Genomic DNA, 72,089 nt, shown 5'->3' with positions numbered 1-72,089 from the left:
GTCATTTTTATAAATGACCTAGATGAGGGTGTAGAAGGATGGGTTAGTAAATTTGCGGATGACACTAAAATCAGAGGAGTTGTAGACAGTGAGGATGGATGTTACAGTTTGCAGAGGGACATAGATAAGCTGCAGAGCTGGGCCGAGATGTGACAAATGGAATTTAATGTGGAAAAGTGTGAGGTGATTCACTTTGGAAGGAGTAACAGGATTACAGAGTACTGGGCTAATGGAAAGACTCTTGGTAGTGTAGATGAGCAGAGAGATCTCGGTGTACATGTGCATAGATCCCTGGAAGTTGGCACCCAGGTTGATAGGGTTGTTAAGAAGGCGTACGGTGTGTTAGCTTTTATTGGTAGAGGGATTGAGTTTCAGAGCCATGAGGTCATGTTGTAGCTGTACAAAACTCTGGTGAGGCTGCACTTGGAGTATTGCATACAGTTCTGGTCGCTGCATTATAAGAAAGATGTGGAAGCATTGGAAAGGGTGCAGAAGAGGTTCATCAGGGTGTTGCCTGGTATGGTGGAAAGGTCTAATGAGGAAAGGCTGAGGGACTTGAGGTTGTTTTCGTTAGAGAGAAAAAGGTTAAGAGGTGACTTAATTGAGGCATACAAGATGATCAGAGAATTAGATAGGGTGGGCAGTGAGCCTTTTTCCTCAGATGGTGATGGCTAACACAAGGGGACATAGCTTTAAATTGAAGGGTGATAAATATAGGAAAGATGTCAGAGGTAGGTTCTTTACACAGAGGGTAGTAAGGGCATGGAATGCCCTGCCTGCAGCAGTTGTGGACTCGCCAACTTTAAGGGCGTTCAAATGGTCAGTGGATAGACATATGGATAACATTGGAATAGTTTAGGTTAGAGGGTCATTAGATTGGTTCCACAGGTCGGCGCAACATCGAGGGCCGAAGGGCCTGTACTGCGCTGGAATGTTCTATGTTCTATAATAAACCATAATCAAAATGAATGGCAGAACAGACTCAATTCCTGCTTCTAGTTTCTATGTTTCCATTGTCTCTAATTTACAAATGTTTTTCCATGTTCCAAACCTGTTTGTGTACATTGCTCAATTTGATTATAGAACACATTCTGCACATTTACCAGAAACTAATGAATGATGAAACAAAGAACAAACAAAGAACAATACAGCACAGGAACAGGCCCTTCGGCCCTCCAAGCCTGTGCCACTCATGCGTCCAACTAGACCATTCGTTTGTATCCCTCTATTCCCAGTCTGTCCATGTAGCTATCTAGATAAGTCTTAAACGATCCCAGCATGTCCGCCTCAACCACCTTGCTTGGCAGTGCATTCCAGACCCCCACCACCCTCTGTGTAAAATACGTCCTCCTGACATCTGGCTTGAACCTTGCCCCCTTTACCTTGAACTTGTGACCCCTTGTGTTCATCATCTCAGACCTGGGAAAAAGCTTCCCACTGTTCACCCTATCTATGCCCTTCATAATTTTATACACCTCTATTAGCTCGCCCCTCATCCTTTGAAGTGGTGGAGGCTGCCTTGCTAAATATTTTTAAGACGCAGGTTGATGGGTTTTTGATAAGAGAGGGGATTAAGGGTTATGGGGAGAAAGCGGGAAAGTGGAACTGAGCAGCGACAGATCAGCCATGGTCTTGTTGGGTGGCGGGGCAGGCTCGAAGGGCTGGATGGCCTACTCCTGCTCCTATTTCTTATGTTCTTATGTTCTCTGTCTTTCCAGGGAGAACAACCCCAGTTTGCCCAATCTCTCCTCATAGCTAAGACCCTCCATACCAGGCAACATCCTGGTAAAGGTTTTCTGTTCTCTCTCCAAAGCCTCCATGTCCTTCTGGTAGTGTGGTGACCAGAACTGGACGCAGTATTCCAAATGTGGCCTCACCAACGCTCTATATAGCTGCAACATCATATGCCAACTTTTATACTCTATGTCCCGTTCAATTAAGGCAAGCATGCCATATGCCTTCTTCACCACCCTCTCCATCTGTGCTGCCACCTTTAAGGATCTGTGGACCTGCTCCCCCAGGTCCCTCTGTGTGTCTATACTCCTGATGGTTCTGCCATTTATTGTATAGCTCCTCCCTACATTAGATCTACCAAAATGCATCACTTCACATTTATCTGGATTAAATTCCATCTGCCATTTCTCCACCCAATTTTCCAGCCTATCTATATCCTGCTGTATTCTCTGGCAATATTCATCACTATCCGCAAGTCCAGCAATCTTTGTGTCATCCACAAACTTACTGATCACACCAGTTATACCTTCTTCCAAATCATTTATATATAATCACAAACAGCAGAGGTCCCAGTACAGAGCCCTGCGGAACACCACTAGTCACAGACCTCCAACCGGAAAAAGACCCTTCCACTGCTACCCTCTGTCTTCTATGGCCAAGCCAGTTCTCCACCCATCCAGCTAGCTCACCTTTTATCCCGAGAGATTTAACCTTTTGCACTAACCTGCCATGAGGGACCTTGTCAAACACTTTACTAAAATCCATATAGACGACATCCATGGCCCTTCCCTCGTCAATCATTTTTGTCACTTCCTCAAAAAACTCCACCAAATTTGTGAGGCATGACCTCCCTCCTACAAAACCATGCTGTCTATCGCTAATGAGGTTATTCCGTTTTAAATGTGCATATATCCTATCTCTAAGAATCTTCTCCAACAATTTCCCTACCACAGATGTCAAGCTCACTGGCCTATAATTACCCGGGTTATCCTTGCTACCCTTCTTAAATAACGGGACCACATTTGCTATCCTCCAATCCTCTAGGACCTCACCTGTGTCCAGTGAAGAGACAAAGATTTCTGTTAGAGGCCCAGCAATTTCATCTCTTGTTTCCCTGAGCAGTCTAGGATAGATGCCATCAGGCCCTGGGGATTTGTCTGTCTTAATGTTTCCTAAAAAACCTAACTCTTCCTCCCTTGTAATTGAGATTTTTTCTAACGGGTCAACACATCCCTCTGAGACACTACCAGATGCATGTCCCTCTCCTTTGTGTCTACTGATGTAAAGTATTCGTTTAGGATCTCACCTACTTCCTTGGGTTCTAAGCATAATTTCCCCTCCTTTGTCCCTGAGAGGTCCGATTCTTTCCGACAACCCTCTTGTTCCTAACATATGTATAAAATGCCTTAGGATTCTCCTTAATCCAAGGCATATTTTGTGACCCCTTTTTGCCCTTCTAACTCCCTGTTTGAGTTCTTTTCTACTGTCTGGACAGGTAGGAATTTATTTAATCATGCACACTGTTGATTTATTAATCTCGCTGTCCCTTTAACCAGAATCAGGGTGTTTTTTGCTTGCTCACTTTCTCCAAGGTCCCTGCACTATTTTGCTCCGTAATTTTTTTTATTCATTCATGAGATATGGGTGTCACTGGCGAGGGCAACATTTATTGCCCATCACTCAATAGCCCTTGAGAAGGTGGTGGTGAGCTGCATTCTTGACCCACATGTGGTGTTGGTGCAGAATGTAGTGTTACAGTCATAGCTAGAGAAAGATCAACTTAATGCTAAGCAGGTCCATTCAAAAGCAGCAGGGAAGAAGCTGTTCTTGAGCCGGTTGGTAAGTGACCTCAGACTTTTGTATCTTTTTCCTGAAGGAAGAAGGTGAAAGACAGAATTGTCCGTAGGGTCCATAATTATACTGGCTGCTTTCTATGGGTGCATCTGTTAAAGTTGGTGAGGGTTGTAGCTGACATGCCAAATTTCCTTAGTCTTCTGAGAAGGTAGAGCGTTGGTGGGTTTTCTTAGCTATAGTGTCAGCATGGGGGAAACCAGGACAGGTTGTTGGTGATCTGGATACCAAAAAACTTGAAGCTCTCGACCCTTTCTATTTCATCTCCATTAATGTAAAGGGAGCTCCATTGATAAATTTCCAAGTAAGGTTGCTGAGTGACTAGGAGGGGTGTTATTCCTGGCTTCTGCTAAGCTTGTCCTAGATGTGAAGCGATCCTGTGTTTGGAAGGTGCTTTCTATCACATTTGATGTGAGGATGTCACTAACTGCTGCATTATACACTGAACCTGAGATTCTGTTTCTGATATTGTTACTCTAATTTCTCCAAAGATTGGTCCACTTTTAGAAAATAAACTCTCTCCACCTCATCATATCTAAGCCTCTGAGGCTGGGAAATTTGGAGAGAGATATTGAGTAGCAGGTACAGTACAGGGTTAAATACAGACTAAAGCTACCTCTACACTGTCCCCATCAAACACTCCCAGGACAGGTACAGCACGGGGTTAGATACAGAGTAAAGCTCCCTCTACACTGTCCCCCATCAAACACTCCCAGGACAAATACAGCACAGGGTTAGATACAGAGTAAAGCTCCCTCTACACTGTCCCCATCAAACACTCCCAGGACAGATACAGCACAGAGTTAAATACAGAGTAAAGCTCCCTCTACACTCTCCCCATCAAACACTCCCAGGTCAGGTACAACACGGGACTAGATTAAGTTTGGTGTTGCCACCACTCTATCAATGACTAGCATTTCCACTGGGCAGAATTGTCTAAGCAATGCACTGAGACTCAGTTGCATACATGAATTGACTCAGTATTGACTTAGGGTCTCATTTTCTCTTTGGGATGGCGTGTCAGAATCTGTTATATGTACCCTTCATAGAATGGTTGTCAGAGTGAACATTGGTACATTGTCCCTTCCCTCTCTGGAACTGGGAAGCAATATTGTGTAAATCACCCTCAAAACTGTCGCCACTAAACACACCCAGGACATGCACAACACGAATCAGGCAAAGCTCTCTCTCTCCACTGTCCCGATCAAACACTTCAGGACAAGTGCGGAAGAAGGATTAGATACAGAGTAAAGCTCCCTCTGCACTGCCCCGATCAAACACTCGCAGCATGATGCCACAGTGGTTAGCACTACTGCCTTGGAGCACCAGGAATCTGGGTTCAATTCCAGTCTTGGGTCACTGTCTGTGTAGGGTTTGCACGTTCTCCCCATGTCTGTGTGAGTTTTCTTAGGTGCACCAGTTTCCTCCTACACTTCAAAGATGTGCAGGTTAGTTTGGTTAGCCATGATAAAATTATATCTTTGTGTCAGGGGGAATAGTGGAGGAAATAGATGATGTTACAGGGATAGGGGCCGGCTAGGATTGTAGTCAGTGCAGGCTCGAGCGCCAAATTGCATCCTTCTGCACTGCAAGGACTCTACGATTTACTATTTCAGTGGGGTGGCACGGTAGCACAGTGGTTAGCACTGCTGCCTCACAACGCCAGGGACCCGGGTTCAATTCCCAGCTTGTGTCTCTGTCTGTGTGGAATTTGTACATTCTCCCCATGTCTGTGTGGGTTTACTCCGGGTCCTGCAGTTTCCTCCCACACTACAGAAATGAGCAGATTAGGTTATTTGGCCGTACTAAATAGCCCCTTGGTGTCAGGGGAACTAGCTAGGGTAAATAAATGAGGTTATGGGGATAGTGTCTGGGTGGGATTGTGGGTGTTGCACAAAGATGTGCAGGTTAGGTGAATTACCATGCTAAATTCTCCCTCAGTGTACCTGAACAGGCACCGGAGTGTAGCGACAAAGGGAATTTCTCAGTAACTTCACTGCAGTGTTAATGTTAGCCTACTTGTGACCAATAAATAAACTTTAAACTTTAAGTTACAGCACCAAGAAATTTAGAGAGTAAAGCTCCCTCTCCACTGTCTCTGTTAAACACTCCCGGGACAGGTACAGCACAGGGCTAGATACAAAGTAAAGCTCCCTCTAAAGCTTAAGGCTGAGGCCCTGAATAACTTTTTTGTTTCGGTCTTCACGGAGGAGGATGTGAATAATTTGCCGGGTGTTAGCGATGGAAAGCTGGTAGGAGTGGAGGGCCTGAATGACATTATTGTTACTAGAGAGGCGGTGCTCGACAGACTGGAGGGAACTGATTGTGGACAAGTCCCCAGGACCGGATGGAATGCATCCCAGGGTTCTGAAGGAAATGGCGGAGGTGATAGTGGATGCCTTGGTGATTATTTTCCAAACGTCGCTGGATTCCGGGGAAATGCCGGAAGATTGGAAAATGGCTAATGTTACGCAGTTGTTTAAAGAAGGGTGGCAGGCAAAAGGCGGGGAATTATAGGCTGGTTAGTTTAACGTCTGTTGTAGGAAAAATGTTAGAACCCGTGATCAAGGAGAAAATAGCGAGGCATCTTGAGGAGAACTGTTTGGTAGAGCAGACGCAGCAGGGTTTCGTTAAGGGGAAGTCGTGTCTGACAAATTTATTGGAGTTCTATGAGGATGTGTCTAGGGCGGTGGATAGAGGAGAGCCGGTGGATGTGGTGTTTCTTGATTTTCAGAAGGCGTTTGACAAGGTGCCTCACAAGAGGTTATTACAGAAGGTCAGGGGGCATGGAGTTAGGGGTAGGGTGTTAGCATGGATAGAGGATTGGCTGTCAAATAGGAGGCAGAGAGTGGGGGTCAATGGGTGCTATTTGGATTGGCGGTTGGTGACTAGTGGAGTGCCCCAGGGGTCGGTGCTGGGGCCTCAGCTATTCACCATTTATATAGATGATCTGGAGGAGGGAGCCGAGTGTATGATGTTGAAATTTGCTGATGACACCAAGATTGGTGGAACGGCAAATTGTGCGGAGGGTGTGGAGAGTCTGCAGAAGGATCTAGATAGGCTGGGCGAATGGGCCAGGAACTGGCAAATGGAATTTAATGTTGGCAAATGTGAGGTTGTCCACTTTGGTAGGAATAATGGTAGGAAGGACTATTACTTACATGGCGAAAAACTGCAGCAGGCGACGGTGCAGAGGGACCTTGTGCATGAGTCGCAAAAACCCAGCCTGCAGGTGCAGCAGGTGGTCAGGAAGACGAATGGGATGCTGGCCTTCATAGCGAGGGGGATTGAATATAAAAGTAGGGGGGTCTTGCTGCGGCTGTGTAGGGCACTGGTGAGGCCGCAGCTGGAGTACTGTGTGCAGTTTTGGTCGCCGCACCTACGCAAGGATATTTTGGCCTTGGAGGGAGTGCAGAGGAGGTTTACTAGGCTGATTCCGGAGTTGAGGGGGTTGAACTATGAGGAGAGGCTGAATAAACTAGGTTTGTACTCGTTAGAGTTTAGAAGAATGAGGGGAGATCTCATTGAGACGTATAAGATGTTGAATGGGATGGATAGGATAGAGGTGGAGAGACTCTTCCCGCTCAGAAAGGACAGTAGGACTAGGGGGCACAGCCTCAAGATAAAGGGGGGGCGGTTTAGAACGGAGTTGAGCCTCCTCAACTTCTTCACTCAAAGGGTGGTGAATCTCTGGAATACTCTGCCCGTTGAAGTGGTGGAGGCTGCCTCGCTCAATATTTTTAAGACACGGGTTGATGGGTTTTTGATAAGCAAGGGGATTAAGGGTTATGGTGAGAGGGCGGGAATGTGGAACTGAGCCACGACAGATCAGCCATGATCTTATTGAACGGCGGGGCAGGCTCGAGGGGCTAGATGGCCTACTCCTGCTCCTATTTCTTCTGTTCAGAGTGTTCTGGGTTACCACAGCTTTCAATGGTGTTTTCCCATCTACCATCAATCAGGTGTTATGTCCATCAATCAAACCATCTGTAGTAAAGTTAATTTATTAGTCACAAGTAAGGCTTACATTAAGACTGAAATGAAGTTACTGTGAAATTCCTTTAGTCGTCAAGTCCGTCGCTTGTTTGGGTCAATACACATCTTTCAGAATGTGGAAAGAAACTGGAGCACCTGGAGGAAACCCACACAGACACGGGGAGAATGTGCAAACTCCACACAGACAGTGACCCGAGCCAGGAACTGAAGCCGGTCCCTGATGCTGTGAGGCAGCAGCGCTAAGCACTGTGCCATCGTGCCGCCCCATCTTCCGATTCCTCAGGTGACCAAACCTGACACGTTGACCGAGCAACTTGGTTCACAGAATGCAGTAGAACAGTACCTTTGACCCAAGTAAATACATTTTCATATTCCAGCTTGAAAAAGTGGAAAAACAAAATATTTATCCGCAACGCAAGCAGGAAAAGGTGCAAGACCTCGAAAAACAGCTCACTACCGATTGCTATTGATTCATAGCTGGGTTAAGATCAAGTGTAACGAACAAGGAAATACAAACTTTATTTTCTAGAAGCTTCATATCAGAGCAAAAACAAAATGCATGCCACAAGGTTGCAAAATGTAGTAGCTGCAGGCCACAGGCTGAACACTCAGTCACACTCACCCTCAGACCCTCACTCACTCATACTCACAGAGTCATCCTCAGGCACTCACTCATCCTTTCACACTCACTCACACATTCACCCTCAGACACACTCACTCACTCACCCTCTGACTCTCATTCACCCTCACTCACTGACACAGCATCACTCACTCACTTGTCCAACCTCAATCACTCATCCACAGCCTCACTCACTCACCCTCACTCATAGAATCATAGCATCCTACAGTGCAGAAGGAGGCCATTCAGCCCATCAAATCTGCACTGAAGTCAATCCCACCCAGGTCGTATCCACATAACCTCATGCATTTCCCTTAGCTAATCTCCCTGACACTAAGGGGCAATTTAGCATGGCCAATCCACCCAACCCGCACATCTTTGGAATGTGGGAGGAAACCGGAGCACCCGAAGGAAACAAATGCAGACATGGGGAGAACATGCAGACTGCATAGAGACAGTTACCCAAAGCTGGGAATCGAACCCAGGTCCCTAGCACTGTGAGTCAGCAGTGCTAACCATTGTGTCACCCTCGCACCCTCATAAGAACATAAGAAATAGGAGCAGGAGTCGGCCATCTAGCCCTTCGAGCCTGCCCCGCCATTCAGTAAGATCATGGCTGATCTGTAGTGGATCAGTTCCACTTTGCCGCCTGATCCCCTTAATTCCCTTGTCTATCAGAAATCTATCTACCCGTGACTTAAACATATTCAACAAAGTAGGCACGGAATTCCAGAGATTCACCGCCCTTTGAGTGAAGAAGTTTCTCCTCAACTCTGTTTTAAACTGCATCTCTCCCCACTTATTTTGAGGCTGTGCCCTCTGGTTCTGGTTTCCTTTCTAAGCGGAAAGAATTTCTCTACCTCTACCCTATCTAGAACATAGAACACTACAGCACAAACAGGCCCTTCGGCCCACAAGTTGCGCCGATCACATCTATACCTACCAAGCCATAGAACTATCTGCAACTCCCAATCCCATATACTCATCCAGAAGTCTTTTAAAAGACCCCAGCGAGTTCGCCTCTACCACCACCGACGGCAGCCGATTCCACTCACTCACCACCCTCTGAGTGAAAAACTTTCCCCTAACATCTCCTCTGTACTTGCTTCCCAGCACCTTAAACCTGTGTCCTCTCGTAGCAACATTTCAGCCCTGGGAAATAGTGTCCAAGAATCCACCCTATCTATTCCCCTCAACATTTTATAAACTTCTATCAGGTCGCCTCTCAACCTTCATCTCTCCAAGGAGAAGAGGCCTAGCTCCCTCAACCTATCTTCATAAGGCATGCCTCCCAATCCAGGCAACATCCTTGTAAATCTCCTAGATGTAAATCTAGCTGCTTCATTATCTTGTAAGTCTCTATAAGATCCCCCCTCAGCCTTCTAAACTCCAATGAGTACAGGCCCAGTCTATTTAATCTCTCCTCATAAGCCAACCCCCTCATCTCCAGTATCCACCTGGTGAACCTTCTCTGTACTCCCTCCAAGGTCGATATATCCTTTCGCAAATAAGGGGACCAAAACTGCACACAGTACTCCAGTTGCGGCCTCATCATTGCTTTGTACAGTTGCAGCAAGACCTCTCTGCTTTTATATTCTATCCCCCTCGCTATAAAGGCCAACATCCCATTCGCCTTCTTGATCACCTGCTGCACCTGCAGACTGAGTTTTTGCGATTCGTGCACAAGGACCCCCAGGTCCCTCTGCACTGTAGCATGCTGCAGCTTTTCACCACTTAAATAATATTCCATCCTACTATTATTTCTACCAAAGTGGATAACCTCACACTCACCCACACTCACTCACTCACTCAATATTTACCCTACCCATATTCACATCCTCACTCATCCACCATCTAAGCTTGCCACAGTCCCTGATGACCAGAAGTTGCTCTTGGCTTTGAGGAGGAGAGCTCACTGTTGGCAGTTTAACCTGAGGGTCACCACAACTCAGGTGAGGGGCAAGGTTGAGAAGGCTGAGTAACTTCAGATGGTGCAGGAATTGAATACATGCTCTTGGCATCGCTCTGCACAAACTAGTTAGCAAACTGAGCTAAACTGACCTACCTGATTTACCCATTTACACCCACCCTCACACACTCACCTACCCTAACTCAGTCACTCACCCATGCTCACCAACACACCTTCCCACTCATTCGCCCACAACTGTTTGATTTGATTTTGATTTGATTTATTATTATTATTACATGCACCAGCATACAATGAAAAGTATTGTTTCTTGCGCGCTATATGGACAGAGCATACCATTCATAGAGAAGGAAACAAGGGAGTATAGAATGTAGTGTTACAGTCATGGCCAGGTGTAGGGCAATCACTCACTTACCCACAACTCACTTGCTCACCCGCACACTTTCACTCACTCACTCATCTGGATTCAGTTAACAATACATCGGGTGGGGGTTGCAGTGAGAGAGCAAGAGAAGCCCACAGCAAGTTGTGAGGTCCAGAAATACCAGACCAGGGAGGGCAGTGGGAGAGAAAGAGACTGGGGCAGGGAAAGAGAGAGGCTGGGGGAAAGAGTGAGAGACTGGGAGAGAGAGAGAGAAAGAAACATGGGGGCAAGGGAGAGAAAGAGACTGGGGAAGGGGGGTAGAGAGGCTAGGGGAAAGAGAAAGAGAGTGGTGGAGAGGGAAAGATAGAGACCAGGAAAGGGAAAGAGAGAGGCTGAGGGAGAGAGGCTAGGGGAGAGGAAGAGAGACTAGGGGAGAGGGAAAGAAAGAGACCAGGGAAGGGGGAGAGAAACAGGCTGGGGAAAGGGAGAAAGATTAGGGGAGAGGGAGAGAAAGAAACGGGGGAGAGGGAGAGAGAGGCTGGGGAAAGGGAGAGAGACTAGGGGCAGGGGAGAGACAGAGACCAGGGAGGGGGAGAGAGAGGCTGGGGAAAGGGAGAGAGACTAGGGGAAAGGGAGAGAAAGAGACTGGGGGAGGGGGAGAGAGAGAGAGATTGGAGGAAAGGTGAAATGAAAGAGACCGGGGCAATGGGGAGAGAACAAGCTGAGGTGGGGGGAGAGAGACTGGGGTGAGAGAGAGAGAGAGAGAGACTGCAAGTGAGGAGAGGAACTGGAAGATGGGGAGAGAGGCAAGTGGGAGAGAGAGAAAGAGAGATTGTGAGTGAGAGACTGGGGGAGGGGGAAAATACAGATTGGGGGAAGGGGAATGGGTGATGGGTGGTTGGGGAAGACACTGAGGGGGGAGAGAGAGAGAGACTAGTGGAGAGAGAGAGACTGGGGGTAGGACAAGGGAGAGCCAAAGGGAGGGGGATGGAGACTCGGAGGAGAGAGATTGGGGAGAGAGAGTAAGGTTGGGGTGAGAAGAAAGAAGTTGGGGAAGGGGTAAAGAGAGACTGGGAGGAGATGGAGGAAGAGATGGTGGGGGGAAGAGAGAGACTGGAGGAGAGATAGATTGGGGTATGGGTAGGGGAGGAGAGATCAGGTGCTGGGATGAGAGAGACTGGGAGGAGTTAGAGACTGGAGAGGGGAAGAGAAAGAAAGAAACTCTGGGGAGCTGGGGAGAGAGACTAGGGGAAGGGGAGAAAGAGACTTGTGGAGGGGGAGAGAGGGACTTGGGGAGAGGGATCTCACTGTGGCTGGCAATGCAACGCCTGGCCCTGTGGGTTAGCGCTGCCCTGTTTCTCATTAAGCCAGACAGGGAGGAAAGACCCATCACATTCGCTTTCTGGATCACCGGCAAAAGCTGAGGAAAAGTACGTTCAGATGGGAAAGGAACGTTTGGGCATCATCTTTGGTGTCAAGAAATTTGATCATTTCCTTTATGCTAGGCATATCATGCATTTAACAGACCACAGGACGTTAACACCCAATTTAAGACTGTAAATTGTCCATGGGGGCAGCTGGATTGCAGAGGTGAGTGTTGCCACTGTCAGCCCACTCGTACCGTCATTCAGAGAAACATGGCAACGTGGATAGAACTGCTTCGGCTGGAATCTGAAGATAATGAGAGGGGAGTTCTCCCAGCCCGCTGCCCAAGAGCAGCTGGAGCAAAGGGCCGGGGCCCATAAGCGGAGGCCATTTAGTGGGCTGCCCACCGGTTGCCATGGCCTCCGTGCGTCTAAGCCTCGGATTTCTGTTCCATGTTAGAAATCAGCAATGAGAGGCGATGGCCTAGATCACTAGACTATTAATCAGAAACTCAGCTAATGTTCCTGGGACCAGGGTTCAAATCCCACCACGGCAGATGGTAGAATATGAATTCAATAAAAAACAAATTTGGATTAAGAATCTACTGATGACCATGAAACCATTGTTGATTGTCAGAAAAACCCATCTGGTTCACTAATGTCCTTTAGGGGAGGAAATCTGCCATCCTTACCTGGTCTGGCCTACATGTGACTCCAGGGCCTTCGGCAAATAGGAATGGGCAATAAATGCTGGCCAGCCAGCATGGCTATGTCCCACAAATGAAGTTTTAAGAGTATCTGAATACTCTGAATACATTAAAATGAGAATTTTAATGCCTTAGCAGGCCTGGGATTGAAATCTCCAGGCCTGCTAGCCTCTCCTCCCGACTCCAAGAGTGTTTCACTCCAGTGGGGTTTACAACACTTTCAAGGAGATGGCAGCCTGGGATGTTGGTGGGGGGGGGAGCAGCAATGGGGGGTTGCTGTGCTGGCCAGTGATCAGTGCGAGGCTGCTCTAATGGATCGATGCAAGCGCAGTGGCCCACTCTGTACTACGCTGCTGTCCTCTCCAGTGGGAATAGGCTCTGCCCACTGATTTTCACCGTCAATCTTGCTCATGCATTCTGCAGTGCTCAGAGCATAGGAGATTCATATGTAATTCCCGCTAAATTTCCCGCTAACAGCAGGTTTTACTCCAGCTTTTATGCAAATACGGCACTTAGAATCTCTTTGGGAGAATCCTGGCCAATGTACTTCTGATGTGTGAGAATATTATCAAATAAATAGGTTGGACTAAAACCTGGTGTTGTCAGACTTTTTACAATGTACTTCACACAGGGAGATAAAGTTCCACTAACTAGGTGTGGAATACCACCGGAATGATCTGATCTTGAGTCAAGTAGCGGATCTTGTCCTGAGAGGGAGGTCGAGTAATAGAAACCACCCCCAGGTTTGGCCATATATGTCCCGAAGATGGGAGTTGTCGGCATTGGATAGATGTTTAATATGGGATATGAGAGTTGTCACTCCTCATTTTTAAGAGAAAAGGTGCTGGAATAGGTGCACCAAAGGCACCTGGGGGTGGTGTGAATGAAGAAACAGCAAGAATGTTGATGCACAAATTGAAATGGAAGTGGGATTGTGTGAATACGGAAGGTGCTGCCCTCGCCATCTCTGCTTGATTAGATTATGGTTTTCCAACTGTTCTGCTACTATTTCCTTAATGATTGATCCCAACATAGCACAATGGTTCGCACTGCTGCATCACAATGGCAGGGACCTGGTTTTAATTTCTGCCTCAGGTGACAGTCTGTGTGGAGTTTGCACTTCTCTCCCTGTGTTAGTGTGAGTTTCCTCGGAGTGCTCCGGTTTCTTCCCACACTCCAAAGATATGTGGGTTAGGTTGATTGGCCATAGTAAATTGACTCTTAGGGCTTGATTTTAACATCAAGTTGTGCCTTTTTTCAGGCATGAAAACTTGGTAAAGCCAGGCATGTATTTAAACTGACGTGATGAACTGCACGCCCAAACTTAACAGCACTCCCTCCTTTACCACTCATTCACCCATCCAGATTTGTCACGAAACAGACAGGTCCACAAAGGTTTGATTCGGGCGCTCCAGCTTCCGAGGAAGTTATTCTGAGTGCCCAGCAGGTCTCTGCTTCAGATCGGTGGTTGGGGGAGGGAGGCAGGTCAGGTGGTTCTCTGACTCAGGTTGGTGGGGTGGGTGGGGGGTCACAGGGGTCTAGGGAGTCAGGGGCAGGAGGGCCAGGGAGGAAGTGGTTTGCTGCCACTCTGCCTGTGATTGGTGAGGGGGAGGAGGGGGGAGTGGGAGAGGAGGTGCAGGGAAAAAGGGGTCCACTGCCACTCTACGTGTGATCAGTGGGGGGGGGGGGTGTGAAAGGGGAGGGGCTGGTGATTGGTCTCGGTGATGGGTGGGTGAGAGTATAAAAGGGTCAGTAACTTGTGGGGGTGGGGCAATGACTTTTGGGGGAACTGGGGAGGCAATATCTGGCCTGGGGAGCATTTTCCTATCTTTTTTTCTGTGCATGCGCAGATGGAGGCGCCAATCGGAGCTGTAGGATTTCAAGCGCATTAAGTCCCACCCACAGATTTGTGCAGCACAATTCAGAGTCTCTGCTATTTTTTCAGGCAGAGTGCATAGGGGATGCCTGAGAACAGGTCTAAAAGTCAGATATGAAACACTCCCAGTTTCAAGTCCATCCAGCACTTAGAATGAAAATGGTAAAATAGGGCCCTTAGTGAACAGAGGGATCAGCATGGTAAATACATGGGGTTACGGAGATAGGGCCTGCGTGGGATTGTTGTTGATGCAGGCTGAATGGGCTATATGGCCTCCTTCTGCACTGTAGGAGTTCTATGATTCTGTGATACCTGAACCTTACTAACACATCAGTACAAATATGGGGATTGACCTTTGTTTTGACATGGGGCACTGACATATCCTGGATCTCAGTTTGAAGTGCAATTGGGAATGAGATTTTGTAGTAACTCAGAAATCCTGCCCACAGTTAGAGGGTGAGTTCTGTGTTTGTGACGTGTCTGGCTGTCCTGATCTGGAGGCTTCTCGGAGAGGCTGGACTACGTTGGTGGCTAGTGCTTTCAGCAATAAAGTGAAATGATGTCAAGTGTTGTCACCTTCTTTAGTCTTTCTCTGATCTTTTCTTTTATCTCACTCATTTGCCTGTTATTGGATGTCCATTTTGCGCTGGGTAGATCTTCCCCTTCTCCTCTACTCAGCTGAATGTCTCACTCAGCAGTTCACCGCCCAAAGAAATCATCAAGATGAAAAATGAGACCTTGGCTGAAATGCAAGAAACAACATTTCCTGGCGATGAATTGGGTGGATGTAAATTTTATAATGGAACTGTTTTTTTCAATGATTTATGCAATGTTCAGTTTAAATGTGTGTTACCTATAAAGGGTTGAAACTTCAGTGGACAAACTCTCCAACCATTCTCACCAACGGAATTTTCCAATCCCCAGGAGTTAACAAAACATCAAGTACCAATTGCAAACTGGTTTCTACTAAATGTTGATTTGTTGTTGGCTTTTAAACTGAGTGTGAGCATTGAGGGGAAACTATGAAAATGTCACTGTACATGTCAGAATCCAGGAATAAGAGTGACAATGATTGGATCAAGTTACACAATGCATAGCACAGTATACAACCAGGATTGTGTTTACACCTTCAGGCATCTTGCTGGGTGAGTCTCACCTTCCAGGAAACAAATCAGAATTCTGACCAAATCCATTTCTGCTATAAGTACTCACAGCTTGTCACAAACTTTACTAAAGTCTGAGGATGGAGTCATCTTATTGAGCTTCCTGCAGATCCCACATCAACACCTCATGAGATTCTGGTAAGCAGTCAGCTATGAATTGAAGTTTAGAATATGCTCTGGAGTGTCATTGTTTTTAGCTATGGACTCGGGTTTATGCATGTGTTTTTGCCTCAATACATCGCTTAATAATGATCAAAGTTAGTAAAGGGGCTGTGAGAGACCTTCTGGCACAATGATAATCTGGACCAGAAGCTTTGGGGTTGAGTCCAATGGCAGGACAATTTGGCCACAGAAGATGCATTTAACACAATTCAACAGGCTGATAATCAGCTCGGAAATCCTTCCCCCGATGATCCCCCAGTGGGTAAAAAATATTGTGGGTTTGAAGATATGCAAGAGAGTAAGGAGACTTGAGATGGAATTGGAAGATATATAAAGAAGGTAATGAGCAAGCATGGTATAATCAGTGGAGGTGAATTGGAGGGAAGAGGAGCAAGGGATTAAAGGAGGGGATTGAACCAAGAAACATGCACATATTGGGATCAAAGACTAATGTTTACTAAAGGTATAAAATGAAGAGAAGCTCAATGATTTATCATATTGCTTTGAGAAACAGAAAGATATGATCACAATCCCAGATTTCACTCAATATAAACAGATAAAGTCAACGTCTACAATTCCTTTCCTTGAGAGAGACTTCAGTGAGGATAGATAGACAACTCAATGCCAACTATCCCACTCTCAAAGAGAGACTTCACTCAATATAGATAGATAAACTCAATGTCTACAATCCCACTCTCAGAGAGGCTTCATTCAATATAGATAGATAAACTCAAACCATTTTCATTCTAAGTGCTGAATCTGGGTGCAATTAGATCCAACTTGGAAATCTGCTTTCAGGTGCTCCCATTATCACTTAGCCTGAAAAAAAAATCGCATGCCTGAATTGTGCTGTGGGCAGGGCTTAGTGCGCCTGAAACGATCGGAGCTCTGAACTGTGCATGCGCAGCGAGAAAAACATTTGGCTGGCCTTCCGCCACCCCTCCCCAGAAAATGATATGGCCTCCATCCCCGCCCCCCCAACTCCCAGAGAAGATCTGGCCTCCCTCACCCCTCCAGAGAATGATCTGGCCTCACTCTCCTCGTCCCCACCAGAGAATGATCTCGTCTCCCTCACCCCTCCCCCCGCCAAGAGATTGACCTGGTTTCCCCCTCCCCACCCCCCTCCCCCAGGGAATGATCTGGCTTCCCTCACTCCCCACCCTCCCCCACAGAGAATGATCTGGCCTCCCTCCCCACCCAGAGGTACATCTGACCCACTTTCTCCTCCCTCCACCTCCACAACCAGACAACAATTTGCCTTCCTCCCCCCCCGCCCCCCAACCCCCTACACCAGACAATGATCGGGCCTCCCTCCACTCTTCCCATCCCCTCACCACAAAATGATCAGGCCCGCCTCCCCGCCTTCCCCACCCCACCCCCCCACCCAACCTCCCCCACCAACAATCTGAGTCAGAGAGCCATTGGGAGCTCTGAACTTACCTCTTCAGCTGCTGGAGTGCCCGAATCAGGCTTTTATTCAACATGTCCATTTCGGTGGCAAATCGGATTGAGGCCATTCCTGGGCCTCAGTAAAGTGGCCATCTGCGCGGATGGGGGCGCGGGTTGCATTAATGGCCTCACACCCGACTTTACCATGTTTTTGCACCGAGAAACGGGCGCGACGCAGTGGTAAAATCGGACCCAATATCTACAATCACATTCCCAGCGAGAGACTTCACTCAATATAGATAGATAAGCTCAATGTCTATGCAGGAATCACAAAGAGTTGGTTTGAAGGTGCAGCAGGTAATTAAGAAGGCAAATGGAATTTTGCTCTTCATTGCTGGAGGAATGGAGTTTAAAAACAGTGAGGTTATGTTGCAGCTGTATAAGGTGCTGGTGAAGCCACACCTGGAGTTACTGTGTACAGTTTTGGTCTCCTTACTTGAGAAAGGATATACTGGCACTGGAGGGGGTGCGGAGGAGATTCACTAGGTTGATTCCGGAGATGAGAGGGTTGGCTTATGAGGAGAGACTGAGTGGACTGGGGCTTTACTCATTGGAATTCAGAACAATGAAGGGAGATCTTATGTTCTTATGGACAAACAAAGAACAAAGAACAACACAGCACGGGAAACAGGCCCTTCGGCCCAATGAGCCCTCACCGTCATTTTAACAAAGCATTTTCCTACACTTACCTTGACCCATGTGTATGCGTATGGTATCCCTATTGGAAACCAGATTCAGGGGAGAATAATTTAGGGAATCTTATAGAAACATGTAAGTTTATGAAGGGAGTATTTAAGCTAGAAGCAGGGAACTCATTTCCACTGGCAGGTAAAACAAGAACTAGGGGGCAGAGCTCAAACTAAGGGGAAGCAGATTGCTCTCTGGCTGGGGAAGGGTTGGGGGGAAGGAGGAGGAGGGAGACTACATCATTCTCTGGTGACGGGGTGAGACGAGGAAGGAGGCCAGGTAGATATCTGGTCGGGGGCGGGGGGGGTGCAGGCGATCAGTGGCAGCAAAGGGGATAGAGGGTCGTGATTGGTCTGGGTAGTGGGGGTAGGGGTAGTGGTGGATGGATAAGGGGGACAGTTATGTTGTGGGGGTGGGGCAATGTCTGTGGGAGCCATCGCTCCCGGGCCACATGATCTGCTTTTTGTAGAAGCAATATGACATGGGCGCATTTTTCAAACTTTTTCTCACCGCACATACGCAGTTCAAAGCTCCGATTGGAGCTGCAGTATTTCAGATGTGATAAGCCCCACCCACAGCCCAATTCAGACTTGTGATTTTTTTTTTCCCCAGGTTAAGTGCATACAGGGGTGCCTGAGTCAGATCTTAATTCAGCACTTAGAATCAAAATTATAAAATCAGGCCCAATGTCTACTATCCCACTCCCAGAGAGAGAAACTCCACTCAATATAGATAGATAAACTCAGTGTCTACAATCCCACTCCCAGAGAGAGACAGACTTCAATGTCTACTATCCCATAGGAAAGGATGCTATAGGAAAGATAGGGCAGGGGAGCAGAGAGGAGGGGGAGTTGCATTTTTGATTAGGGAAAACATCACAGCAGTACTGCGAAGGGATATATCCGAGGGTTCACTCACTGAGTCTGGGTAGAACTGAGAAATAAGAAGTGGGAAATAATTTTGATAGGGTTATGCTATAGGCCCCAAAATAGTCAGTGGGAAATTGAGGAGCAAATATGTCAGGTGATCACAGATAGCTCCAAGAAAAATAGGGTGGTAATAATAGAGGATTTAAACTTTCCCAACATTAACTGGGACAGCCATAGTATTAGCGGCTTGGATGGAGAGAAATTTGTTGAGTGTATTCAGGAGTAATTTCTCATTCAGTATGTGAATGGCCCAACCAGAGAGGGGGCAAAACTTGACCTCCTCTTGGGGATTAAGGAAGGGCAGGTGACAGAAATGTTAGTGAGGGATCACTTTTGGATCAGTGACCAAAATTCCATTAATTTTAAGATAGCTATGGAAAATGATAGGTCTGGCCCAAAAGTTAAATGCTAAATTGGTGCAAGATCAATTTTGATGGCATCAGACAGGAACTTTTAAAAGTTAATTGGAGGAGTCTATTGGCAGGCAAATGGATTTCTGGTAAGTGGGAGGCTTTCAAAAATGTATTAACCAGTGTTCAAGTTAAGCACATTCCTCTTAGACTAAAGGACAAGGCTGGTACAAGTAGGGAATCCTGGATGACTCGGGATATTGAGGCCCTGGCCAAGAAGAAGAAGGAGGCACATGACATGCATAGGTAGCTGGGATCAAGTGGATCCTTTGAAGAGTATAGAGGGTGTAGGAGTAGAGTTAGGAGAGAAATCAGGAAAAAGGCGACATGAGATTGGTTTGGCAGATAAGGCAAAGGAGAATCCAAAGACATTCTATAAATATATAAAGGACAAAACAGTAGCGTCTCTTAAAGATCAGCAAGGTCATCAATGTGCAGATCAACAAGATATGGGAGAGATCCTAACGGAATATTTCTCATTAATATTTCCTGATGAGAAAAGCTTGGATGTTAGATTGACTTGCAGCGAGGGTCGGTACCTGGGACTTCGATGTTGTGGCCATTTCGGAGATGTGGATTGAGCAGGAACAGGAATGGTTGTTGCAAGTTCTGGGGTTTAGATGTTTCGGTAAGATCAGGGAAGATGGTAAAAGAGGGGGAGGTGTGGCATTGTTAGTCAAGGACAGTATTACGGTGGCAGAAAGGACGTTTGATGAGGACTTGTCTACTGAGTCAGTGTGGGCTGAGGTTAGAAACAGGAAAGGAGAGGTCACCATGTTGGGTGTTTTCAAAAGGTCTCTGAAAAATTCCAGAGATGTAGAGGAAAGAATTGCAAAGATGATTCTGGATTGCAGTGAAAGTAACAGGGTAGTTGTTATGAGAGACATTAACTTTACAAATATTGAGTGGAAAGGCTATAGTTTGAGCACCTTAGATGGGTCAGTTTTTGTCCATTGTGTGCAGGAAGTTTTCGTGACACAGAATGTAGATAGACCAACAAGTGACGAGGCCACATTGCATTTGGTACTAGGTAATGAACCAGGCCAGATGTTAGATTTGGAGTTGGTGAGCACTTTGGTGATAGTGACCACAATTTGGTTATGTTTACTCAGTGATGAAAGGGATAGGCATATCCTGCAGGGCAAGAGTTATAGCTGGGGAGAAGGAAATTATGATGCAATTAGGTGAAATTTAGGATGCATAGGATGGGGAAGAAATCTGCAGGGGATGAGCACAACTGAAATGTGAACAACTACTGTGTGTCCTTGATAAGTATGTACCTGTCAGACAGGGAGGAAGTGGTCGAGCGAGGGAACCGTGGTTTACTAAAGAAGTTAAATCTCTTGTGAAGAGGAAGAAGGAGACTTATATAAAGATGAGATGTGAAGGCTCAGTTAAGGCACTGGAGAGTTACAATTTAACCAGGAAGGGCCTAAACAGAGAGCTAAGAATAGCAGGAGGGGACATGAGAAGTCTTTGGCAAGTAGGATCAAGGAAAACTCTAAAGCTTTCTATAGGTATGTCAGGAATAAAAGAATGATTAGGGTAAGATTAGGGACAGTCAAGGACAGTAGTGGGAAGTTGTGCGTGGAGTCCGAAGAGATGGGGGAGGCACTAAATGAATATTTTTCGTCAGTATTCAGACAGGAAAATGACAATGTTGTCGGAGAGAATACTAAGTTACAGGCTATTAGACGAGGCGGAATTGAGGTTCATAAGGAGGAGGTGTTAGCAATTCTGGAAAATGTGAAAATCGATAAGTCCCTGGGCCAGATGGGATTTATCCTAGGATTCTCTGGGAGGCTAGGGAGGAGATTGCAGAACCTTTGGTTTTGACCTTTATGTCATCATTAGCTACAGGAATATTGCCTGAAGACTGGAAGATAGCAAATGTCCCCCTGTTCAAGAAGGGAGTAATGACAACCCTGGTAATTATAGACCAGTGAGCCTTACTTCTGTTGTGGGCAAAGTTTTGGAAAGGATTATAAGATTTGTAATAATCTAGAAAGGAAAAGTTTGATTAGGGATAGTCAATACGGTTTTGTGAAGGCTAGGTCAAGCCTCACAAACCTTACTGAGTTATTTGAGGTGGTGACCAAAGAGGTGGATGAGGGTAAAGCAGTTGATGTGGTGTATATGGATTTCAGTAAAGCGTTTGATAAGGTTCCCCATGGTAAGCTACTGCAGAAGATGCAGAGGCATGGGATTGAGGGTAATTTTCCAGTTTGGATCAGGAATTGGCTAGCTGAAAGAAGACAGAGTGGTGGTTGATGGGAAATGTTCATCCTGGGGTTCAGTTACTAATGGTATACTAGTTTTGGAGCAACTGCTGTTTGTCATTTTTATAAATGACCTGGATGAGGGCATGGAAGGATGGATTAGTAAATTTGTGGATGACACTAAAGTCGGTGGAGTTGTCTACAGTGTGGAAGGATGTTACAGTTTGCAGAGGGACATAGATACAGAACTGGGCTGAGAGGTGGCAAATGGAATTTAATGCGGAAAAGTGTGAGGCGATTCACTTTGGAAGGAGTAACAGGAAAACAGAGTAGTGGGCTAATGGTAAGATACTTGGTAGTGTAGATAAGCAGAGAGATCTCGGTGTATATGTGCATAGGTCCCTGAAAGTTGGCAACCAGATTGATAGGGTTATTAAGAAGGCGTGTTACGTGTTAGCTTTTATTGGTAGAGTGATTGAGTTTTGGAGCCATGATGTCATGTTACAGCTGTATAAAACTCTGGTGTAGCTGCACTTGGAGTATTGCGTACAGTTCTGGTCACTGCATTATAGGAAGGGTATGGAAGTATTGGAAAGCATGCAGAAGAGATTTACCAGGATTTTGCCTGGTATGGTGGGAAGGTCTTATGAGGAAAGGCTGAGTGATTTGAGGCTGTTTTCATTAGAGAGAAGAAGGTTAAGAGGTGACTTAATAGAGGCATACGAGATGATCAGCGGATTAGATAGGGTGGACAGCGTGAACATTTTTCATCAGATGGTGATGGCTAGTACGAGGGGACATAGCATTAAATTGAGGTATGACAGATACAGGACAGATGTCAGATGTAGATTCTTTACTCAGAGGATAGTAAGGGTGTGGAATGCCCTTCCTGCAATAGTAGTGGACTTGCCAACATTAAGGGCATTTAAAGGGTCATTGGATAAACATATGGATGATATTGGAATACTGTAGGTTAGATGGGCTTTAGATTGGTTTCACAGGTCGGCACAACATTGAGGGTCGAAGGGCCTGTACTGTGCTGTAATGTTCTATGTTAAGGAATTTGGGGAAATAAATATTGATGTCTTGAGGAGTGTACATATTACAGAGAAGGCGGTACTGGAAGTGTTAAAGTGCATCAACATAGATAAATCCCAGGGACCTAATGAAGTGTATCCCATGACGATGTGGGAGGCTAGGGAGGAAATTGTGAATTTGCTAGCCAAGATATTTGCATCATCAATAGTCACGGGTGACGTGCCTGAACTGGAGGGTAGCAAATGTATGCATTTGTTTGAAAAGGGCTGCAGGGAAAAGCCTGGGAACTACAGACGGTGACCCTTACATTTGTGATGTGTAAGTTGTTCGAAGGTATTCTGAGACAGGCTCTACAGGATTGAGAGTGGCAAGGATTGATTAGGGACAGTCAACATGGCTTTGTGAGTGGAAAATCATGTCTCACAAATTTGATTGAGTTTTTGAAGGGGTGACCAAGAAGGTAGACGAGGGCAGTGCAGTTGATGTTGTCTACATGGACTTTAGCAAGGCCTTTGACAAGGTACAGCATGATAGGTTGTTGCATTAGGTTAAATCTCACGGGATCCGGGCGAGGTGGCCAAATGAATACAAAATTGGCTGGATGACAGAAGCCAGAAGGTTCAAACTGGAGCCTGTGACAAGTGGAGTGCCTCAAGGATCAGTGCTGGGTTCACTGTTATTTGTTATTTATATTAATGATTTGAATGAGAATTTAGCAGGCATGGTTAGTGAAATAACTCCACAGAGGCAAAAGTCCCATCATTAAAGCTGCTGTGTGCCAAAGAAGCAAATCGGTGTGTTTCCCAACCAGAAACCATGGATGAACAGGGATACCCACTGCCTGCTGAAGTCCCAGGTCTGAGGCATTCAAATCAGACCACACTGACCTATACAAGAAAGCTAGATACGATCTAAGTAGATTAATCAAAGATGACAGAAGACAATATCGGACCACACTAGAGTCCCAGGCCAGCTACACCGACCCCCACCGGCTATGGCAAGGTCTGCAAGGCATAACAGACTACAAGGTGAAGGCATGTAAAATTGCCTGCTCCAATCCACCTCTCCGTGATGAGCTCAATGCATTCTACGCCCGTTTTGAGCAATAGCCCTGGTTTTACCTGAACCTGACTATTGCAAATGTCAGAACAGCTTTCTTGAACGTCAACCCATGAAAAGCAACTGACCCAGATGGGGTACCCAGATGTGGAGTCACTTAATTGGGTGGATCAGCTGGTGAAGGTATTCACAGACATCTTCAACCTCTCTTCACAACAATCTGAGGTCCCTATCTGCTTCAAGAAGATGACCATCATCCCGGTACCTAAGAAAAACCAAGCAGCGTGCCTCAATGACTATTGGCCGGTGGCTCTGACATCCATCATTATGAAGTGCTTCGAAATGGCACGAATCAATTCCAGCCTCTTGGACTACTTGGATCCACTACAGTTTGCCTATTGCCACAACAGGTCTACAGCAGATGCCATTTCCAGTGGCCCTGTACTCAACCCTGGAACACCTAGATAACAAGGACACCTTTGTCAGACTCCTATTTATTAACGACAACTCTGCTGCCAGCAGTGGTGGTGGAGACGGATTCGATAGGGTCTTTTAAGAGACTTTTGGATAAGTACATGGGACTTAGTAAGTTATAGGTAAGCCTAGTAGGTAGGGACATGTTCGACGCAACTTGTGGGCTGAAGGGCCTGTTTGAAAATCGAATTGGAGGGGAATTTGGCCACACAGTCTGAGTTAGAACATTGTGAAGAAAGCTTAGTAGTTAGTAGTTTCTCTATGTTCTAACTCAGCCTTCAACACTATCATTCCCTCGAAACTCATCTCCAAACTCAGTAGCCTGGGCCTTGGCTCCTCCCTCTGCGACTGAATCCTGAAGTTCCGAACTCACAGACCACAATCAATAAGGGTAGGCAACAACACCTCCTCCAGATCATCTTCAGCAGCGGTGCTCCACAAGGCTGTGTTCTCAGCACAATGCTATACACTTTATACACGTATGACTGTGTGGCCAAATTCCCCTCCAATACGATTTTCAAGTTTGCTGACGACACCACTGTAGTGGGTTGGATCTCAACAATGATGAGACAGAGTACAGGAATTAGATAGAGAATCTGGCAACAATAACCTCTCCCCCAATGTCAACAAAACAAAGGAGATTGTCATCAACTTCGGGATGCATAAAGAAGAACAATGTCTACATCAATGGGGACGAAGTAGAAAGGGTCAAGAGCTTCATGTTTTTAGGTGTTGAGATCACCAACAACCTGTCCTGGTCACCCCATGCCGATGCTATCGTTAAGAAAGCTCACCGACGCCTCTACTTTTTCAGAACATTAAGGAAACCTGACATGTCAGCTATGACTCTCACCAACTTTTACAGATGCACTATAGAAAGCATTCCTTATAGTTGTATCACAGCTTGATATGGCTACTTTTCTGCCAAAGACCTCAAGGAACAACAAAAGGTCGTGATGTCGCTCAATCCATCACACAAACCAACCTCCCACCCATTGACTCTGCCTACACTTCCTGCTGTCTCGTCAAATCAGCCAGTATGATTGAGACTGACTGGTAACTATAGGCCGATGAGTTTGACATCAGTGGTAGGCAAGTTGATGGAGAGGATTCTTAGGGATAGGATGTATGAGCACTTACAGCATTGCGATCTGATTAAGGATACGCAGCATGGCTTTGTTAAGGGGAAGTCTTGCCTTATGAATCTGGTAGAATTTTTTGAGGAGGTGACAAAAACAGTCGACGAAAGACGAGCGGTTGATGTCGTCTATATGGATTTCAGTAAGGCGTTTGACAAAGTCCCTCATGGTAGGTTGGTTGAAAAGGTTAAGGCTCATGGGATACAAGGACAGGTATCTAGATGGATTGATAACTGGCTTGGTAAGAGGAGACAGAGAGTAGTAGTGGAGGGGTCCTTTTCTAGCTGGAGGTCTGTCACGAGTGGTGTGCCGCAGGGCTTGGTACTGGAACCTCTTCTCTTTGTAATATATATAAATGACTTGGAAGAGGGAGTAAGTGGTGTGATCAGCAAATTTGCAGATGACACTAAGATGGCTGGATTGGCGGGCAGTGAGGAGCAGTGTCTGGCAATACAATGGGATATAGACAGGCTGGTATATTGGGCAGATACATGGCAAATGGAGTTTAATCCTGATAAATGCGAGGTGATGCATTTTGGCAGAAATAATGTAGGAGGGAGTTATATGATAAAGGGTAGACCTATAAAGAGTACAGAAATGCAACAGGGCCTGTGGGTGCAAGTACACAAGTCTTTGAAGGTGGCAGTACAAATGGAGAAGGTTGTGAAGAAAGCTTATGGTATGTTAGCCTTTATAGGGAGGGGTACAGAATATAAGAGCTGGAGTCTAATATTGCAGTTGTACAGAACGTTGGTTAGGCCGCATTTGGAGTACTGCATACAGTTCTGGTCGCCTTACTACCGGAAGGACGTGGAGACTCTGGAGAGAGTGCAGAGGAGGTTTACCAGGATGTTGCCTGGTATGGAAGGACTGGGTTATGAGGAAAGATTGAGCAAATTGGGGCTGTTTTCCCTTGAAAGACGGTGACTGGGGGGAGATCTAATAGAGGTATATAAGATTATGAAGGGTATAGATAGAGTAAACAGAGGTCAGCTATTTCCTAGGTTTGAAATGCATATTATGAGGGGCCACGGGCTTAGGGTGAGGGGGGCGAGGTATAATTCGGATGTTAGAGAGAGGTCTTTCACACAGAGGGTAGTGGCATTATGGAATGCTTTGCCAAGCAAGGTGGTGGAGGCAGGCACGCTGGAGTTGTTTAAGAGTTTCTTAGATAGGCACATGATGGGATGGAGATGGAGGGATATAGGAGACCGTTTTAAATAAGGTTTAGAGCCTTGGGACGTCCCTGGGAATCAATGGATTCCTATGGACCTTCCAAAATATTTTCTGGCTCACTTGTTTCACTTGGGGATTCCTTTGAATGTGTGTATAAGGATGTGGATGATACTGATGTTTTTCTCTTATAATCCACAGGTGCTTCAGTCTGCCTTGTTGTCCAACGAGGGGCATACACGCGATGGGTCGTACTGGGGCTGCTCTTGGTTGTTTCAAGAGTAGCCTAGTACTTCACGTCGTTAGTGTAGGCTTAAACTTAGTGATAGGTATGTCCCTGTCAGGCAAGGAGGAATTGGTAGGGCTAGGGAACCGTGGTGCACAAAAAAAGTTGATTTGTTGGTTAGGAAGAAGAAGGAGGCTTATGTTCGGATGAGGCTTGAGGGCTCGGGTAGTGCAGTAGAAAGCTTTAGATTGGCTAGGAGGGAGTTGAAGAGGGAGTTAAGAAGGGCTAGAAGAGGGCATGAGATGACTTTGGCTGATAGGATTAAGGAGAATCCTAAGGCGTTCTATAGGTATGTCAAGAACAGAAGGTTGGTTAGGGCAAGATTAGGGCCAGTTACAGACAGTAGGGGGAAGTTGTGTGTGGAACCGGAAGAGATTGGAGAGGCATTGAACCATTATTTCTCTTCGGTGTTCACGCAGGACGATATGAATGTAGCTGAGGAGGTCACTGGGGTGAAGGGGTGTAAAATAGAAAGTATTGCAGTTGATACAGAGGATGTGTTGGATATTCTAGAAGGGTTGAAAATAGATAAGTCCCCTGGTCCAGACGGGATTTACCCTAGGATTCTATGGGAGGCAAGAGAGGTGATTGCAGAGCCACTGGCTCTGATCTTCAGGTCGTCGTTGGTCTCTGGTATAGTACCGGAAGATTGGAGGACAGCGAATGTTGTCCCATTGTATAAGAAGGGGAACAGAGACTTCCCTGGGAATTATAGACCAGTGAGTCTTACTTCTGTAGTGGGCAAGGTTTTAGAAAGAATTATTAGGGATAGGATTTATAGTTATTTGGAGAGTAATGAATTGATTAGAGATAGTCAGCATGGTTTTGTAGCGGGAAGGTCGTGCCTTACTAATCTTATTGAGTTCTTTGAGAAGGTGACCAAAGAGGTGGATAGGGGTAAGGCAGTAGACGTGGTATATATGGATTTTAGTAAGGCGTTTGATAAGGTTCACCATGGTATGCTTCTGCAGAAAATGCAGATGTATGGGATTGGTGGTAATTTAGGTACTTGGATCAGGAATTGGTTAGCAGATAGGAGACAGAGGGTGGTGGTTGATGGTAATTATTCATCATGGAGTTCGGTTACGAGTGGTGTGCCTCAGGGATCTGTTTTGGGGCCACTGCTGTTTGTAATCTTTATTAATGATCTGGATGAGGGTATAGTTGGGTGGATTAGTAAGTTTGCTGATGACACCAAAGTCGGAGGTGTGGTAGATTGTGAGGAAGGGTGTCGAAGTTTGCAGGGTGACTTGGACAGGTTGCAGAGCTGGGCCGCGAGGTGGCGGATGGAGTTTAATGCGGAGAAGTGTGAGGTAATCCATTTCGGTAGGAATAACAGATGTGTTGAGTATAGGGCTAACGGGAGGACTTTGAATAGAGTGGAGGAGCAGAGGGATCTAGGTGTATGTGTACATAGATCCCTGAAAGTTGGGAATCAAGTAGATAAGGTTGTTAAGAAGGCGTACGGTGTCTTGGCGTTTATTGGTAGGGGGATTGAATTTAGGAGTCGCAGCGTCATGTTGCAACTGTACACAACTCTGGTGCGGCCGCACTTGGAGTACTGTGTGCAGTTCTGGTCCCCACATTACAGGAAGGATGTGGAGGCTTTGGAGAGGGTGCAGAGGAGGTTTACCAGGATGTTGCCTGGTATGCAGGGGAGGTCCTATGAGGAGAGACTGAGGGATTTGGGGTTGTTTTCGCTGGAAAGAAGGCGGCTAAGAGGGGATCTTATAGAAACATATAAGATGATTAGAGGTTTAGATAGGGTGGATGGTGATAGCCTGTTTCCTCGGATGGAGAAAGCTAGCACGAGGGGGCATGGCTTTAAATTAAGGGGGGGTAGTTATAGGACGGATGTCAGGGGCAGGTTCTTTACCCAGAGGGTGGTGAGGGACTGGAATGCCCTGCCTGCTGCAGTTGTAAATGCGCCTAGTTTGGGGGCGTTTAAGAGATTGGTGGATAGGTTTATGGACGAAAAGGGATTGGTTTAGATTAGTGGGTCAATGTTTTTTTTTAAAAATAAGACTGGTCGGCGCAACATTGTGGGCCGAAGGGCCTGTTCCGCGCTGTAATGTTCTATGTTCTAAACTGGACCAGATACTGGGCAACATGACAGCTCAGTGACTATCACTGTTTGCTGTGCAGATACATGGATTTGGGCCGGTGTCTGTGGGAGTTTGCGCATTCTCCCCGTGCTTGCGTGGGTTTTCCCCAGGTGCTCCGGGTTTCCTCCCACACCCCAAAGATGTGCTGTCAGGCTGATTGGTGTAACAAATTGTCCCTAAATTAGTCTTCCCTCAATGTGGAATGCCATAAGCATAGACAAGGGTCATGGGTGGAGGGGGGGACTCAATGTTAAAATGGCGGCGTAGGCTCGTTGGACCGAAGGGCCTGTTTCCTGGGCTGTTTTGTTCTTTGAGACCTCACGCACCCCGGATATTCTCTCTTCTGCCTTCTTCCTTCAGGAAAAAGAAACAAAAGTCTGAGATCATGTACCAACTGATTCAAGAACAGCTTCTTCTCTGCTGCTGTCAGACTTTTGAATAGACTTACATTGCACTAAGTTGATCTTTTTCTACACCCTAGCTATGACTGTAACACTACATTCTGCACTCTCTCTTTTCCTTCTCTATGAACGGTATGCTTTGTCTGTATAGTGCGCAAGAAACAATACTTTTCACTGTATGTTAATATATGTGACAATAATAAATCAAATCAAATGTTTATTTATAAAGTTAATATATACACAGAGCTAGCACTCACAGTGGTTTCCTGCTATGGCAGGGTGAGAGACTGACACACCTGCTTTAAATAGGGAGCATGAGGCTCCCTATAATTGGACCATCAATTAGGACTCATCAGGTAGCTCTTGTTAGCCAAACGAGCAAAACTAACTCAAATTAACTTAGGGACAAATTAAGAGGGACAGCCCCCCCCCAAAAAAGGAAGCGGGGCCGGGGTGGGGGGCAGGAAACGGCCCGAACAGAAATCAAAGTCCAAAGGAAACTTAAAACATTAAATCAAAATGTGATTGAGGGGGGTCTATAACACACGCCAGCCCCTGCGGCGCCCAGCAGGCATGGAAGGCGTCGACTGTACCCGCGGACACTGCGTGCTCCCTCTCCAGGGACACCCGGCCGCGAACGTAGCTGCGGTAGAGGGGCAGGCAGTCGGGACGGACGGCCCCGTCAATCGCCCGCTGCCTGGACCTGTTGATGGCGCGTTTCGCCAGGCCCAGGAGCAGGTTCACGAGGAGGTCGGCGTCCCGACCCTCCCCTCTCCGCACCGGGTGTCCGTAGATCAGGAGCGTGGGACTGAAATGCAAACAGAACATCAATAAAAGGTGTTTGAGAAAATCAAAAAGGGAGTGCAATCTATAACAAAACGTAGACGTGGTCCACGGACTCCACAAGGCCACAGAAAGAGCAGTCTCGGGATCCCGTGAGCCAGTGAATCCTACTGTTGTGCGGAACTGCCGCGTGCAGCACCCTCCACCCCAGGTCCCCGAGGTCATTGGGGGAGATCCCTCCGTAGAGGGACCTCCATCGGGGACCTCCGCCGCCCGGCGGCAACAAGGCCCGCCAAGGTGTGTCCGGGCGACGGGCGAGGGAGTGGTAGCGGAAGGTGTGCAGCAGCAGCCCGTACAGGAAACGCCTCCGCGCGCTGGAAAAGGGCACGGAGGACATTCCCGCGAGGCGGCTCGCGCTGTGGGGCACCTGACCCGGGGAGGGGGGTCTCGGCTTCGGGCCAATGTGGAATTCCGCCCGAACAGGGGAACGCTCGGACGGGATCCCACCGCACGCTCGAGCCGCCTCGAGCTGGCGTGTGCTTTCGGGGCCCAGCACGACCGTCCTAAGGTCTTGGATGGCTTTGGCCGCGCGCCGGACGGACACCCCCGCGCGCTCAGCCAGCACGCCAGGGTTCATCCAGCCCGCTCCTCCGCCGTCCAGCACGTCCCCGATCCTGGTCACCCCGGCCTCCACAGCCTCCCTCTCCGTCAGCCACCTGAAGTTATACGGCTGGAGGTGCGGATTCCTGAGCAACGGCTCTCGCACGAGGGCCGCTACTCCTGACGGGGGAGAACTGCGTCGCGAGGCGACCGCGTTCCAGACGGTGAGGAGGTCCTGGTAAAAGACGGGCAGCTCCCGCAACGAGGTCGAAACGCGCCCCAGATTGATGTGCAGGAGCTGCACGTCGTAATTGAGGCCACGCCACTGGGGGAAGAAATACGTGGCCAGGGCGCACCATCGTGGAGGAGGCTCGACGTAAAGGTATCTCTGCAGGGTCTGGAGGCGGAAGGTCGCTATCTGTGTGCGGAGGCACACCAGACCTTGGCCGCCCTCCTCAAGCGGGAGATGCAGAACCTCGGCAGTGACCCAGTGCAGTCGATTGTCCCAGAAGAACCGCACGAGGGTTCTCTGGATATTGGCGACAAAGCCAGGGGGAGGGGTCAAAGCGACCAGCCGGTACCACAACATGGAGGCCACCAGCTGGTTTATGACCAGAACTCGCGCCCTGTAGGACAGCACTCGGAGCAGTCCTGTCCAGCGAGCCAGGCGGGCAGAGACTTTGGCCTCCAGCTCCCGCCAGTTCTCTGGCCAGGATTCCTCGGCTGGGCAGAGATGGACCCCCAGGTAGAGGAGGTGGGTCCTGCTCCAGGTGAAAGGCCTGAGCTCCTCCGCAAGGGGGTCCGTCTCCCAACGACCGACCAGGAGTCCGGAACACTTGGCCCAGTTGATCCTGGCGGAGGAGGCGGCGGAGTACACCGCCTGGCATTCTCGCATCCTCCGCAGGTCAGCCGGGTCCGTGAACACCAGGAGCACGTCGTCGGCGTAAGCTGACAGGACCACTCCTACGTCCGGGCCGCGCAGAGTCAAACCCGACAACCTCCTCTGCAAGAGGCGCAGGAAGGGCTCCACGCACACGGAATAGAGTTGGCCGGACAAGGGGCAGCCCTGCCGTACTCCTCTCCCGAAGCGAAGGGGCGCCGTCAGCGACCCGTTAACCTTAATCAGACACTCTGCGGCAGAGTACAGTAATCGGATCCGGGCGACAAACTGCGTCCCGAACCCGAATGCCCGCAGAGTCCCGAGTAAATACTTGTGCTCCACCCTGTCGAACGCCTTCTCCTGATCTAAGGACAAGAAGGCGCTGGACAGACCAGCCCTCTGGGAATGATGGATCAGGTCCCGGACCAGATCATCAGGTAATTCTTTCTGTGTCAACCAAATAAACAAAATCAAATTAATTCAAGGACAACTCAAAAAAAACAGCCCTTAAAAGGAGGGGGAACCGCCCGAAACAAAAGACAAAGCAGAGAGGAAACATAAAACATCAAATTAAAATGTGATTACTGGGGTCAACAATACACCCTAGTCCCTGTGGTGCCCAGTGGCATGAAAGGCGTCAGCTGTGCCCCAGGACACCGCATACTCCTTCTCCAGGGAAGGTCTCATCAGGTATCTCTTTTGACACCAACCAAATAAACATAGAACACAGAACATTACTGCGCAGTTCAGGCCCTTCAGCCCTCAATGTCAGGACGACCCATCAAACCAATCTAAAGCCCATCTAATCTACAGTAATCCAAAATCATCCACATGTTTATCCAATGACCATTTAAACTACATTTACAATAGTAGGAAGGGCATTCCACACTCTTACTAGTCTCTGAGTAAAGAACCTACCTCTGACATCTGTCCTATATTTATCACCCCTCAATTTAAAGCTATGTCACCTCGTACTAGCCATCAGCATCCGAGGAAAAAGGTTCACACTGTTTGCTCGATTTAATCCTCTGATCATCTTGTATGCCTCTTTTGAGTCACCTCTTAACCTTCTCTCTCATGAAAACAGCTTCAAATCATTCAACCTTTCCTCATAAGACCTTCCCACCGTACCAGGCAACATCCTGGTAAGTCTCCTCTGCACCCTTTCCAATGCTTCCTATAATGCGGCGACCAGAACTGTATGCAAATTAACTTAGGACAAATTAAAAGGGGCAGCTCCCCAAAGGAAGAGGGGGACAACCTGAACAAAAAACAAAGTTGAAAGGAAACTTAAAATATTAAATCATACATAGATTATCAGGGCTGATAATGCAGCCCAGCCCCTGCAGTGCCCAGCGGATGCAGAAGGCGTCAACTGCGCCCGTGGCCACCGCATGCTCCCTCTCCAGGGACACCTGGCTGTGAATGTAGCCACAATAGAGGGGCAGGCAGTCAGGATGGATGACCCCGTCGATCGCCCGCTGCCTGGAACTATTGATGGCGTGTCTCGCCAGGCCCAGGAGCAGGTTCACGAGGAGTTAAGGTCTCATCAGGTAGTTCATACTCTAGCAAGCCAAGCTCATTAGCCTGGCTGAAGTCATCACAGTTAGTAAGCTTGGAGATAATACCAAGATTAGTGCATAGTGGACTGTGAAGAAGGTTATTGAGGATTGCAGCAGGATCTTGATCAATTGGGCCAGTGGACCGATGAATGGCAGATGGAGTTTGATTTAGATAAATGCATTTTGGTAGATCAAACCAAGGCACGACTTATTCAGTTATGGTAGGGCATTGGGGAGAGTTATACAGCAAACAGATTTTGATTTACAGGTTTCTGGCTCCTTGAAATTGGAGTCACAGGTGGACAGAGTGGTGAAGAAGGTATTCAGCATGCTTGATTTCACTGGTCAGAACACTGAATACAGGAGTTGGGACATCTTGTTGAAGTTGTGCAAAACGTTGATAAGGCTACACTTGGGATATTGTGTACAGTTCTGGTCACCCTAGTATAGAAAGGACATTACTAACCTAGAAAGTGTTCAGAAAACTTTACTAGGATGCTACCAAGACTTGATGGTCTGAGTTATAAGGAGTGACTGGATAGACTGGGAGTCATTTCTCTGGAGTGTAAGATGCAGAGAGATGATCTTGTAGAGGTCTACAAAATAATGGGGGACACAGATCAGCTAGATAGTCAATATCTTTTCCCAAAGGTAGGGGAGTCCCAAAGATAGGCATAGGTTTAAGGTGAGAAGGGAAAGATACAAAAGTGTCCAGAGGGGCAATTATTTTCACACAGAGGGTGGCGAGTGTCTGAAACAAGTTGCCAGAGGTAGTAGTAGAGGTGGGTACAATTTTGTCTTTTAAAAAGCGTTTAGAGAGTTACATGGGTAAGATGGGTTTAGAGGGATATGGGCTAATGCAGGCGATTGGGACTAGCTTAAAAAACAATGGGTGGCATCGAAAAATTGGGCCGAAGGGCCTGTTTCCATGTTGTAAATCTCTGTGACTCTATGACTATCCTACTCCGAGAGAGAGAGAGAGAGAGAGAGAGACTTCACCCAGTATAGCAAACTCACATGGTCCTGATTTTACCAATACGTGCCATCCTGATATTGGGGTGGGTGAGACTCACAGAATGGCTTTACCATCAGCCTCATGCATGATCTTACCAGCATTGGACAGCTGTGTCGGTAAAAGTGTCTATGACCTCACTTCCAGTGACAGAGACAGAGAGACTTCATTCAATATAGATAGATAAACTCAGCATTTATAATCTCTTACTTCCTACTTATTTCCTCTTATCTTGACTCCATCCACACTCATCTGGTCCATTCCCTCGCCACCTACATCTGGTATTTCTCTGATGTGTTGCGTCATATTGACAGTTTCCAGTTTGCAGGCCCTACCCACCTCCTATCCACCATGAATGTATAATGTCTACACCTCCATCCCACACCAGGATGACCTGAGAGCACTTCGCTTCTTTCTTGAAAAGAGGCCTGAACAATTCCCATCCACCACCACTCTCCTCCACCTAGCTGAACTTGTTCTATCTCTCAACAACTCCTCCTTTAATTCATCCCACTTTCTCCAAATCAAAGGAGTAGCAATGGGTACCCGCATGGGTCCTAGTTACACTTGTCTTTTTATGGGGTATGTGGAACATTCCTTGTTCCAGGCCTACCTGGGTCCCTTACCACAACTCCTTTATCGGTACATCGATAACTATTTTGGTGCCACTTCATGCTCTTTGAAAAATTCATCAACTTCACTTCCAGTTTCCACCCCTCCATCACCATCACCTGGTCCAGCTCAGACACTTCCCTTCCCTTCCTTGACTTTTCTGTCTCCAGTTCCAGCACTAGACTATCGACCAATAACCATTTCAAGCCCACTGACTCCCACAGCTATTTGGACTACAGCTCTTCACATTATGTAAGGGCTCCATCCATCCCTTTTTCTCAGCTTCTTCACCTCCATCACATTTATTCTGACGACACCACTTTGCAAAGTGATGCTTCTAATATGTGCTCCTTCTTCCTCAACCGTGGATTACTATCTGCACGTGTCTACATGGCCCTCAACAGCACGTGGTCCATCTCCCACACCATGACCCTCCACCTCCTCCCCTCCCTCCCAGGACCCTCCCCTTGTTCTCACATTTCACTCCACCAGTCTCTGCATGCAAAGAATAATCCTCCGCCACTTTCGCCAACTCCAGCGTGATGTCACCATCAAACACATTTCCCTTTCACTCCCTCTGACAGCATTCCACAGAGATCATTCCCTCTAGTCCCCTCCTCCACTATACCCAACACCTCTCCTGTCACCCATGGCACCTTCCCATGCAATTGCAGAAGGTGTAATACCTGCCCCTTTACCTCTTTCATGCTCACCATCCAAGGTCCAAAACACTCATTCCAGGTTAAGCAGCGTTTCACTTGCACCTCTTTCAATTTGATCTATTGCATTCGCTGCTCCCAATGTGTTCCCCTGTGGATTGGAGAAACCAAACGTAGACTGGATGATTGCTTTGCTAAACACCTTCAGTGTACGCGCAAGCACCTTCCCATTTTAACACATGATCCTACTCCCAAGTCCACATTTCTGTCCTTAGCCTGCTGCAATGTTCCAGTGAAGCTCAACACCAGCTGAAGGAACAGCATCTTATCTTCCAGCTAGGCACATCACACCATTCCGGTCTCAACACTGAATTCAGCAACTTCAGATGATTAACATAGAACATAGAACACTACAGCACAAACAGGCCCTTCAGCCCACAAGTTGCGCCGATCAGATCCATACCTACCAAGCCAGAGAACTATCTGTAACTCCCAATCCCATTAAATCCCATATACTCATCCAGAAGTCTTTTAAAAGACCCCAGCGATTTCCCCTCTACCACAACCAACGGAAGTCGATTCCACTCACCACCCTCTGAGTGAAAAACTTTCCCCTAACATCTCCTCTGTACTTGCTTCCCAGCACCTTAATCCTGTGTCCTCTCGTAGCGACCATTTCAGCCCTGGGAAATAGCCTCTGAGAATCCACCCTATCGATTCCTCTCAACATTTTATAAACCTCTATCAGGTCACCTCTCAATCTTTGTCTCTCCAGGGAGAAGAGACCTAGCTCCCTCAACCCAACTTCATAAGGCATGCCTCCCAATCCAGGCAACATCCTTGTAAATCTCTACACTCTCTCAATAGCTTCCACATCCTTCCTGTAGTGAGGCAACCAGAACTGCGCACAGTACTCCGAGTGGAGTCTGACAAGGGTCTTATAAAGTTGCAGCATTACCTCCTGACTCCTAAACTCAATCCCTCGATTAATGAAGGCCAGTACACCATATGCCTTCTTGACCACATCCGCCACCTGCGAGGCCGATTTAAGAGTCCTGTGGACCCGGACCCCAAGATCCTTCTGCTCCTCAACACTGCTAAGACTCCTACCCTTGGTATTGTACTCCTTCATCCCATTGGTCCTACCAAAATGGACCACTACACATTTATCCGCGTTGAAGTCCATCTGCCACTTCTCCACCCAGTCTTGCATCTTATCTATGTCACGCTGCAAATTCTGACATCCCTCCAGACTATCCACAACACCACCAACCTTCGTATTGTCGGCAAACTTACTAACCCATCCCTCCACTTCCTAGATAAACTATGAAAATGACAAACAGCAAGGGTCCTAGAGCAGATCCCTGGGGCACTCCACTGGTGACCGACCTCCATGCAGAAAAAGACCCAACCACAACCATTCTCTGCCTTCTGCAGGCAAGCCAGTTCTGGATCCACAAGGCCAAAGCCCCTTGGATCCCATGCCCTCTCACCTTCTCAAGAAGTCTTGCATGGGGGACCTTATCAAACACCTTGCTGAAGTCCATGTAGACCACATCCACCGCTCTTACTTCGTCAATATGTTCAGTCAGATTAGCTCGATCCCATCTCATCTCCTTTGTTTTTATTTTATTTAAATTTTAACTGTTCTCTACCTTATATTTCTTTATCGTCTTTCTTTATTTTTCATTCCCCCCACACTCATTCCCCTGTTTTTATCCCCTTTTCCTTACCTTTTCTCACCTGTGCTTCCCTTTTCCTCTTTTGCTTAATTTTATGTCTCTCCCACCCATCTCAGCCCTCCCCTCACAACTTCATCTGTTACAGTTTACCCTCTGATTTTAGGTTTCCTGTCATTTGGCCATTCACATCTTCTATTCCCTCTATGGAATGCCATTAGCAGCCTTTTCCCCTGGTTTTTGTGGCTATGACTCATTTTTCAGTCTCTCCCCCTACAAGATAAATATCTCTCATTTTCTATGCCTTATAGCTTTGAGAAAGAGTCATCTGGAATCAAAAATGTCAGCTCTTTTCTCTCCTTATAGATGCTGTCAGACCAACTGAGATTTTCCAGCATTTTCTCTTTTGGTCAACAAACCCATTCTTAGATAGACTTTGCTCGACATTGACAGATAAAGTCAATGTCGATTACATAAACCCAGGGAGACTTCACTCAATACAGATAGATAAACTCAATGTCTACAATCTCACTCCCAGTGAGACTTCATTCAATATAGATCAATAAAGTCAATGTCTACTAACTCACACCCAGAGAGACTTCACTCAATCTAGATAGGTAAACTCAATGTCTACAATCCCAGCCCAAGAGAGATTACATTCAATATAGATAGGTAAACTCAGTGCCTACTATCCCACTCCCAGAGAGGCTTCACTCAATATAGATAGGTAAACTCAGTGCCTACTATCCCACTCCCAGAGAGGCTTCACTCAATATAGATAGGTAAACTCAGTGCCTACTATCCCACTCCCAGAGAGGCTTCACTCAATATAGATAGATAAACTCAATGCCTACTGCCCTACTCTCAGAGAGAGCAAGACTTCACTCAATATAGATAGATAAACTAAATGTCTACTACCCCACCCCCAGAGAGAGAGAGAGACTTCACTCAATATAGATAGATAAACTCAATATCTACTACCTACTCTCAGACAGTGCGAAACTTTACTCAATATAGATAGATAAACTCAATGCCCGCTCTCCCATTCTCGGAGAGGGACACCCTTCACTCAATATAGATAAATAATCTCAATGTCTACTATCCCACTCCCAGGGAGAGAGAGATACTTCATTCAATATAGTTAGATAAACTCAATGTCCACAATACTACTCCCAGAGAGGGAGAGCTACTTCATTCAATACAGATAGCTAAACTCAATGTCTACTACCCCACTCCCAGAGAGACTTCACTCAATATAGATCTTGGCGGGTAAGATTAAGGAGAATCCCAAGGCCTTTTATAAATATGTGAAAGGTAAAAGGATGAGAAGAGAAGGGATAGGACCTATAAAAGGTGAAGGGGGTAAGGTCTGTGTGGAACCAGAAGAAATGGCAGAGGTGCTTAATGAGTACTTTGCCTCAGTATTCACGGTGGAAGCTGATCTGGGAGATTTTGCCACGGATTTGCAGCAGATGGAAAAGATTGAGTTTGTGGATATTAAGGTGGAGGATGTATTAGAACTTTTGAATTCTATCAAGATTGATAAGTCGCCGGGACCAGATGGGATATACCCCAGGATACTGTGGGAGGCGAGGGAAGTGATTGCAGAGCCCCTGGCGATGATCTTTGCGTCGTCAATGGAGACGGGAGAGGTTCCGGAAGATTGGAGGATTGCGGATGTAGTCCCTATTTTCAAGAAAGGGAACAGAGATAGCCCGGGAAATTACCGACCGGTGAGTCTGACCTCAGTGGTTGGTAAGCTGATGGAAAGGCTTCTGAGGGACAAGATTTACGACCATTTGGAGAGGTTTGACATGATCAGGAATAGTCAGCATGGATTTGTCAAGGGCAGGTCGTGCCTTACGAGCCTTGTTGAGTTCTTCGATAACGTGACTGAACACATTGACGAAGGAAGTGCCGTGGATGTGGTCTACATGGACTTCAGCAAGGCGTTTGATAAGGTCCCCCATGCAAGACTTCTTGAGAAGGTGAGAGGGCATGGGATCCGAGGGCCTTTGGCCTTGTGGATCAAGAACTGGCTTGCCTGCAGAAGGCAGAGAGTGGTTGTGGATGGGTCTTTTTCTGAATGGAGGTCAGTCACCAGTGGAGTGCCCCAGGGATCTGTTCTAGGACCCTTGCTGTTTGTCATTTTCATAAATGACCTGGATGAGGAAGTGGAAGGATGGGTAAGTAAGTTCGCTGATGACACGAAGGTCGGTGGTGTTGTGGATGGTCTGGAAGGATGGCAAAAGTTGCAGCAGGACATAAATAGGATGCAGGACTGGGCGGAGAAGTGGCAGATGGACTTCAACGCAGATAAATGCGTAGTCGTCCATTTTGGCAGAACCAACGGGATGAATGAGTACACTATCAAGGGCAGGAGTCTTGGTAGTGTTGAGGAGCAGAAGGATCTTGGGGTCCGGGTCCACAGGACTCTTAAATCGGCCTCGCAGGTGGAAGATGTGGTCAAGAAGGCGTATGGTGTACTGGCCTTCATAAATCGAGGGATTGAGTTTAGGAGTCGGGAGGTAATGCTGAAACTTTATAAGACCCTTGTCAGACCTCATTTGGAGTACTGTGCGCAGTTCTGGTCGCCTCACTATAGGAAAGACGTAGAAGCTATTGAAAGGGTACAGAGGAGATTTACAAGGATGTTGCCTGGACTGGGAGGCATGCCTTATGAAGTTAGGTTGAGGGAACTGGGTCTCTTTTCCCTGGAGAGACGTAGGTTGAGAGGCGACCTGATAGAGGTTTATAAAATGTTGAGAGGAATAGATAGGGTGGATTCTCAGAGGCTATTTCCCCGGGTTGAAATGGTCGCTACGAGAGGACACAGGTTTAAGGTGCGGGGAGGAAAGTACAGAAGTGATGTTAGGGGTAAGTTTTTCACTCAGAGGGTGGTGAGTGAATGGAATCGGCTGCCGTCAGTGGTGGTGGAGGCGAACTCGCTGGGGTCTTTTAAAAGACTTCTGGATGAGTATATGGGGTTTTATGGGATTGGGGGTTATAGATAGGAGTTGATGTGATGGGCGCAACTCGTGGGCCGAAGGGCCTGTTTGTGCTGTAGTGTTCTATGTTCTAAACTCAATGTCTACTACTCCACTCCCACAGAGAGAGAGACTACACTCAATATAGATAGGTATACTCAATGTCTGCTACCCCACTCCCAGAGAGAAAGAGACTTCATTCAATATGGATAATTAAACTCAATATCTTCATTCCCACTCCCAGAGAGACTTCACTCAATATAGATAGATAAACTCAATGTCTACAATCCCACTCCCAAAGAGAGGGAGACTTAACTCGATACAGAGAGAGAAGCTCAATGTCTGCAATGCTACTCACAATTTAAAATTCTCTCTGATTTTCGTATCTCCTGAATTCTCACCAATACTTATTGTCCATTTTCCATTGCAGAATACTGCTCAGTACGATGAAGACTCTGTTGCTGATTCTAGGCTACCTGGGTAAGTAATATTCATTCTAAATGATGTATGCCCTTTGATCCATGTTGTGGGGTTGTCACAATATTTTTCTTGTTGTATTTAAAACTACTGTCCCCCTCAAGTAGCCAAAGTTGCAGAGTGATTTCAATCTCTCCTTTTTGTTCTCCAGTATCTCATTCTAGAATTGATTCTCAACTGCCTCCCAAAGACAACTAGGGATGGGCATTAAATGCTGGCCAGTCAATGATGTCCATATCCCACAAAAAAATGAAAATAAATGAAATAGCCTTTCCTATTAATTTTATCAAAAACTTGAGTTTCCTGCTGCAGTGAGAAAAAAATGTCCTTTTGGATGGCATGGTGACATAGTGGTTAGCACTGCTGCCTCACAACACCAGGGACCTGGGTTCAATTCCCAGCTTGGGTCACTGTCTGTGTGCACATTCTTCCCATGCCCATGTGCGCCTCCTCTGGGAGTTCTGGTTTCCTCCCACAGTCCAAAGATGTGTGAGGTTTGGTTGGTTGGCCATGCTAAATTGACTCTAGTGTCAGGGGGAAATAGCAGGGTAAATACTTGGGATTGTGGGAATAGGACATGGGTGAGATTGTGGTCACCACAGGGTCGATGGGCCAAATGACTTCCTTCTGCACTGAAGGGATTTTATGATCTATTCTATGAATTTTCCTTTTGGTGATGCCAGTTGTGTCAGGAATAAATCTTCCGATCTGACAAAAGGTTCTAACCCAAGATCAATCCAACACAGGGTTTGTCACGATCATTTCAAATATCCCAAATCTTAACTATTACAATTTTAAAAATCTTGTTCTCACATAAGTGAATTTATATCTGGTTTAAAATTCCCACATGTTTCTCAAAATATCCTGGAATCATGCTTATGGCCATTGAAATGGGTGGCACGTGGTTAGCACTGGCTTTAATTTCTGGTGTGGGTATGCCGGCATTGGACTGGCGTAAACACAGTAAAAAGTCTGACAACACCAGGTTTTAGTCCAACCGATTTATTTGATAATATACTCACAAGCTTTCGAGGGGACTGCCTCTTCGTCAGGTGAATGGAGAGTTCTGGCCTCAGACAGAGCATATAAAGCACAGACAGTTTAGAGATTACTGATTAAAATGCGAATCCTTACACCTAACCTGCTGTTCAAGACCTAAAGTGGCTGATAATGTGAGTGGAAGGAGCACTGATCACAGTTTAAAGAGATGTGTATTGTCTCCAGACAGTACAGTAAGTGAGGTTTTGCAAACCCAGGCAAGTCACGGGGGTTACAGATAGTGCGACATGAACCCAAGATCCCTGTTGAGACCGTCCTCATGTGTGCGGAACTTGGCTATCAGTCTCTGTTCAGCGACTCTGCGCTGTCGTGTGTCGTGAAGGCCGCCTTGGAGAATGCTTACCCGAAGGTCAGAGGCTGAATGCCCGTGACCACTGAAGTGTTCGCCAACAGGAAGGGAACAGTCTTGCCTGGTGACTGTCGAGCGATGTTCATTCATCCGTTGTCGTAGCGTCTGCATGGTCTCCCCAATGTACCATGCTTCGGGACATCCTTTCTTGCAACGTATCAGGTAGACAATGTTGGCCGAGTTGCAAGAGTATTTACCATGTACCTGGTGGATGGTATTCTCACGTGTGATGATGGTATCCGTGTCGATGATCCGGCATGTCTTGCAGAGGTTGCTGTGACAGGGTTGTGTGGTATTGTGGTCACTGTTCTCCTGAAGGCTGGGTAGTTTGCTGCAAACAATGGTCTGTTTGAGGTTGTGTGGTTGTCTGAAAGCAAGAAGTGGGGGTGTGGGGATAGCCCTGGCGAGATGTTCGTCTTCATCTCATTGATGAAAACTACCCAGCCTTCAGGAGAACAGTGACCACAATACCACACAACCCTGTCACAGCAACCTCTGCAAGACATGCCGGATCATCGACACGGATACCATCATCACACGTGAGAATACCATCCACCAGGTACATGGTAAATACTCTTGCAACTCGGCCAACATTGTCTACCTGATACGTTGCAAGAAAGAATGTCCCGAAGCATGGTACATTGGGGAGAACATGCAGACGCTACGACAACAGATGAATGAACATCGCTCGACAGTCACCAGGCAAGACTGTTCCCTTCCTGTTGGCGAACACTTCAGTGGTCACGGGCATTCAGCCTCTGACCTTCGGGTAAGCATTCTCCAAGGCGGCCTTCATGACACACGACAGCGCAGAGTCGCTGAACAGAGACTGATAGCCAAGTTCCGCACACATGAGGACGGTCTCAACAGGGATCTTGGGTTCATGTCGCACTATCTGTAACCCCCGTGACTTGCCTGGGTTTGCAAAACCTCACTTACTGTACTGTCTGGAGACAATACACATCTCTTTAAACTGTGATCAGTGCTCCTTCCACTTACATTGTCAGCCACTTCAGGTGTTGAACAGCAGGTTAGGTGTAAGGATTCGCATTTTAATCAGTAATCTCTAAACTGTCTGTGCTTTATATGCTCTGTCTGAGGCCAGAACTCTCCATTCACCTGACGAAGAGGCAGTCCCCTCGAAAGCTTGTGAGTATATTATCAAATAAATAGGTTGGACTAAAACCTGGTGTTGTCAGACTTTTTACTGTGTTTAATTTCTGGCTCAGGTCACTGTCTGTGTGGAGCCTGCATGTTCTCCCATGGGTTCCTCTGGGTGCTCCGTTTTCCTCCCACAGTCTGAAGAAGGGTGGGCTAGGTTGATTGGCCATGCTTAATTACCCCTACTGTTGGAAGGAATTGGCAGGATAAATATGTGGGGTTGCGGGAGTGGAGTTTGGGTGCGGTTGCTGCAGACTCGATGGGCCAAATGGCCTCCTTTTGTACTGTAGGATTCTTTGGAACATGAATTCAGGTTCATAACCTATGAAAATAAACTTCATCAATTACACCTTTTTTAAAAACCTGACTTAAATCACAAACTATGGTCACAAAATTATACAGAAAACATTAAAGCTTGAAACATATAACTCACATAACCCATTCATACACAAGCAGAGAAATTAGCACACACTTTAAAGCAACAATGAATTAAGAAGCATTCTGTGGTTCTGTTTTTAACCTTCTAAATTCTTGTAATTAAAAACCCATAATGTTATATCCCTAGATGGAAAAACCTTGAGTTCAAAACCAAAGTTATCAAATTTACAAATGTCCAGGTAAACCAACCAGAAGTCATAGAGTCATAGAGGTTTACAGCATGGAAACAGGTTTTTCGGCCCAACTTGTCCATGCTGCCTTTTTCTTAAAACCCCTAAGCTAATCCCAATTGCCCGCATTTGGCCCATAGCCCTTTACACCCATTGTACCCATGTAACTACCTAAATGTTTTTTAAAAGACAAAATTGTACCTGCCTCTACTACTACCTCTGGCAGCTTGTTCCAGAAACTCACTACCATCTGTGTAAAAAAATTGTCCCTCTGGACACTTTCGTAGCTCTCCCCTCTCACCTTAAACCTATGCCCTCTAGTTTTAGACTCCCCTACCTTTGGGAAAAGATATTGACCAACTATCTCATCTATGCCCCTCAGTATTTTATAGACCTCTATAAGGTCACCCCTCAGCCTTCTACGCTCCAGAGAAAAAAAAATCCCAGTCTATCCAGCCTCTCCTTATAACTCAAACTATCAAGTCCCGATAGCATCCTAGTAAATATTTTCTGCACTTTTCTTCCCATGCCCATGTTGTCTCCTCTGGGAGTTCTGGTTTCCTCCCACAGTCCAAAGATGTGTGAGGTTTGGTTGGTTGGCCATGCTAAATTGACTCTAGTGTCAGGGGGAAATAGTAGAGTAAATATCTTACTTTTCCTTACTTTATAACTGTAATTCAAACTTACAACTCACCCTTGCTCTGGACAGATATTGGTTACATTTTTTTACAGCTGTGGTGACCTGTACTGCATTAGGAATCTTATTTAAGAGAGAGCTTAGCTTTCTCAGATTTTTTTTTAAAAAACGCTCCCAGCATTTTTATGGCTTTTCCTCCCTCTTCAGTAGTAATTCCAGTTCTGCCTTTTCAGCAGTCTCCTTGTTGACGTTCACCTTCTTGGATTTTGCCGCGGCCCATGGTCTTGTTAACCATTCCACCCTCATGGTTATTTTTACAAAAAACCCAAGGGTTTCCCCCTTTTCTTTCACCATTTCACTCCCTTTGTCTGGCCCAGATTACTTTGACTTCAGATTTCACTCTTTATATTGACTACAATTGTTTAGCAATAGCATCCAGCTGTTGATATACAACATACTCACAGGATCAAGATGCTGGCACAATTTTTTCTGGCCAGAGCAAATCCCACTCCATTGCCCATCTGTTATGGGGCTGCACAATGTTTTTCTTGTTATATTTAAAACTATCATTTCCCCTAGATAGCCAGACAAAGTCACAGAGTGGTTTCAAGCTTCTTCCTGCTTTGAATTCTCTGCCCATTGAAGTGGTGGAGGCTACCTCACTGAATATATTTAAGTCACGGGTAGATAGATTTCTGTTAGGCAGGGGAATTAAGGGTTTATGGGGAGAAAGAGGGAAAGTGGAACTGATCCACTTCAGATCAGCCATGATCTTATTGAATGGTGGGGCAGGCGCGAGGGGCTAGATGGTCTACTCCTGCTCCTATTTCTTATGTTCTTCTGTTCTTAAGATGATCTACTGAGAAACTCCAATGCTTTAGGACTCTGAATAAGACATCCAGATCAGTCAGAGTACAGAATTCAGAAATACAGAAGCAATTATAGTTTCAAATTCAATGACAAGTAATTATCAAATACCAATAAAAGTATGAGTTATCTCTATCCACTTGCAGTTATTGATTAAGGTTACATCATGCATACGTAAGAGTGTAGTGTCCACTTAAAACTTGTGCATGTTATATTGTCAGTAAATGATAGCTATATCTCTAGCCAATGGTCTATAAACCTTCTTTTCCATTGTTCCTTGTTCTAATGGGCAAACATGAGCTGAAGCTGCACATCGGTCAATTAAATGGTTTGTGACTCTTATCTGGGTCTGTTTTCATTAAGACCTGTGGTTTTCACATAGCTTCCCCTGTGTGACTGAGATACAGCTTACAGCTTGTGTGATTGTTAAACTTGTGTGATTATTAACTCTTTCACTCCACATAAGTAGTTGTATTATTTTGTTATCTTCCCAAAAAAACCTCCAGATGTGTCATCTTAGAGATGTGACAAAGGAATCAGATTTGTAAGAGAGAAAAGGGAGTTTGGAAAGTTTTGATTTTGAATTTGAGGATGATCAAGAGAGTTTACACAGTCATCTACGTCAGAGAATTTGACTGGGGAGCTGACTGAGGTGCTAACTTTGGAAATTCTTCCTTCTGAACAAACTGCTGCTTTTTATTCTTTTTCTTTTCATTTCAGTAGCTCTTTTATCTTTAAACCATGAAATTATAACTCAACATTTTTGAGTTATAATATCCAATTAGTTAGCTATTTGACTTATCAAATCAACAAGTAACGTTAGACAGACATGTGTTGTTCATGACTACATGTGGAAACGTATGGAAAACATCAGGACTACAGACAGCCAGAAAAGGCAACTTATGCTCAGAGTTCTGAGCTGGAATCTGAGTTGCAAACATTGCAAAGGGGAGGAGTTCTCTGGACACTCTGTTCCGGGAACCAGAAGCTATCAGTGGGTCCATGGTCAGGAAAAGGATGATGTGACTGCAGGTCAGAAAGGGACGAAGAATGAGCACATAGTGATGGAGGAGCCTCAGCCCCTGGCTCTGTCCAATGGGTACAAGCTGCTTGCTATCTGTGTGGATGAGGAGCAGGGTGGACAAGTAGAATGACCCTGGCATCATGGTGAAGGATGCCATTTCCAGTGAATGTAGAGTAAGAAACTTCATGATAGGAGAAAGTATGGTCAGGGGCATAGATACTGGACTTTGCAGCCAAAATCCTGAGTCTGTCCAGGGCTGGGGTTCAAGACTTTGCATAGAAACATAGAAGCAGGAGTAGGCCATTCGGTCCTTCGAGTCTGCTCCGTCATTCTTTTTGATCATGGCTAATGTCAAAATCTCGACTTCTGAGTTTGACTTTAACACAAACACACATTAACACAAGATACTGACCCGACAGATTGTCTTTAGTTTACTTGCTAGCAAGGGCAGGGGGCTTGATGCAATGGGTCAAAAAGACAAGCCCTCCAAGAAAATCATCCTGGTTTATACAATTCTATAGCTCACAGTCAGCTGGACACAATCCAATCAAAAGTGTAACAAATGACATACATTATGTATTGATCCAATAGAATAAAATACTGAACAACCCTAATCTCTGTGATCATGATACCTCTTGGGATACCCCAATATATCATCTCTAAGCCTTGTGAACTACCCTTTACAGTAAGAAGTCTCACAACACCAGGAGTGTTGTGAGACTTCTTACTGTGTTTACCCCAGTCCAACGCCGGCATCTCCACATCATAACTAACCTTTAGTCAGACATCATGCCTCTATTTTGATAGCAGCCTCTCAAAGCATCTTCACTGAAACAGTCTCACATGGGCATCCTTTAATTGATAAAGGGGGCCTCTTAAAGCCCCCTTAGTATTTTATAGCCTTGTCTGTGAAGTTAACTGAATCTCTGTTTTAATTAGAAACTGTGAAGGCCGCTTTATTAAAACTCATTCGTGCATCAGTTGTTTCTTATAAGGTGTCTGATGAGGCAATTAAGTGTCCTTAATGACCTAGTGATTCCAACAGTTGGGTGTTTTAAAGGAATGTATTTAACTCCTATTTAGTTTCAGAGGACACTCTCTAACTGTTCACAAGTTAAGCAACCTTTGTTTAACTTCTAAAAATATATAGAAGATATATCTATATGTGTGGACTAATTAAAAGTATTACATGTACCTTTAAAACTACAAGTATTTAAAATGCCTAATTACATAAGAACATAAGAACTAGGAGCAGGAGTAGGCCATCTGCTCCCTCGAGACTGCTCCGCCATTCAATAAGATCATGGCTAATCTTTTTGTGGACTCAGCTCCAATTACCCGCCCACTCACCTTTACTATTTTTCTGTAATTCCTTTACTGTTCAAAAAATTATCCATCCTTGCCTTAAAAACATTCAATGTCTCAAAAATGTTCACATAATTCCAAATGTGGTTTGACCGGAGCTTTATAAAACTTCAAGCCCCTGCTTTTGTGTTCTAGTTCTCTTAAAATGAATATTAGCATTGCATTTGCCTTCCTAACTACAAACTCAAACTGCAAGCTCACATCAAGAGAACCCTGAGTAAAGTGAGAGGGGCTGGGTCCAAGGGACAGGGTGGGAGGGGCAGAGTGTGAGGAGCAGAGTGGAGGGGACAGAGTGGGAGGGCCAGAGTGTGAGGGGCAGAGTGGGGGGGCAGAGCAGGAGGGCCAGAGTGTGAGGGGCAGAGTGGGGGGGGGGCAGAGTGGGGGGGCAGAGTGGGGGGGGGGCAGAGTGGGAGGGGCAGAGTGGAAAAGGCTGGGTTCAAAGGCCAGGGTTTAAGAGGCAAAATTGAAGGGCAGAGTGGGAGGGGTAGAATCAGGCACCAGAATTTTATAACATAGAACATAGAAAAACTACAGCACAAACAGGCCCTTCGGCCCACAAGTTGCACCGATGATATCCATACCTACTAGGTTTACCCATAACCCTCAATTCTATTAAGTTCCATGTAGTCACCCAGAAGTCTCTTGAAAGACCCTCTAAAATTTGCATCCACCAACACCAATGTCAGCCGATTCCACTCACCCACCACCCTCTGAGTGAAAAACGTATCCCTGATATCTCCTCTGTACCTACTCCCCAGCACCTTAAACCTGTGGCCTCTCGTAGCGACCATTTCAGCCCTTGGAAAAAGCCTCTGAGAATCCACCCGATCTATACCTCTCAACATCTTATACACTTCTATCACGTCACCTCTCATCCTTCGTCTCTCTAAGGAGAAAAGACCGAGCTCCCTCAACCTATCCTCATAAGGCATGCCACCCAATTCAGGCAACATCCTTGTAAATCTCCTTTGGAATTCTCTGCCCATCGAAACAGTGGAAGTTACCTCATTAAGTGTGTTTAAGTCACAGGGAGATAGATTTCTGATCAATAAGGGAATTAAGGGTTATGGGGAGCAAGCGGGTAAGCGGAACTGAACCACTATTAGATCAGCCATTATCTTGTTGAATAGTGTGTACTTATTTTATTATTTTACATATTTTACCACCACACCCGCCATAGAATCAAAGAGGACAATGAAAATGTCCGTTGACATCGGGCAGGACATTTGGTCTCAGGTCAAACGAGGCTGTAAAATCACCCGCTGAGATTTAGAAATAGGAGCAGGAGTAGGCCACCTGGCCCCTCGAGCCTGCCCCGCCATTCAATAAGATCATGGCCGATCTAATAGTGGTTCAGTTCCACTTTCCCGCCTGCTCCTCATAACCCTTAATTCCCTTATTGATCAGTAATCCATCTACCTGTGACTTAAACACATTTAATGAGGTAGCCTTCACTGTTTCAATGGGCAGAGAATTCCAAAGATTCACTCCCTCTGGGAGAAAAAGTTCCTCCTCAGCTCTGTTCTAAATTGACTCCCCCTTAATCTTGAGGCTGTGCCCTCTAGTTCTTGTTTCCATTCTACGTGGAAATAATCTCTCTGCCTCTACCCTATGTAGCCCCTTCATTATCTTGTAAGTCTCTATAAGAGCCTCCCTCAGCCTTCTAAACTCTAACAAGTACAGGCCTAATCTACGCAATCTCTCCTCATAAACTAACCCATCTCTGGTATCAACTTGATGAACCTTCTCCGTACTCCCTCCAAGGCCAATATATCCTTTCGCAAATAAGGGGACTAAAATTGCACACACTACTCCAGTTGTGGCCTCACCAGTACCTTGTACAACATTTCAACACTAAAACTGTCTCTGTGAATAATAACGAAAAGACCATCAGAAACCTCAATGTCAATTGTTCAAAAGGTTCACAATAAGAAAATAATAATGGTACCAATTGAGAGAAATGGCTCTGATCTCCACAAGGAGAGTTCACTGGCTTGAGATGGGGCATCCCCAGCCACACCCCCCCCCCCAAGAGGCTGAACGCTCATTTCATTGGCCGGCAGCTCTCTAATAGCAAGCTGTGGTGCACAGAGCTGGAATTCCAAGTTGACCCCGCTCTGAATCCTGGCAGTCTAGGAGTAGGTAATGTGTCTCAGGCCAGGAAGAGGGACTGAAACCTGAGGGGTGGGCACAGGTGGTGGGGATGCTGCGCAGCGGTAGAGTGGTTAGCGCCAGGGACCTGGGTTCAATTCCAGCCTCGGGTCACTGTCTGTGTGCAGTTTGTACATTCTCCCCGTGTGATCTGATTTCCTCCCACGGTCCAAAAATGTGCAGATTAGTTGGATTGGCCATGCTAAATTGCCCCTTAGTGTCAGGGAGACTAACAAGGTAAATAAGATCTGGGTGGGATTGTTGTCAATGCAGGCATGATGGACCGAATGGCTTCCTTCTGCACTGTAGGGATTCTAAGATGTTGGAGGAGAAGCTGGTGGAGAGAACACCAACTGGGGATGGACCCTGTGAGCGTGTCACCTGATGTTGAAATGAAGTCCCCCACTTTTCCAACCTGAAGGCTGAACAAGCTGTCTCACCCCCTCCCCACTTCCCTCCATGCATGACCTTGAACTCCATCCACCAGCCTGAACACTGCCACTGGCTGGGAAATGGTCCTTAAGTAATCATTGATGTCACTTAGGAAACTGAATAGGAGTGAGAGTGGGTGGAATGGCCTCGGCTTTGCTTATCCCACTGTAAAATTGAGGAGAGATGGGGTGGACGACAGCCCAGTGGGAAGGACATTTGCGGAATTCTACATACAGTCACTCATCTTCTGGAAAACCACCAATGGAGCAACATCCAATTCTGCCCATGGTTCCATTGTGGCAAAAGTCAGGATATAAATATTCCAGAATACATCTGGAAAAGAAAGGTAGGATGGAAAAAGAGGAGTCAGAGGTTGAATAGGATTGGATAATGCAAGTGGATTAGTGTCAGTGTGTGCCCAGCTGATTGATGTGTCTAGTGTGTGGCTGAATAGAGTTTCCCATTTTTGTGTGCTACTTTGATTCTCATTCTCAGTCCAGACCATGGCTAGTAGCAATGTGAAAGAGTGGGAATCAAATGTATAAATCTCTCTGTATCAGTACATAGCCTCTTCATTGGCAGATCCTCAGCTGTGTCTCCTCATGGTGACATATGGAAACAGCCCCAGGTTAAATCTTCAGAGGAACCCGAAGGAGTCTCAGGCCCTAGGACATGACGTCACCAGCACATGGACACATCCTGATACTCATGAGCCAACCTCCCAGCTTTGGGTGGGTAGCTCCATTGCCTTGAGCGTACTGTGGGAGAGTTGTAGGTTAAGGGAGTAAAACCCTGACAACAAAACTCAGTGGCAGCCAGATATCTGAATGTATCATCCTTCCAGCAATGGCTGCAAGTAAGCTAATGCCACAAACAGTTCATAGCATTCCCTTGGGCATAACCAGGATATTCAGGCAGTCCAGGCTTTTCAAAAATTTTGCCCAGTTTGTGGGCTTTCCAGTTATGCTGCAGAAGACGGACACAACATTAGTACAGCAGTGATGAGCAATAAGGTCAACTCGATTGGCAGAGTAAATGGGCTTTTGTTGCAGGGCAATATCAGGGATAGTTTCTTTTATATTTTAATTTATGTGTCTGTTCATATTTTATTTAGTTTCAGTGTAATACATGCAGGGGTACATAGAGCAAACCCAGAGAGCCAGGACTCACCAGAGGGAAGAAAAGGGTTAAGACAGACAGCAAGAGGCCTGCTCTGCTGACAGATAATGATTAATATATGTTATCAACTTCTAACAATAGTAATGCGCAGAAGATCTTTCCAAGTTATCATGACAGTGGGAGAACCAGCACTGAGACAGCCAGGCTCCATGCAGTCTAGGGGGATCATGGTCTTCCGGAAAACACGATCACCTAGCAGAGTGGGGGAGCAATTAACACATCATTGTAGATCGGTTGGGCATACACAATGCTTTGATCGGGTAAACAGGAAGTGTACAGAGAGATGATCAGCAGGATGTACTGATCAATGCATTTGCATGATGAGATTAGATTATTTTTAGAGTATATAGAAAAGAGTTACTAGCATGTTACCTGGTATGGAGGACATTAGCTATGAGGAGGGGTTGGAGAATCTTGGTTTGTTCTCACTGGAACGATGGAGTTGAGGAGCGAACTGACAGAAGTCTACAAGATTATGAGGAGCATGGACAGAGTAGATTGTCAGAAGCTTTTCCCAGGGTGGAAGAGTCACGTACTTGGAGGTATAGGTTTAAAGTGCGAGGGGCAAGGTTTAAAGGAGATGTATGAGCAAGTTGTTTATACAAAGGGTGGTGGGTGCCTGGAATTCACTGCCAGGGGAGGTAATGGTAGCAGATACGATAGTGAACTTTCAGGAGTGTCTTGACAATTACATGCATCCAACTTGAGGAATTAGTGTGATAATATAAAACTTTGCAACTCAGAAAAGTATAATAGCATGTACGAATCTACAATGAGCAGGGGGAACTCGCTGGTAACCTGGGATTTCAGGCCCAAATTCATCTCTCCCTCATGCATGTGGAATAGAAACTTTTCTTGAAGTTCAACATGATCTCCGACGCTCCACTTGTTTTATTTCCCTCCTACAGTGCAATGTGTTGTCTCTGGTGGTGAGAGAGACCATCATGCCCCAGTGGTCAACCAACACCTACCTCAGGTTAAGCAGTCACTGACTAGCAAGGCACAGTCCATCTGTTTCATTGGGCACTTGGAGCTTAGTCTCTGCTCAACAAACGGATGGAATTCCATTGGGCCAGGAAAAACAATTGAAAAAAAATGCCAACTCTTCGATAGGCATTGCAAATGTCAGGATCACAGGACTGACAGACAATTTGTGGGTTGTTAATCATTGCCCAAAAGACAAACATGATGGACATGGAAATTGAGAGGCTGAACATTGAGGTATCTTCCCTAGGAGAGATCCGGCTCAGCCAGGGTGGATCACGGAAAGGAAAACATGGGCTGAACAGTGGCACAATGGTTAGCACTGCTGCCTCACAGCTCCAGGGACTTCGGTTTGATTCCCAGCTTGGGTGAATCTCTGTTTGGAGCTTGCACATTCTCTCTATGGCTGTGTGGGTTTCCTCTAGATGCCCCGGTTTTCTCCCACAGTCCAAAGATGTGCGGGTTAGGTTGACTGGCCATGCTAAATTGTCCTGTAGCGTCCCTGGATGTGTAGGTTAGAGGGATTGGCAGAGTAAATGTGTGGAGTTGTGAGGATAGGCTGTGGGTGGGATTGTTGAAGGTGCAAAGTTGTTGGGCTGAATGGCCTCCTTCTGCACTGTTGGGTTTCTAAGATTCCGACGATTACACCCTCATCTTGCAGGGGAAGGGTTCAGAAAGAATATATGAACAAGGTATTCGTATACAAGGAACTGAATTTTAGATTCTCCCACAAATAGTTCAAAACGTGTTCTTGACATTCACCCTTCAACTCAAACATGAGGTCCTCCTGCCTCAGATGTTATGATCAAGGAAAGAGAAATGAGAATAGGCAGAGGCCACTTGAGTTTTGCTGCTTTGTACAATTAACACATTGTTTCAAAACAAACCATGTCACAAGAAGAGAACATTTTCACCAGCTGGATCTGATCATCACCAGATATAACTGAGTATCACCTTATTACACACAGTGACAACAGTGTTGATTCTGCTACAGGTCACTCCCTGGAAACATTTTCAACCTGGGTGTGAAATTCAGTGGAGATTTCAAGGCTGAAAGAATAAGTATTTTAAAATACAAAGTCTGATGTTTCACTGAGCTGGGAGTCGCAGTGAAAACTGTTTTCAAAAAGGAGCAAAGTTTCCAACTGACGTTTCAGGGATTTGATATCAGAGAAATGCCTGAAATGGAGGATTTTAAACATGGAGAGGAGCCAGGGTGTAACATTTCCTAAATTTTTTGTTAACAAAAACATTTTGCTGTTATTCAGCCGCAGTCTCCAGATCCTGGGACCCGTGTATAAAACACAAATGCCTGAACCAGCCATGGAGGAGCACAAACTGTGTGGGGAAACAGTGTTCTCGTCAGGTTCAATGTGACAAGAATCTTGCTTCTGGATGGTACAGATTCACCAGGTAAGATCAAGGGGAAATCTCCATTCAACCCATCAGTGAAATGGCAGAGAGACTGGGTTCATCATTCAGGGCAATGGGACAGGGAATGAATACTGGGAAAGGGAAGATAAGCATTCTACAGAGTGAAGCAGGAAGGATATTGGGAATTCCCAGGAAAATAGAACAGTGACAGAGAGGAAAGTGACTTGCTGGGATAGGTGATGATATATTTAATCATGTTAAGATTAAGGGTGCAGTACAAGGCCATTTGATCCAATGTATCCAGGCCAGTTGAAGGCCAAAAACCTTGCAAGCTTTAAAAAGTATTTGGATGAGAACTTGAAATATCACAACATTCAAGGATCCGTGAGAAGTGCTAGAAAATGAGATTAGCCCCACTTTAGTGGTTGCCACTGTCAGTGCTATCTTGAAACACAACTATAGAAGCAGAGAAAAGTTGCAGCACAGAAGGAGACCATTCAGCCCATCTTGTCAATGCCACCCTGAGGATACGCAAGCGCCCTTTCTAATCCCACCTTCCTGCACCTGGGCCATAGCTCCGTAGTTTAGAGTACTTCAGGTGCAGATCCAGATACTTTTTGAAAGATTTAAGGACTTTGCCTCCACCTCAGGCTGCGAGTTCCAGACATCCACTAATCTTTGTGTCAAAAAATTATTCCTTATGTCCCCTCTACACCAACTGCCACTTGTCTTGAATCTATGTCCCCTGGTTCTAGAATTCTCCACCAAGGCAAACAATTTTATCCTGTCCACTCTATGAGCGCGATTTTACAGCTTCGCTCAACCCGAGACCAGAAATCCCCGCCCGACATCAACGGTCATTTCCATTGCCCGCCCCGCACACGCTTTCATTCTGTGGCAGGCGGGGCGATAGAATTCTGGCAAATCTCTTCCCCTCATAATATTGTACTCTATCAAGTCACCAATCAGCCTTCTTTATTCCAAGGAAAATAACACTAACCTACCCAGCCTCTCCCCATAGCAACACTTAACTCACACCATCAAGTGCCGATAGCATCCTAGTGAGTCTCTTCTGCATTCTTTCTGGTTGAATAATATTCTTTCTATAATAGGGTGACCAGACCTGTTCACAGTATTCTAAGTGTGGCCTTACCAATGTCTTGGACAACTTCATCAAGACATCCCAACTCCTGTATTCAATGTTCTGAATGATGAAACCAAACATGCTAAACGCCTTTTGCATCTTTATGTCCACCTGTGACTCCACTTTCAAGGAGCTATGAACATGTGGGCAAAAGAGGTGGTGGAGTGGCACTGTTGATCAGGGACAGTGTCATGGCTGCAGAGAAGGAGGATGCCGTGGAGGGACTGCCTATGGAGTCTCTGTGGGTGGAAGTTAGGAACAGCAAAGGGTCGATAACTTTGCTGGGTGTTTTCTATAGGCCGCCCAATAGTGACAGGGAAGTTGAGGTGCAGATAGGGAAAGAGATCCGAAAGAGATGTAGAAATAACAGAGTTGTCGTGATGGGAGACTTTAATTTCCCAAACATTGACTGGAATATCCCAAGGGTAAGGGGTTTGGATGGGGAGGAGTTTGTTAGGTGTGTTCAGGAGGGGTTCCTGACACAGTACGTGGATAAGCCTACGAGAGGAGAGGCTACTTGACCTAGTGCTGGCTAATGAACCAGGACAGGTGTCGGATCTCTCGGTGGGAGAGCATCTCGGGGTTGGAGGTCATAATTCTATCTCCTTCACAATAGCATTTGAAAGAGATAGGACCAGGCAGGCTAGGAAGGTGTTTGTCTGGAGTAAGGGGAAATATGAAGACATCAGGTAGATAATTGGACGAATAAACTGGAAGGAGGCGTTCTTGGGGAAAAGTACAGAAGGAAGGTGGCGGATATTCAAGGAATGTTTGACTGGAGCTCTGCACGATAACGTTCCAATGAGACAAGGAGGTTTTGGTAGGGCGCGGGAACCGTGGTGCACGAAGGTTGTGATGAACCTAGTCAGGAAGAAAAGAAAGGTGTATGAAAGGTTCAGAGAGCTAGGAGATGTTAAGGATCTAGAGGAGTATAAGGCTTGTAGAAAGGAGCTTAAAAAGGAAATCAGGAGAGCCAGAAGGGGTCATAAGAAGGCCTTGGTGGGTAAGATTAAGGAGAATCCCAAGACCTACAAATATGTGAAAAGTAAAAGGTTGAGAAGAGAAGGGATAGGACCTATAAATGTAAATGCGCCTAGTTTGGGGGCGTTTAAGAGATCTATGGATAGGTTTATGGACGAAAAGGGATTGGTATAGGCTAGTGGGTCATTGTTTTTGTAACTGGTCGGCGCAACATCGTGGGCCGAAGGGCCTGTTCTACGCTGTAATGTTCTGTGTTCTGTGTGTGTTCTATAAAAGGTGAAGGGGGAAAAGTCTGTGTGGAACCAGAAGAAATGGCAGAGGTGCTTAATGAGTACTTTGCCTCGGTATTCACGGTGGAAAGTGATCTGGGAGGTTGTACTACAGGTTTGCGGCAGTCTGAAAAGATTAAGTATGTGGATGTTAAGGAAGAGGATGTGTTAGAACTTTTAAGATAGACAAGTCACCGGGACCAGATGGGATGTACCCCAGGTTATTGTGGGAGGTGAGGGAAGAGATTGCAGAGCCCCTGGTGATGATCTTTGCATCATCGACGGAGACGGGAGAGGTTCCGGAGGATTGGAGGATTGCGCATGTGGTTCCTATTTTCAAGAAAGGGAACAGGGATAGCCCGGGAAATTACCGACCGGTGAGTCTGACCTCAGTGGTTGGTAATTTGATGGAGAGGCTTCTGAGGGACAAGATTTATGAGCATTTGGAGAAGTTTAGAATGATCAGAAATAGTCAACATGGTTTTGTCAAGGGCAGGTCGTGCCTTACAAGCCTAGTTGAGTTCTTTGAAAATGTGATTGAACACATTGACGAAGGAAGAGCGGTAGACGTGGTTTACATGGACTTCAGCAAGGCGTTTGATAAGGTCCCCCATGCAAGACTTCTTGAGAAGGTGAGAGAGCATGGGATCCAAGGGGCTTTGGCCTTGTGGATCCAGAACTGGCTTGCCTGCAGAAGGCAGAGAGTGGTTGTGGATGGGTCTTTTTCTGCATGGAGGTCGGTCACCAGTGGAGTGCCCCAGGGATCTGTTCTCGGACCCTTGCTGTTTGTCATTTTCATAGTTTATCTAGGAAGTGAAGGGATGGGTTAGTAAGTTCGCCGACGATACGAAGGTTGGTGGTGTTGTGGATAGTCTGGAGGGATGTCCGAAGTTGTAGCGTGACATAGATAGGATGCAAGACTGGGCGGAGAAGTGGCAGATGGACTTCAACGCAGATAAATGTGTAGTGGTCCATTTTGGCAGTCCCAATGGGATGAAGGAGTACAATATCAAGGGTAGGAGTCTTAGCAGTGTTGAAGAGCAGAAGGATCTTGGGGTCTGGTTCAGTAGGACTCTTAAATCGGCCTCGCAGGTGGAGGATGTGGTCAAGAAGGTGTATGGTGTACTGGCCTTCATTAATCGAGGGATTGAGTTTAGGAGTCGGGAGGTAATGCTGCAACTTTGTAAGACCCTTGTCAGACCCCACTTGGAGTACTGTGTGCAGTTCTGGTCGCTTCACTATAGGAAGGACGTGGAAGCTATTGAGAGGGTGCAGACGAGATTTACAAGGATGTTGCCTGGATTGGGAGGCATGCCTTATGAAGATAGGTTGAGGGAGCTGGGACTCTTCTCCCTGGAGATTCGAAGGTTGAGAGGCGACCTGATAGAGGTTTATAAGATGTTGAGAGGAATAGATAGGGTGGATTCTCAGAGGCTATTTCCCCAGGCTGAAATGGTCACTACGAGAGGACACAGGTTTAAGATGCAGGGAAGCAAGTACAGAGGAGATGTTAGGGGTAAGTTTTTCACTCAGAGGGTGGTGAGTGAATGGAATTGGCTGTCGTCGGTGGTGGTGGAGGCGAACTCGCTGGGGTCTTTTAAAAGACTTCTGGATGAGTATATGGGATCTAATGGGATTGGGGGTCATAGATAGGTCTATAGCTTGGTAGGTATAGATGTGATCGGCGCAACTTGTGGGCCGTAGGGCCTGTTTGCGTTCAATGTTCTATGTACCCGCTGACCTCTGACCGATAACTTTCCCCATTAACTGAGGAAGTCCTGCCCTGGATCAATCTAAAAAAATGTATCACCTCGCATTTCTCGAAATTAAACCCCGTTTGCCATTCATCAGCCCACTGGCCCAATTGATCAAGATCCCATTTCAACCCTAGATCAACTTCTTCACTTTACGCTATGCCACCAATCTTGGTGTCATCTGCAAATTTACTAACCATGCCTCCTATAATTCTCATCCAAATCATAAATAGAAATGACAAATAACAGTCATCCCAGCACTGATCTCTGAGGTACACCGCTGATCACAGGCCTCCAGATTGAAAAACAACTCTCTACAACCACCCTCTGTTTTGTATCCATTTAGATACCTCACCTGGATCCCATGAGATTTAACCTTATGCAACAATCTACCATGCGGTACCTTGTACTTGGGATCCAGGTTGCCCCATTACCCTGTATCGCATGGGCTTTGATTTCTTTTGCCCAATCTGCCATGTGGGACCTTGTCCAAAGCCTTGCTAAAATCCATGTAGACAACATCAACTGCACTCATCTCCCTTCTTGGTTATCCCTTCAAAAAACCCAATCATATTTGTGAGACATGATTTTCCACTCACAAAGCCATGCTGACTGTCCCTAATCAGTACTTGCATCTCTAACATGCTTGTAACTTGCTCTGCACTTTCTCCAAAGCAATTACATCTGTCCTGTGATAAGGTGATTGGAATTTCACACAATGCTCAACTGAAGACTCACCAGTGTTTTATATAACTCCAACATGATATTCCTATTTTTCTCTTCAATGCCTCCGCCAATGAAGGAGAAGAGCATTCCATTTGTCTCCTTTACAACCTTATCTTCTTGAACAGCTGCCTTTACGGACCTGTGTACTTATATCCCAAGATCTGTCACTTCATCTACCCTTCTTTGTATATTCCCATTTATTTGACCTCCCCCAGTGTTTCACCTCACACTTCTCTATGTTAAAATCCATCTGCTAATTTACCACTGCACCGACCCATCAATGTCAATTTCTAAATTATTGTTATCCTTTCGGTTCCTAGATCACTGGGACCTCTTTAGGGGTAGGTGGGACCTCTATAGTAGGGACGGGTGGCACTTAAATACCAGGGGGACTAGTATCTTGGCGGGAAGACTGGCTAAGGCTACCGGGGGGACTTTAAACTAGAAAGGATGGGGGGAGGGAACTGTGTTGGGGAAACTGGGACGGAGGAGGTTCGCTCCCAGGTAGGGGAGGACCGCAGGCAGTATGCGAGGGAGGTTAGACAGGTGGTGGAGATGGGAAATGCCCAGACTGAGGGGCTGAAGTGTATATATTTTAATGCAAGGAGTATAGTGAATAAGGTAGATGAGCTTAGGGCGTGGATAGCTGTTTGGGATTGTGATGTGGTGGCCATTACGGAGACTTGGATGTCTCAGGGACAGGACTGGGTACTTCAGGTGCCAGGCTTCAGGTGCTTCAGGAAGGACAGGGAGGGTGGCAGAAGGGGTGGTGGCGTGGCACTGTTGATCAGGGATAGTGTCATGGCTACAGAGAAAGAGGATGTCGTGGAGGGATTGTCTACAGAATCTCTGTGGGTGGAAGTTAGGAACAGCAAAGGGTCAAAAACTTTGCTGGGTGTAATCTATAGGCCGCCCAATAGTGACAGGGAAGTTGAAGTGCAAATAGGGAAACAGATTCTGGAGAGATGTTTTAATAACAGAGTTGTCGTGATGGGAGACTTCAATTTCCCAAACATCGACTGGAATATCCCTAGGGTAAGGGGTATAGATGGGGAGGAGTTTGTTAGGTGTGTTCAGGAGGGTTTCCTGACGCAGTATGTGGACAAGCCTACGAGGGGAGAGGCTGTACTTGACCTGGTACTGGCGAATGAACCAGGGCAGGTGATGGATCTTTCGGTAGGAGAGCATCTTGGATATGGTGACCATAATTCTATCTCCTTCACAATTGCGTTGGAACGAGATAGGATCAGGCAGGCTAGGAAGGCGTTTGTCTGGGGTAAGGGGAGATACGAAGAAGTCAGGAAGTTACTTGGACAAATAAACTGGAAGGAGGCGTTCTTAGGGAAAGGTACCGAAGGAAGGTGGCAGATATTCAAGGAATGTGTGTCTAGAGCTCTGAATGACAACGTTCCGATGAGACGAGGGGGGTTTGGTGGGTCGAGGGAACCGTGGTGCACAAAGGATGTGTTGAACCTAGTCAGGAAGAAAAGGAAGGTGTACAAGAGGTTCAGGGAATTAGGAGATGTTAAAGATCTTGAGGAGTATAAGGACTGTAGGAGGGAACTTAAAAGGGAAATTAGGAGAGCCAGAAGGGGTCATGAGAAGACCTTGGCGAGTAAGATTAAGGAGAATCCCAAGGCCTTCTATAAATATGTGAAAGGTAAAAGGATAAGAAGAGAAGGGATAGGACCGATAAAAGGTGAGGGGGGAAAGGTTTGTGTGGAACCAGAAGAAATGGCGGAGGTGCTTAACGAGTACTTCGCCTCAGTATTCACGGTGGAAGCCGATCTGGGAGATTTTGTTATGGATTTGCAGCAGATGGAAAGGATTGAGTACGTGAATATTAAGGAGGAGGATGTGTTGGAACTTTTGAATTCTATCAAGGTAGATAAGTCGCCGGGACCAGATGGGATGTACCCCAGGATACTGTGGGAGGCGAGGGAAGAGATTGCAGAGCCCCTGGCGATGATCTTTGCGTCGTCAATGGAGACGGGAGAGGTTCCAGAGGATTGGAGGATTGCGGATGTAGTTCCTATTTTTAAGAAAGGGAACAGAGATAGCCCGGGAAATTACCGACCGGTGAGTCTGACCTCAGTGGTTGGTAAGCTGATGGAGAGGCTTCTGAGGGACAAGATTTACGAACATTTGGAGAGGTTTGACATGATCAGGAATAGTCAGCATGGATTTGTCAAGGGCAGGTCGTGCCTTACAAGCCTAGTTGAGTTCTTCGATAATGTGACTGAACACATTGACGAAGGAAGTGCCGTGGACGTAGTGTACATGGACTTCAGCAAGGCGTTTGATAAGGTCCCCCATGCAAGACTTCTTGAGAAGGTGAGAGGGCATGGGATCCAAGGGCCTTTGGCCTTGTGGATCCAGAACTGGCTTGCCTGCAGAAGGCAGAGAGTGGTTGTGGATGGGGCTTTTTCTGAATGGAGGTCAGTCACCAGCGGAGTGCCTCAAGGATCTGTTCTGGGACCCTTGTTGTTTGTCATTTTCATAAATGACCTGGATGAGGAAGTGGAGGGATGGGTAAGTAAGTTCGCTGATGACACGAAGGTCGGTGGTGTTGTGGATGATCTGGAAGGATGGCAAAAGTTGCAGCAGGACATAGATAGGATGCAGGACTGGGCGGAGAAGTGGCAGATGGACTTCAACGCGGATAAATGTGTTGTCGTCCATTTTGGCAGAACCAACGGGATGAACGAGTACACTATTAAGGGCAGAAGTCTGAGTAGTGTTGAGGAGCAGAAGGATCTTGGGGTCCGGGTCCACAGGACTCTTAAATCGGCCTCGCAGGTGGAGGAGGTGGTCAAGAAGGCGTATGGTGTACTGGCCTTCATTAATCGAGGGATTGAGTTTAGGAGTCGGGAGGTAATGCTGGAACTTTATAAGACCCTTGTCAGGCCTCATTTGGAGTATTGTGCGCAGTTCTGGTCGCCTCACTATAGGAAAGATGTAGAAGCTATTGAAAGGGTGCAGAGGAGATTTACAAGGATGTTGCCTGGACTGGGAGGCATGCCTTATGAAGTTAGGTTGAGGGAGCTGGGACTCTTTTCCCTGGAGAGACGAAGGTTGAGAGGCGACCTGATAGAAGTTTACAAAATGTTGAGAGGAATAGATAGGGTGGACTCTCAGAGGCTATTTCCCCGGTTTGAAATGGTCGCTACGAGAGGACACAGATTTAAGGTGCGGGGAGGGAGGTTCAGAAGTGATGTTAGGGGTAAGTTTTTCACTCAGAGGGTGGTGAGTGAATGGAATCGGCTGCCGTCAGTGGTGGTGGAGGCGAACTCGCTGGGGTCTTTTAAAAGACTTCTGGATGAGTATATGGGGTTTAATGAGATTGAGGGTTATAGATAGGTCTGTAGGTTGGTAGGTGATGTGGTCGGCGCAACTTGTGGGCCGAAGGGCCTGTTTGTGCTGTAGTGTTCTATGTTCTATGTTCTATGTACACTATCCACCACTTGGCCAATCACAAATGCAAATTCTGCTCCTGTTCATATGACTATCCAGATAAGTTTTAAATGTCGCGAACGTGTCTGCCTCGACCACCTTACTTGGCAGTGCATTCCAGGCCCCCACCACTCTCTGTGTAAAAAACAATCCTCTGTACATCTCTCCTGAACCTTTCCCCCCTTACCTCGAACTTGTGCCCCCTTATAATTTCATTTCTGACCTGGGAAAAAGCTTCCAACTATTCACCCAAATAACACCGCTCTCATGAATACCACATCAAAAAAATTTTCCAATTGCAAGGACATCCATTGACCATTAAATTTTGTTCCCTGTTACTAAGCAAACTTTGGATCCAGGTTGCCACATTATCCTGTATCGCATGGGCTTTGATTTCTTTTTCCCAATCTGCCATGTGGGACCTTGTCCAAAGCCTTGCTAAAATCTATGTATAGAAAATCATAGAATCGCTACAGTGCAGAAGAGGTCATTCGGCACATTAAGCCTGCACCAACAGCAATCCAAAAACAGGTGCTACCCCATAACCCCATTAATCCCTCCAACCAACAAATCATGGGACACTAAGGGGCAATGTAGCATGGCCAATCAACTTAATGTCCATTCCTTTTTACATGACATTTAACCCTATCTCTCAGTGTTGGTTCGACTAATTTGCACACTACCAATATAAGATGCACTTTTCGAATATTGTTTGGCATTTCCTTTAATTCCTTTTTAAACAGTGAAACTACTTTTGCATTTCACGCATATTTGACCTCTTCTTGTAAGCGGAATTGATTCTTTAACAATTAGTGCTACTCCCCGTCCTTTCTCATGCCCCACTCTCTGTGCCTGAGGACTTTCCAGCCAGGGTTATTGAGCTGCCAATTTTGCCCCTCCTTTAGCCAGGTTTCCGTGAAAGCAATACAACACGCTGCCATGTGTTTACCTCTGTCCTTTACTTATTTATCTGGTTTGTAATACTCCTTTCACTGATGTATAAACAGTTTAACCCAGACAATTGACCTTGCTGGAGACTATTTAAACTTTCCTCCTCCTGTGGTTTCAAGTCAACATCACTAGCTAATGTTAACCTCCTTTCCTGATCGAAATCTAAGCAACTCCTACTCCTAGGATACCAGTCCCGGCCACACGAGTTTAAATACTCCCCAACACAACTAGCAAAAGATCCCATAAGTACATTGGGTGCAGCCTGTCCAGTTTGCACCATTCCCACTTTCCCCAGAACCAATCCCAGTGCCTCGAGAATCTGAAACCTTCCCGGCTACACCATCTCTCAATTTTCACACAGGCTGCCTGACCAGTTGATTATTTGCAGCCTCTTGTTATCTGGATTGCATCAGTACAGCGACTAACTGTGCGATTGTCCTTTCAGTCGTGGTGGTTCGACCATTCCTGAGACTGTTGTTCCAGCAAGCCGTTGCTCCACACACGCCACAGGCTGGTTAAGAGGTAATTTCAGACTCTGTTACATCAGATTGACCTTGACTGTCCAACACAATTCACACTGGAGACACTTTTTAATCTTTCTATTCCTCATTACAGGATCTCATCCCAGTCGGCGTCAAGGGATAGTGAAGAGGACCGTTTGTTTTCACTGGAGTGGAAAGACCTGTCGCTGGCGTCAACAAATAAAGATCAAACGCTGCAACAATTTCTTTGTTTATTGGTTGCAGAGGCCACCTGCCTGTTCCCTCGCTTATTGCACAGGTACATTGGTGTTTGGAAATGATGTAAAGAGGTAACTCTGGGATGTCCCAGCCAGCAGCACAAATGATAAACTTACACGAGAGCCTCTGTTTTGTAAGGGATTGAAACGCAAAGTGTAATTTACAGCAAAGGGAAATGATTCAGACACTCTGATAGCTCGTTTGTAGCCCTTCACTAATTCAGGAACCTTGCAGGGGAAGGGAACATTCTCAAATAGATACATAGAAACATAGAAGATAGGAGCAGGAGGAGGCCATTTGGTCCTTCAGGCCTGGTCTGCCATTCATCACAATCACGGCTGATCGTCCAATTCAATAGCTTCTTTTTGCTTTGTCCCCATAACCTTTGATCAAATTCACCCCAAGTGCTTTTCTGACAGTTTTTTGAACATATTCAATGCTGTGGCATCAACTACTTCCTGTGGTAATGAGTTCCACAGGCTCACCACTCTTTGGGTGAACAAGTATCTCCTCATCTCCATCTTAAATGGTCTGCCCTGTATCCTCAGACTGTGAGCCCGGGTTCTGGACACCCCCACCATTGGGAACGTCCTCTCTGCATCTACCCTGTCTAGTCCTGTTTGAAATTTGTAAGTCTCCATGAGATGCCCCCCTCATTCATCTGAACTCCAGTGAAAACATTCCTAAGCTTGTCAATCTCTTCTCATACATCAGTCCCGCCATCCCTGCAATCAGCCTGGTGAACCCTTGCTGCATTCCCTCGAGAGCAAGAACATCCTTCCTCAGAAAAGGAGAGCAAAACTGCACACAATATTCAAGGAGTGACTTCAGCAAGGCCCTGTATAATTGCCACAACACATCCCTGCGCCTGCACTCGAAACCTCTCGCAATGAAGACCAACATACCATTTGCCTTCTTTACCGCCTGCTGCACCTGCATGTTTACCTTCAGCAACTGGTGCACAATGACACCCAGGTCCCGCTGCACACTCTCCTCTCCCAATTCACAGCCATTCCGGTAGTAATCTGCCTCTTCTTCTTGCTTCCAAATTCAATAACTTCACATTTACCATGCATCTGCCATTCATTTGTCCACTCAACCAACCTGCCCAGATCATGCTGAAGGAATGCTAATGTACATCACAGTTCACCCTCCCACCCTACTTGGTAGCATCTGCAAACTTTCAGATGTTACATTTTGTTCCCTCGTCCAAATCATTTATATATATTAGGAATAGCTGGGGTCCCAGCGCCGATCCCTGTGGCACCCCATGAGTTACTGCCTGCCAATTTGAAAAGGACCCAATAATTCCTATTCTTCCTTTCTCCTCTGCCAACCAGTTTTCTAACCATCTCAATACACTTCTCCCAATCCCACACACTTTAATCTTTCACGATCATCTCTTATGCTGCACTTTGTCAATCGCTTTCTGAAAGTCACATTGATTGGCTCTCCCTTGTCAACTAGTTATATCTTCAAAGAATCGTAGAATCATAGAATCGCTGCAATGCAGAAGGAGGTTATTCGGGCAATTCAGACAGCACCGACAACAATCCCACCCAGGTCCAATCCCCGTAGTGACACATATTTACCCTACTAAATCCTCCTGACTCTGAGGGGCAATTCGCGATGGCTTATCAACCTAACCCACACACCTTTGGACTATGGGAGGAAATGCACAGAGACACGCAGAGAACATGCAAACCTCACATAGTCTTTCACCCGAGGCTGGAATTGAACTTGGTTCCCTGGCGCTGTCAGGCAGTAGCGCAAACCACCAATTCTAAAGGAGGTGCTGAATAGACACTTGAATAATAATGATCTGATTGGGCACAGTCAACATGGATTAATCAATAGTGTTTGATGAACATGAGGATGTTCCGAACAGAATTGAGAAAGCGGATGTTGTTGAAGAGAATTGAAGTGATGCGATAGAAGGTAATATGCTGGCATCAATTAAACAGGCAGAAAGCAGAGTAACAATAACCAGTTAATTCTGGCATTAGCAGCCCCTGACTAATGGGGACCAGAAGGATCAGACCTTGCTCTCCAACCGTTCAGAATATCGAGCATTAATTTTGATGCTCGGACTACATGTGATCTTCTGAAGATTGTGAAATACACAGAGCGAGATGGCAATCTAGTACGTGAAGTAGATTCAAAATGGCTTCATAGGATTCTGGACAAAGTGGATAAGTGCCTGGAAGATGGAACAGAACAGGGATAATATGAGGTTACCACTTTAGGATGAGGAACAGCTGTTGCACAGTGGAATATTTCACAGAATCCCTACAGTACAGAAGGAGGCCATTTGGCCCATCGAGTCCGTACTAACGACGGCCCCACCTAGACCCTATTCCCATAAACCCACATATTTATTCTGCTAATGCCCATGACACTAAGGGTCAATTTAGCATGGCCAACCAACCTAACCTGCACATCGTTTGACTGTGGGAGGAAACCTGAGCACCTGGAGGACACCCATGCAGACGCGGTTGAGAATGTGTAAACACCTCACAGTCAGACACCGAGGCTAGAATTGAACCCAGGTCCCTGGCACTGAGAGGCAGCAGTGATAACCGCTGAGCTAATGTGCAGTACGTTTCTGAAATGGTCAGACACAACTTTGATTTGAAGTCTCTGAGGCTTACTAGCAAGTTGAAATCTTTCAATCTCTCACTATTAAGGTAAAAAAGTCCCCGGAGTTGGATGGGATCAATCCCAGGTTAGTGCGGGAAGCCACAGACAAAATAGTTGGGGCTTTAACAGATACCTGCACATCCGCTTTGACCGTAGCCAAGGTTCCAGGCGATTGGAGAATAGCCAGTTTGTTCCCTTGTTGAAGTAAGGCAGCAGGGACAATCCAGAAATTATAGGCTGGTGAGCCTGACGTCAGTGGTGGGAAAACGTTTGGAGGAGATTTGGAGCAACAGGATAATGCACATTTGGAAGAAAATGGGCTAGTTAGTGACAGGCAGCGCATGGTTTTGTACGGGGAAGGTACCTGTCTCACCAACTTGATTGAGCTTTTTGAAGAGGTGACAAAGATAATTGATGAGGGACGTGCTATGGGTGTCGTTTATATGGACTTTGCTAAGGTGTCTGACAAGGTCTCACATGGCAAACTGGTACAAAAACTAAAATCACATGGGATTGCTGGTGCGCTGGCAAGATGGATAAAGAACTTGCTTGGTTACAGAAGACAGATAGTAACAGTGGAAGGTATTTCTTAGAATGGAGATCTGTATCTAGTGGTGTTCCACATGGATCAGTGCTGGGGCCTCTGTTGTTTATAGTGTATATAAGTGATCTGGAGGGAAATGTGGGCGGTCTGATGACTATATTTGCAGATGACACAAAGATGGGTGAAATTGCTGATAGTGCCGGGATTATCAGAGGACACAACAGGATACTGATAGATTGGAGAAATGGGCAGAAAAATAGCAAATGGAGCTTATTCCAGACAAATCTGCGGTGTTGAATTTTGGATGAACCAGTTTTGGTGTGAATCATACAGTAAGTGGCAGAACTCTTGGGAACATTAACATGCAGAGGGGCCTGGGCACGCATTTCCACAGTTTCCTACAAGTGGCAACACAGGTGGCCAAGGTGATTAAGAAGGCATACGGCATGCTTGCCTTCAACAGCCAAGGCATTCACTACAAGAATTAGGAAATCATGTTGCAACTGTAGAAAACCTTGGTTGGGCTGTATTTGGAGCATTGTGGGTGGAGGAGGAAAAACATTGTTAAGATGGCAGCGCGGGCACGTTGGGCTGAAGGGGCTGTTTCCCGCGCTGTGTTGTTGTTCTCTGTTGGTTGTTTATTTCTGGTCACCACACTACCAGAAGGACATGGAGAGTGCAAAGAAGGTTCACCAGGATGTTGCCTGGTCTTCAATGGGAAGGCGTAGGCTGACGGGAGAACTGATAGAGATCTACAAATTATGAGAAGCATCCACAAGGTGGACAGTCAAAGGCTTTCTCTTGGGGTGAAAGTGTCGATTACAAGGTGGCACAGGTTCAAGGTCAGAGGAGGAAAGTTTCACGGATATGTGAGGGCACAATGTTTCATGTGGAGAGCGGTGGCTGCCTGGATCACACTGCCGGAAGAAGCAGTGGGAGCAGACACGTTAGCAACATTTATGAGGCATCTGGATGGGTATTTGAATTGGGAGAGAATAGCAGGGTATGAACCGAGGAAGGGTGGAAGGCTTTTTTTTTCACTTTAGTTAAGGCATCATCACCGGCAAGGCTTGGAGTATTGACGGGCCTGACCCTGTGCTGAGCTTTTCTTTGTGAACATAGAACATAGAAAAACTACAGCACAAACAGGCCCTTCGGTCACAAGTTGTGCCGATGATATCCATTCCTACTAGGCTTACGTATAACCCTCAATTCTATTAAGTTCCATGTAGTCATCCAGAAGTCTCTTAATAGACCCTATTGAATTTGCCTCCACCATCACCGATGGCAGCCGATTCCACTCACCCACCACCCTCTGAGTGAAAAACTTACCCCTGATATCTCCTCTGTACCTACTCCTCAGCACCTTAAACCTGTGGCCTCTCGTAGCAACCATTCCAGCCCTTGGAAAAAGCCTCTGAGAATACACCCGATCTATACCTCTCGACATCTTATACACTTCTATCACGTCACCTCTCATCCTTCGTCTCTCTAAGGAGAAAAGACCAAGTTCCCTCAACCTATCCTTATAAGGTATGCCACCCAATCCCGGCAACATCCTTGTAAATCTCCTCTGCTCCCTTCCAATAGCTTCCACATCCTTCCTGTAATGAGGCGACCAGAACTGAGCACAGTGTTCCAAGACAGGTCTGACTAGGGTGTTATAAAGTTGCAGGTTTACCTCCCGACTCCTAAACTCAATCCCTCGATTGATGAAGGCCAATACACCATATGCCTTCTTAACCACATCCTCTACCTGCGAGGGCGATTCCTATGGACCCGGACCCCAAGGTCCTTCCGATTCTCTACACTGCTAAGAGTGTTACCCTTGATATTATACTGCTTCATCCCATTTGACCTGCCAAAATGGACGACGACACATTTATCCGGTTTGAAGTCCATCTGTCACTTCTCCGCCCAGCCTTGCATCCCATCTGTGTCACGCTGCAACATCTGACATCTTTTTTTTTGCTTTGTTCTTATTCCAATGGAAAGCCTGGATCTGTCAATTCCAAACTTCAGCACTTTGAGAGAGGCATCCATTGACAGCTGGGCACATTTTCATTCCCCTTCCACTTGAATGTATCTTGAGTATCCCCATTGATAGGAACCACAATGTTGACATTCACTCAGTCAGATTGACAATGTGTGGTTTCTTCAATGGGAAGAAATAGTTTGGAAAGGGGGTAGGGAGTGAAAACAGGGAAAGGGAGGGTGTGAGTTTGACAGAGTGACCATGGGGAATATTGGGAGATTGCAGGGAAAAGTGGAGTCAAGATACTGTACAGTATCGGGGAATGCAGGGTGTGAAATTGAGTGGAACAAAGGGTTTGTTGTTGAGATTTTCAGGCTGAAAGAATAAGTATTTTAAAATACAAAGTCTGATGTTTCACTGAGCTGGGAATTGAAGTGAAAACTGTTTTCAAAAAGGAGCAAGGTTTCCAGCTTACATTTCAGGGATTTGATATCAAAGAGATGGCTGAAATGGAGGATTTTAAACATCTCCATGGAGACAAGCCAGTGTGTATTATTTGGAAAGAGATAGGATCAGGCAGGCTAGGAAGGTATTTATCAGAATAATAGCCTGGTAGGATAAATACCTGGTAGGATAAATACCTGGTAGGACGAGAGAGGAATTGGCAAATGTAGATTGGGGGCGCAGATTGGGCGGTAGGACTGCTGAGGAACAGTTGAGGATCTTTAAGGAGATCTTTCTTGGTGCTCAGCAGAAATTTATTCCGATGGTCAAGAAGGATCGTAGGAGAAGAGATAATCAGCCGTGGATAACGAAGGAGATAAAGGAGAGTATTAAATTAAAAGCTGATGTGTTTAGAGTGGCTAAAAGTAGTGGACGAGTAGAAGATTGGGAGAGGTTTAAAAATCAACAAAGAATGACAAAGAAGATGATAAAGAAAGGAAGGATGGACTATGAATCTAAGCTAGCGCTAAATATAAAAAAGGATAGTAAGAGTTTTTATAAATATATAGAAAGGAGGAGGCTGGCTAGGGTGAATGTTGGACCCTTAGAGGATGAGAGGGGGGATTTCGTGGCGGGGGATGAGAAATGGCTGAGGCCTTAAATAAGTTTTTTGCTTCGGTCTTCACGGAGGAGGACACGAATAGTTTGCCGGGTGTTAACGATGGAAAGATGGTAGGAGTTGAGGGCCTGAATGAGATCATTGTCACTAGAGAGGTAGTGCTCGACAGACTAGTGGGACTGATAGAACATAGAACATAGAACATTACAGCGCAGAACAGGCCCTTCGGCCCACGATGTTGCGCCGACCAGTTTTTAAAAAAAAACAATGACCCACTAATCTAAACCAATCCCTTTTCGTCCATAAACCTATCCACAGATCTCTTAAACGCCCCCAAACTAGGCGCATTTACAACCGCAGCAGGCAGGGCATTCCAATCCCTCACCACCCTCTGGGTAAAGAACCTACCCCTGACATCCGTCCAATAACTACCCCCCCTTAATTGGTGGACAAGTCCCCAGGACCGGATGGAATGCATCCCAGGGTTCTGAAGGAAATGGCGGAGGTGATAGTGGATGCCTTGGTGATTATTTTCCAAACCTCACTGGATTCCGGGGAAGTGCCGGAAGATTGGAAAACGGCTAATGTTACGCCGCTGTTTAAAAAGGGTAGCAGGCAAAAGGCAGGGAATTTTAAGCCGGTTAGTTTAACGTCTGTTATAGGAAAAATGCTTGAATCCATCATCAAAGAAGAAATAGCGAGGTATCTTGAGAAGAATTGTCTGATAGAGCAGACGCAGCATGGATTCGTTAAGGGGAAGTCGTGTCTGACAAATTTATTGGAATTCTATGAGGATGTGTCCAGTGCGGTGGACGGAGGGGAACCGGTGGATGCGGTGTTTCTCGACTTTCAGAAGGCGTTTGATAAGGTGCCGCACAAAAGGTTGTTACAGAAGGTTAGGGGGCATGGAGTTGAGGGTAAGGTGTTAGCATGGATAGGGGATTGGCTGTCAAATAGGAGGCAGACAGTAGGTGTCAATGGGTGCTATTCGGATTGGCGGTTGGTGACTAGTGGAGTGCCCCAGGGATCGGTGCTGGGGCCTCAGCTATTTACCATTTATATAGATGATCTGGAGGAGGGAGCCGAGTGTAAGGTGTCGAAATTTGCTGATGACACAAAGATAAGTGGAAAAGCAAATTGTGCGGAGGGTGTGGAAAGTCTGCAGAGGGATCTAGATAGGCTGAGCGAGTGGGCGAGGACCTGGCAGATGGAATACAATGTTGGCAAGTGTGAGGTTATCCACTTTGGCAGGAATAATAGTAGGAAGGACTACTACTTAAAGGGTGAAAAGCTCTAGCATGCTATGGTGCAGAGGGACCTGGGGGTTCTTGTGCATGAGTCGCAAAAACCCAGCCTACAGGTGCAGCAGGTGGTCAGGAAGGCAAATGGGATGCTGGCCTTCATAGCAAGGGGGATTGAATATAAAAGTAGGGAGGTCTTGCTGCAACTGTACAGGACACTGGTGAGGCCGCAGCTGGAGTACTGTGTGCAGTTTTGGTTGCCGCACTTGCGAAAGGATATTTTGGCTTTGGAGGGAGTGCAGAGGAGGTTTACTAGGCTGATACTGGAGTTGAGGGGTTTGAGCTATGAAGAGAGGCTGAATAGACTGGGCTTGTACTTGTTGGAGTTTAGAAGGATGAGGGGGGATCTTATTGAGACATATAAGATGATGAAGGGGATGGATAGGGTAGAGGTGGAGAGGTTCTTCCCGCTCAGAAGGGACAGCAGGACTAGAGGGCACAGCCTCAAGATAAGGGGGGGGGTGCAGTTTAGATCAGAGTTGAGGAGGAACTTCTTCACTCAAAGGGTGGTGGATCTCTGGAATTCTCTGCCCATTGAAGTGGTGGAGGCTCCCTCGCTAAATATATTTAAGACGCGGGTAGATAGGTTTTTGGTAGGCAAGGGAATTACGGGTTATGGGGAGAAAGCGGGAAAGTGGAACTGAGCCACTTCAGATCAGCCATGATCTTATTGAATGGCGGGGCAGGCTCGAGGGGCTAGATGGCCTACTCCTGCTCCTATTTCTTATGTTCTTATCTGGGGTGAGGGGAAATATGAAGACATCAGGCAGATAATTGGACGAGTAAACTGGAAGGAGGTGTTTTTGGGGAAAAGTACTGGAGGAAGGTGGTGGATTTTTAATGAATGTTTGACTGGAGCTCTGCAGGACAACGTTCCAATGAGACAAGGAGGTTTTGGTAGGTCGCGGGAACTGTGTTGCACGAAGGTTCTGATGAACCTCGTCGGGAAGAAAAGAAAGGCGTACAAAAGGTTCA

At 46.3% G+C, this 72,089-nt stretch overlaps 1 protein-coding gene across 1 annotated transcript; it reads left to right on the top strand.

Moving 5' to 3' along the window:
* The first annotated feature begins 15,635 nt into the window (after positions 1 to 15,635).
* LOC145361063 (pancreatic secretory granule membrane major glycoprotein GP2-like) lies at positions 15,636 to 63,681 on the top strand. The gene is made up of 5 exons (XM_080216627.1): positions 15,636 to 15,739; positions 40,337 to 40,386; positions 53,468 to 53,612; positions 63,297 to 63,373; positions 63,467 to 63,681. The coding sequence occupies exons 2-5, from the start codon at positions 40,353 to 40,355 to the stop codon at positions 63,664 to 63,666; spliced, it is 456 nt and encodes a 151-aa protein (XP_080072753.1). The 5' UTR covers positions 15,636 to 15,739; positions 40,337 to 40,352; the 3' UTR covers positions 63,667 to 63,681.
* The last annotated feature ends 8,408 nt before the right edge of the window (positions 63,682 to 72,089 follow it).

Source organism: Carcharhinus amblyrhynchos, chromosome 33, assembly GCF_965287045.1.
Source record: "Carcharhinus amblyrhynchos chromosome 33, sCarAmb.v2.hapA, whole genome shotgun sequence".
NCBI lineage: Eukaryota > Metazoa > Chordata > Chondrichthyes > Carcharhiniformes > Carcharhinidae > Carcharhinus > Carcharhinus amblyrhynchos.
This window is presented reverse-complemented; position numbering and strand designations above follow the sequence as displayed.

Bases quoted from the DNA above. Each gene is read 5' to 3' on its own strand.
- LOC145361063 (XM_080216627.1), top strand. From the start codon at position 40,353: ATGAAGACTCTGTTGCTGATTCTAGGCTACCTGG. The intron at 53,613-63,296 runs GTAAGATCAAGG...TTGTCCTTTCAG, and splicing joins GGATGGTACAGATTCACCAG to TCGTGGTGGTTCGACCATTC. The intron at 63,374-63,466 runs GTAATTTCAGAC...TCCTCATTACAG, and splicing joins CGCCACAGGCTGGTTAAGAG to GATCTCATCCCAGTCGGCGT.